A 51298-nucleotide genomic window follows, 5' to 3' on the forward strand; every position below is an offset into this window, starting at 1 on the left:
CACCTACCACAAGAGGAACCACCCAAGCGCAAACCTCACAGCCAAAACCTCCACCTCTCTAGTATAAAGTACTCCACCTGCCCACTCTGGGACCACATCCGCACCACGCACCACCATCTCCCACAAGACCACCAGTAGAGGCTCCGGGAGCCCGGGGACACACACCCCCACGGCCACTCCCAACAGGCCACACACTCCCTTCACTTCTCACTCCGCCCCCACTGGTTCCGTGTCCACCACCTCCCACATTACAGGTCCGCCCACAGGAACATCATTCCGGACCACCACCACCTTCCCAACAGCATCTCCATCCAAGACCACTCAATCCACTCACGTTCCAAACTCTGCCACCTCCTCTGTCACTCCCACTTCTCACAGAGTGATCACCCCAACACAACCAGAGACCATCTCTACTGCAAGGCCAACAGGCTCTTCTCCATCATCGACACACGTCCCTGCCACAGGCACAGGGCCCTCACCCTCCACAGTGCCATGGACACCTACCACAAGAGGAACCACCCAAGCCCCTCACTCTGTCAGCACAGCCAAAACCTCCACCTCCCTGGTGTCACACCCCTCCGCACCTGCCCACTCTGGGACCACATCTGCTCCACGCACCACCATCTCCCACAAGACCACCAGTAGAGGCACCGGGAGCCCGGGGACACACACCCCCACGGCCTCGGCTACTCCCAACAGGCCACACACTCCCTTCACTTCTCACTCCGCCCCCACTGGTTCCATGTCCACCACCTCACAGTCCACTTCTCTCACCACCCGAGTTCCCTTGCCCAGCCTCATGTCATCCACGCTGGGGGTGACATCCATCCGAAGTTCTCCTGCCACGAACCTCACTACCAAGCATCCTGGTACCACTGGACTGCTGACCACTCTCTTCCTGACCAGCTCCATCACTGCGCACAGAAGCTCCTCCTCTCCCACTGCAGGTTCCTCCGCCTCCTCTCTCCTCACATCCGGGCCCAGCTTCTCCAGTAAGTGATGTCTCTACAGCCTACCCCATGACCCTGTGCACTGCCTCTTTAGCCTTGCCTCTCTACTGGCCGCGTTCTGGGACACTCCCAGGAGGCCCCCCGCCTTTTCTTGACTCCTCACACTGCCCGATGACCACTGGGGCTTCTCCTTCCCCTCCCTGCCTCTGTCCCCCTCTCTGTGCTCACATCACACCGGGCTCACAGCTGTGTGGAGGTGGCAGGTCTCCTTTCCTGCCCCTGAAGCCTTCACCTCCTGGCGTAGCCGGGCCGCACAGGGAGTGGTGCACAGTCAGAGAGTCAGCTGAGCCTCTGACCAGGTGTTTGCTCTGGGTGTCCCAGCTGTGCCTTCAGGGGTCTGGGTCTCACCTCCTCCACATGCTTCCCCATACCTCCGCGCTCTGTCCTGTCCTATGCCTTGTGTTCCCCCACCCTTGGGACCTGTTCTCAACCCTCCTTGACAGGGCGTCAGTTCCTCTCTCCCTCCTCCCCAGGAACCTCTCCAGAAAACCCCACAAGAGGAACCACCCAAGCCCCTCCCTCTGTCAGCACCTGGCTGGAATGCACACCTGGCCTTCCCTGTTGATCCCCTTCCCCCTGCAGTCCTGGCCTCCCTCTGAGGAGACCCTCTGCTCAGCAGCTTTCCACTGCTGTCCTCTGCGGAGCTCAGAGGAGGTTCGGGCTGGCAGGGATCCGGGGAGCAACTATTCCCACCTTCCCCCAGGCTGCAGAAAGCAAAGCAAAGGCTGGTAGGCCATGCCTCACCCCAGGTGACCACTCAGGGCCGAGCTGGGACTAGCAGCACGTGCTCAGCCCTGCAGCCTCCTCCAGCGTCCACTCTGCCCTCTGCACCCAGGCCAGCTGCACCCACCTTGTCCTCCAGAGACACCACACCCCTCCCTCTCGGGTGTTCCCTCCACGGCAGCCATTGCCTGGACTGGGCTCCCCTCACAAGCCCCAGGCAGGACTGTTCACAGTGACACATTTCTCCTGGGAAAAGGCCTAGGTGCAGGTCAAAGCTCATGGGTCCACTCAGGGACGACAGAGCCATGCAGGAAGCTCCCGTATGGTGACACTGATGTCCTCTCCTCGTCCCTCCCGCAGGTTCTGAGCCCAGCACACCAGACACACCTATGCCTGCAGGTAGGCATCAGCTGGGAGGGGAGGTGGCTGGGGAGGCTGGGGAGCAGCGTGGGAATCTGCCTCATCCCGAGACAGCCTGGACCACGGGGGAGACCAGCAGGCTTTATTCCCGGGGTGAGGTCAGACCCGGGGGGCTCGGGCAGGAGAGACAGCACAGGTAGGGCCCAGGTAAGTGCCGACTGGCCCCCACGGGGCCCAGGCTCATCTGCTGGCTCCCTGGGCCGGCATCACTCGGGGTCCCACACAGACAGGGCTTGTGGAGCCCAGGCCCAGAGCCCGCAGGTCCCCTGCCCCACCTCCTGAGGGCCAGGCACAGACCCCAGGGGGGCAGCACCGTCACCTGGCTCTGGGGCTGGCGTCTCACTGCCTGTCTCCACTTCTCAGAGGTCTGCCGAGTGCGGGAGCTGGAGGAGGAGGTCACTTACCAGGGGTGCACAGCCAACGTGACAGTGACCCGCTGCGAGGGTGTCTGCGCCTCCTCAGCCAGGTGAGCTGTCACCCGGGCGGTCTCCATCTACTGCTGGGCTCCGAGCTTGGAGCCGCCTTACCCAGCAGAGGCTCCCAGGGGGTGGTCGGGCAGGTCCAGCCGGGATCTCCTGCCCCGTCTCAACCACCCTTGCAGCTGACCTCCGACAGCTGGGAAGGTCACCACAGAGGCCCGCCCCGAGGCCCTGCCAGGGTCTGCCTTGTCTGGGTGGTTGGGGAGGAACGGGGATCCCTCCCCGAGGCCCTGCCAGGGTCTGCCCTGTCTGGGTGGTTGGGGAGGAACGGGGAGCCTTCCCCGAGGCCGCAGGCTTGACCATGTACCTTCGGCGGATTCTTTAGTTTCAACGCCTACACCAACCAAGTGGACACCCTCTGCAGCTGCTGCCACCCCCTTGGCTCCTACGAGAAGCAGCTGGTACTGCCCTGTCCAGACCCCGGGGCACCGGGCAAGCAGCTGGTGCTCACGCTGCAGGTGTTCAAACGCTGCGTGTGTGGCCCCTGGCGCTGCAGAGACCAGGGGCCAGCCCCCCTGGTGAGAGGATGAAGCACTACTCCCAGCGCCCAGCCCTCTCCCCCGCCCCCCGCCCCTGCTTGCTGTGCCTAGCAGCCCCTTTCTAGGTCTGGCCTCAGAGCCCTGGGGTGCAGCTCATCCAGGCACCTGCAGGAAGGGCCTACCGGGCAGGGGTCCCGCAGACCCTGGCCCACCCCACACAAGCCTTTCGGAACACGCCCACCAATCGTCCACACTGCCGCCCAGCCTTGGAAGGCAGCTGCCTGGCCCTGCCCAACCAGACCCTGGGGCCCGAGGAAGGGCAATGATGGACAGGGGAGAGGCAGCAAGGAGAGGGGCCGAGCAGTCGGGAAGGGAAGTGAGGGCACCAGCCTGCCCACCAACACAGCTCACCCTGGGGAGGGGTGTCCCAGCGCCGTGCTCGACAAGCCCTGTGAACAGAGGACAAATAAACTGGCCCTGGTCAAGGCACGAGGCCACCCTGAGCTCTGCTTGTCGTCTCCATGCCCCTTGGCACCCGTGAACCCCAACCCCACCTACCCCACGAGGCCAGGCGGCATCAGCCAGGACCCACCCCCGCAGGCCCCTCGCCCTCCTCGGCCCACCTCCAGGGTCCCTCCCTCCCTCGGGACTCTCCTGGGGAGCCCTCCTCCCGTGGGATCCTGCTCCCAGTCTGTGGTGGGGTCACCCCTCCCGTGAGCTCCGGAGGCTTATTCCCCAGGAGGAACCCTTAGACCCCCGGCCTCCAGGCGGCAGACTACCCCACACGTCCTGCCCAGAGGAGAGCCAAGGCTGGGCGGGGGCCCAGCAGGATGACCCCACCGGCTCAACCTTACACCCTGAACCCACATGCAGAGCAAAAGGCACATCACCTCCAGCGCACCTAAGCTTCTGCCCTGGCCGGGCCACCACGCTCTGGAGCAGCGGCCGCCAAGTGATGGTGAGATCCGAAAGGTTTGGCGACCGCTGCTCTGGAGGACGACCCACCCAAAGGCGGCGCCCTGCCGTGTCAGGGGGGTCAATGGCCTCCCGCTGCAGGCGGGGCTTTCCCTCCAGGGACAGCACACACGTTCCTGTCATGGTCCTGGTGTTGACCATCCCTTGGAAGGAGCACACTTCATGGTGCTCCCTCCTCCAATGCACTCAGCCCAGGCGGAGCTCAGGGAGGGCGCCGACGGACCAGGAGAGCCCCGCGGCGGGCGGGCGGGCCACACGCAGTGCGGGAGCGCCGCGCACTGCCAGCAGCTTGAACAGACGCACAAGGAGCATCGCTGTGTGGCCGGCCACGCCAGCGGTTAAACCTACAGATTAAAGGGAAACTAAAAGGCCACTCGTGTCCCTGCAAGGACCCCTGGACACGGAGGCGCACGCGGAGGTGGTGGTTACTCGGGTCTCTGTGGGTCCCAGAGCACGCACGCAGGGCTACACTGACGTTGGTGGGGTGTCTGCAGTGTGGCTGCCCCCAGGCCCAGAGGGCGCCTCCGTGCCTCTGCCTCCCCGGGACCCACACCACAGCACAGGCTCATGGGGGTCTGAGGCGCCTCTTGGGGTGCCCAGTGCCTGCTGGGAAACTGGGAAACCAACAAAGCCCTGGCTCCTCCTAGGCCCTCAGGTGCCACCTGCCAGGCTGAGCTGCCACCCTCTGCGCACCGGCCCCAAGCAGAACAGAGGCCCTGGCTGGCTGGGCTCCTGGGTGGCCAGCTCAGGGTGCACACGTGCAGGCTGGCGGCCAGGACGGAGTGACCACCACCAGCGCCGAGTGATGAGAGTGGCGCATGGTGACACCCTCCTGTGCCCATGCCAGCCAAGGTCTGCAGCACTGGCTGCAACTATGACCCAGGGACAACGGCGCTGACAGCCTAAGGCTACCAAAAGGGAAGAGACCAGCTTGCCTTCTAGAATCTTCTCTGCTGGTCACATTTAACCCTCCAATCACAGATGGGAACCAGTCCCTGGCCACTACGGTGAAGCCCAAAGATGAGTGAGGTCAGCTACATACCCCCCTCCCCCCTCCCCACGCGCAGTCAGTCGGCACTGCAAACCCCCTCGGGAACACCGTGCTGGAAGGGAGCTGAACCCGGCGGGATGCACGTTGGGGAGGCAGAACAGATGTCCCCTCGTCTAGACTGCGAATCCTGCCCTGGGAGAGCCAGGCTCAGCGCGGCAGCTGGCGTGCTCTGGGCTCCGGCCCCAAGGCCCAAGCACAGGGCCAGGCCACATGGGGACCTCGTCACGTAGCTCCTGCCCTGGCGGCTCCCACAACAGGCACATGCCTGGTTCAGGTTGAGCCCCACGACGAAACACTGCCGCCTGCCTCTGAGAAGCAGAGGAGCAGCAGCACAGCGGTGGTATTTGATAAAGTTCCAGAAACTACCCATTTCCATTCAAACTTCTAGTTTCCCTTTAATTTGTAGGTTTAACCACAGAACTGTCCTGATTTCTATAAAAACGGATCCCAGGGCCGCCCTCCTGACCTGGCAGGCCGGCTGCGGTGCAGGCTCAGCCTCTGTCCTCACACTGCGCCGTCCCGTCCACCCTGAGGGACGAGGCAGGCTGGCGGGCCTGCGGCTGTGCAGACAGCGGCTGAGCGAGGAGTCGCGGGGCTAGAACTGCTCCGACAGCAGCGCGCACAGCCTCTGGGAGACGGTCTCCTTGCTCGTCCGCAGCGTGAGCCGGTACATCTGCAACAGAGAGGCCGGTCAGGGCCCAGGCTCACAGCCGTCACAGCCCGGGCGCCGCCTCGCACTCCCCGCTCAGCCCCGGCCCTCCCGAGGCGCCCAAAGCTCTAGTGCCTCGAGCATATCACTCCCGGCCACAGCTGAAGGGAAGTCTGAGGTGGCAGGTGCCGGTGTGCACAGGAGCTGCTGCTGGGGGGACAATCCCAGCCCCTGGAGAGTAGGGGCAGCTACTCACCCACTAACCACATGTGGGCCTGTGAGCGCGCTCCTCACTGCGTCCCACCCGCCGTCTGCACAAAGGCCTGCCCAGAGCACCCGCAGCAGCCCTGCCCCCACACAGCCCAGGGGTCCGTCAGTAGGAAGGCCACCAGGACTGGCACAGCACTGCCTCGAGGGGAGGCGGAGCTGGCGGCCAGGCTCCCTGGAATTTTCGGGTGGGATGGGAGTGTCGTGCGCAGGGTGGTGGGTTCCCCTGGGCACTCATGACCCCACACTAGGCTCTGGCTCCCCGTGGCAACCACGCCCTGAAGCCACGCCGTGGAAGCAGCCATGTCCTTAGGAGGCTGACCTGGGCCTGGAGGTTCGGCTCCAAGCGCAACAAGCACCCGATCTGCGTGGTTCTGGTGTGGATGATCCCAGCTCCCACAAAATTGGCAGGATTCGGATCGACCTCTTCCAGGAGCGCGGAACCAAACCCAATAATCTGTGCAAAGGAAACGGGAAGCTGGGACACCGCGGCTGCGGGTGGACACAGGGCCGCCCCGGGAGCGCCGCCAACAAGGCTGTCACCTTGGCTTTGGTGATTTCTGTGTCCATTGGATGCTTTGCCTTGAAAATGTTCTGCACCTCCTGCTGGGGACTGAGACACAAACCAGCGTCAGACCTTCCGCCGAGGGGCCACAGGCCCAGCCGCCCCTCCCCCTCCCACACAGGGGCCGCTCACCTGCTCAGCTGCTTCCAGCGCTGAAAGAAGTCCTGGGAGGCCATTTCTGTGGGCTGGAAAAACTTGTTGAGTGTGATGGGCAACTTGACGGACACATTCTGAAAGGTTCCGCCATACCTGCGAGCAAGAGACGTGCTGAGGAGAGCCACGGGCAGCAGGGGACTGCCACTCGGCTGGGGGCCACGCCCCTGCCTGCCCATCTCCAGGCACAGAGGGCTGCGGTCCCAGGTGGGAGGCTCCCGCCTCAGCGCCTCATCCACCCAGCCGCTGGAGGGGCTGTCCTGCCCACAGGGGGCAGCGTTTGGAGGGTGGCTCGGCCTGGCCCGGGCACTGTCACTGAGAGGACCGCACACCGCTCGTGCCTGCTCCTGGGCACCTGTCCTGCGGTGGACGTGCTGCTCTGGCCGAGCGCTGCGGGCAACGCCCCCGAGGACATCCACCCCCTCACTTTCCCCATCAGGCCACGCCCACAACTGCAAGTCAGTTGAAATTGTGTCGGGTTTTTCCTCTTTTCATGAAAAGAAAATGTGCCTGTTTCCCTCAATTCCACAAAGTATACGATCTTCAGTTCTCTGTGTATTCGATGTTTGAAAATATGCTTTTCCATGCCCGTGGGTGTAGCTCAGCGGTTGAGTGTCAACCCAGGAACCAAGAGGTCACCGGTTCAAATCCTGGTCAGGGCAAATGCCCGGGTAGCGGGCTCAATCCCCTGTGGGGAGCGTGCAGGAGGCAGCCGATTGATGATGTTTCTCTCATCAATGTTTCTTTCCATCTCTATCCCTCTCCCTTTCTCTAAAAGTCAATAAAAAAATATTTTTAAAAAATACATGCTTTTCCAAAAATGTAACTTTACAAACACTCAACAGTGAACTGGTCAACCAAGTACACTCTATTGTAGCCATTGAAAAATAACACTAATGAACCAGTAACAACACCAAAAATAAGTGTGGGTTTTTTTGGTAATCAAAACAGTGTGTCTGCAGAAGCACTCACAGCAGATGAGGCCTGGAGGGACACCCCCCTGCAGCGGCACAGGGGACCTGCAGGCCCCGCTCCAGATGACACGCCAGCAGGCACCTCGGGGTCTGGACTCACTCTCCCCCACCTCCATCCTCTGTAGCTGGTGCTGCAGCTGAGCAAGGAGGAATGGCTCCCGGGGACACAGCTGCGTGCAGGTGAGCCCCAGCCCCTCAAGCTCCAGGTCAGCGCCAGGGTTGGGACACCCGCCAGCCAGCAGCGCCCCACCTGGGCTCTCACCTGAACTGGATGTTGAGAACTGGCGCTTCGGTGAAGTCCGACACGCACTCGATGTTGACAACCTGCTGCACCTGCGCGCCCCCGTCCACTGTCGGATCCACGGGCTTGGTCTGCAGGCTCAGGTGTGTGCGTGTCAAGGCCATTTCAACTAGAAAAGTGGGTCCGAGCCAAGCCAGCCTGCACTCCCCGGGCTCAGGGAGCCCAGCAGTAAGAGACCTTCTAGAAGGGGCTCGGAAGAGTGGTGCTCACGCTGCTGATCTTGGACGAAACCTTTAGTAGAGTTGACCCTACGTACAAGTATTTTTAAAGACTTCTGAAACACCGCCTTGACAGGCTACATTTAAAATGTACTTGTCTCGAGATACAAGTGAGCAGGTAGCCGCCCCTCTGGCCAAGCCGGGCCTTGCTCACCACCACTACGTGGCCAGCCCTCCTGGGAGGGAGCACGGTGGACACTAAGTGACGCCACACTGGCCGGAAGAGCTCCCACATCGCTGACTTTCTGGGGGGATAAGCCTCCATCTCAACAGACACCAGCTCCCCCAGCAAGTGGTGGGCCCGCTGTGTCCAGCAGCAGCAGCCCCGGAGACCCGCAGAGAAGGACACCAGAGCTCAGAGGGACTAACAATGTCACAGGAGAGCGAAGCAAGTGAGCCAGGAGTAGACGCTGCCTGTCAAGGGGGAGCATCCCTTGCTCACAACCCTCCGCTACCCCCCAAGGGCTGCTGGCAGGGGCGTGGGCAGGCGGAACCAAGGATATTGGCCTGAAGGTCATCTGAGCAGATCAGCGTTGGAGTGAAGTTTAAGAACTGCGTGGAGGTCTTATTCCCATAAAATATAAACATGCGACCTAGAAGGAAACAGTCTGTCTCAAACACGTTTCACACAAACCCTGAGGAGTAACAGAAAGACCAAGAACCCCACCCCCAATGGAGTCCCAGCCGAGTGCTGGGCTCCCCCTGCCCCACAACCTGCGCCGTCGCCCCCTGCAGGGACCCGGGCGCCACCCCAGCAGGTGTCCTCACCACTGCAGGTGCCCTGGGCTCGCGTGGCAGACATTTAAGACGCTGCCCTTAGAACAAAGATCTTACACGAATCTCTGCACACATTTTTATACCCTCTGAGTTCTGAATAGAAAGTGAGCTGTAAACCCCCAAAAGAGACAGCAGTTCAGCATCGCTCCTCCCACAACTTAAAAATCAACAGTCCAGCCCGGCCGATGTGGCTCAGTGGTTGAGCGTCGATCTATGAGCCAGGAGGACAGGGTTCAATTCCCGGTCAGGGCACATGCCTGGGTTTCAGGCTCAATCCCCAGTGGGGGACGTGCAAGAGGCAGCCGATCCATGATTCTCTCTCATCCTTGATGTTTCTCTCTCTCAATCCGTCTCCCTTCCTCTCTATAATCAATAAAAATATATATATTTTTGAAAATCAACAACCCAAACCCAGGGAGGCCCCTGAGGCCATTTCACACCTGAATCGAAGCAAGAATAAAATGTCACCATCCATGTTCACTGCGGCGTCAGCGTGAGTCCTGGCAACCCCCAGGTCCCTGGAGTGCGTGCTGGTTCTCTCCTTTTTCTCACACTTTCGCTTGTTTTACCACCTTCACATCTCTAAGTGCACAGCTCAGGCAGGAGACATTCACGCTGTGGTGCAGCCGTGACCACCACCTTCTCCAGAACTTGCCATCCTCCCAAACTGACACTTGGTCCCCATTAAACACTCACTCCCTGTCCCTTCCCGAGCCCATCACCACCATCTGCTTCCTGTCTCTCTGGATCGGACCCCTCTGAGTGGGTCACACAGGGCCTGTCCCTCTGGGTCTGGATTACTCACTCAGCACAACATCCTCATGGTCCGTCCCTACAGCAGGTGTCAGGGCCCTTCCTCTTTAAGGCAGAGTGAGACTCCGTGTGTGGATGGACCACATGCTGTGTATCCACCCCCCGGCCCGGGCACTCGGGCTGCCTCCATGTTTTAGCTACTGTGACTAATGCTGCTGTGAGCATGGGGTACACATATCTTGTCAAGACCCTGCTTTCAAATTTGGGGGGGGGGTGTACCCAAGAGTGGAACTGCTGGGTTATACGGAAATTCTATTTAATTTGGTTTTCTCTTTTTTAATCCTCATTGGAGGATATGTTTATTGATTTTTAGAGAGAGAGGGTTAGAGAGAGAAAAACATTGATCGGTAGCCTCCTGTACGCACCCACCTGGGGATCCAACCCGAAACCTAGGTCTGTGCCCTGACTGGGACTCAAACCCACAACCTGTTTCTGGGTGTACAGGACGACGCTCCAACAGCTGAGCCACCCGGCTGGGCGACCCTGTTGAATTTTGGATCCCGCAGCGGCTGCCGTGGCTCCCTCTCCTGTCCACGCCAGCACTGGCTGTCCTGGCCCTGGGACAGGGGCCACTCTGACGGGCATGAGCTGGGGACTCCCGGCGGCTCTGACTGCGTTTCTCTGATGACTAGCGACGTGGAGCACCTGTCCCTGCGCCTTCAGCCGCCCGCGCGCCCCTGAGAGAAATGTCTGGTCCCTGCCCAACCTTTCCCGAGGCTGCTTGTCTGTCTGTTGCTGAGCTAAAGCACCTACATATTCTCAACCCAAACCTTATCAGGCATGTGACTTGGAAAGATTTCCTCCCCATAATCTCTGAGAGAAGTTTTCATTAGGTGATCAAAACCCATACCTAAATTCTGCCGAAATTCAGACTTGAGTCCAATCTGAAGCAGCTGGTTTTCAAACAACACACCGTTGTTTTTACAGACAAACCTGGGGGAAAGGGACAGTATGTGGGTCGCTCAGCACACACACTGAAATACAAAGATTTGCTCTCAGAGAGGGTTCAGTGGGCACTGAGGCCAGAGGACTGAGGGACAGAGGGAGGGAAAGCAGGCAATATTCTCAGGGACACATGCAGAGCGCCCTCCGGAGAAGGAACGTGAGCAGACAGCAGGGACGCCACAGCGGGAGCGAGCACCGGAGACAGGCCTCTGCCCCCCACTGCTCAACAATTCCCCCTGCTCCTCCCGCGGGTCCCAGGCCCACACCGAGGCTGGACCACAGCTCCTCAATCCAGGGACAACCCTCAGCATCCTGGGCTATGGGAACACAGGCGGCCCCCCTCCACAACATGGCCCCCCCCTCCTCAAGGCAGGGTTACTTTGCACTGCACAGGAGGGCCAAGGTTTTGCTCACTACATGGTATCGACACTACACAGAATCAGGGGAAATAAAACAACGTGTTAGTTCACTTGTGCTCATCTCCGAGGAGCTCCAGTGCTCCGGCCTCCTCTAACGTAAACCCCAGTGACACTGTGAGCTGGTGGTCACAGCAAGCCCGCCCAGCTCCGCAGGCCTCACTCCTCTGCGAGGGCCCTGGCAGGAAGGACCTCTGCCCGCTCCGCCCTGCTCACCAGGCCCCGGGTCAGGGGTCGGTGGCAGACAGGGTCCCTGTCTTTGGGAAGCAGGAGATCAACTACCTGGCAAAGTTGTCCTCGGAGCCAGGAGCGAGAGGTGCAACCGCAGAGGGCGAGTCGGAGAACACGTCCACGAGCAGCCCGCCGGAGGAAGGAGGGGGGCCTGCAGGCGCAGGGGGCACAGCCCCCAGACCCAGGAGGTCTGCCGACGGAGAAGGCGTGGACTGGAAAACAGGGAAGAAGAGGGTCAGCGCGGAGCCCTCTGGGCACGCAGAGGCCAGCTGGGCAGTGCCACGCCCTCCCACGGCGGCCACTGGGCTGTGTGGTGCGGGCAGGTAGGTGCAGGCTGTGGCCGCTTCTGGGATGCGACTGCCCCAGACTCAGGCCTGAGACCATCACATGGGGCAGACGAGTCCCACCTTTTCCCACAAAGTCATCTGAGTGAAAACAACTCTGGAAAAATGTCCTGAAAGAGATCAATAGCAATGTGTGCTCGGAGCAGCAACCCCGGGCACACTGCCCGCTGGAGAGGAGCCGCCCGCGTGCCCAGGCCACCGTTATGCTGCTGTCTCCGGGAGAAGGTAGAGCAAAGCCACAGAACAAACCTTTAAGAAAAAGCTCTGAACCTTGACAAAGACTAACAAAGCCGCTCTGCGCTCTCTCACTGATTCACGGGCCTGGGTGAGGGTCTCCCATGCTCACTCGCGGGAGCTCCGGCTCCACAGCGGGAGCTCGCCCTGGACCTGCACCTCTGGGTGTCCGCCCACCAAACGTGTGGGGTTCCGATGGTCCACGTCACCGGCAAGAACCAGGGATGTGAGCCACTGCGTCCTGACCACTCATCTTTTTTTTTTTTTTTATTGTTTGTGTTTTATCTTCACCCAGGGATATTTTTCCATTGATATTTAGAGAAAGTGGAAGAGAGAGGGAAAGACTGAGAGAAACATCGATGTGAGAGAAACACATCAACTGGTTGCCTCCTGCATGAGCCCTGACCAGGGCCCGGGCTGGGGAGGAGCCTGCAACCGAGGTAGCTGACCTTGACTGGAATCAAACCTGGGACCCTTCAGTCTGCAGGCCGATGCTCTATCCACTGAGACAAACCAGCTAGCACAAGTTCTCATTATTTTTAAATGCTCATCAAAATAAAACAATGATAAAGCACCATAAGTAAAAACACTTTAAATACTATTTTATATACCTTAAGATAAAAACATTTTTTGATAGATATACCTCAGGACCTGCCTCTTAATTTTAAGAAGATGTTGTCAATGTGTTTTGCTGTGTTGCACACTAAGGTATACTCCTTTGTCAGTATCCCCTTTATTTCAACTATGTCGGTCCTCTTTCTAAATGTCCAGTGTCTTCCTCATTTTATGGCTCCCCATGATTGGTTCCTGTTTCCCTGGCCTGTCTTACATGTCTGGGTTTCCTCCTGCCTCGCAGACATTAGGGTGCTGACCTCAAGTCAGATTTATCAAGACAACAGTGAGAAAGCATGTCTTCCACTCAGCCATACTCACTCCTCCTTTCCCAGTCCCAACCCTGCTGTGCCAACGGTCCTCAAATGGAGTGACTTGTTAACATCTGAACCAGGGCCCTCAGAGCTGTTGAACATCAAGCTGACATCTACTGGAATACTGAGTAACTGTAACATGTGTTTGGGAAAGATCGCTGTAACTTCATATGTGGCTGGGGCTGACGCTAAAGTTAGTATAAAGAAAACAATTTTTTGGTTGTGTGTTGGGGTCCAGCCCCAACAGGTCCAGGGGTTCCCCATAGGTGTGGACGGAGTCAGCAAAGAAGGAAGGACTCAGAGGCTGCATTCAGGTGATCATCATGGCGAGGTTCTCCCTCCAGGATCTCCAGCCAAGTTCTGTAGCCAGGTTCTAGCCAGGGTCTCCAGCCAGGTTCTGTTGCCATGTTCTCTCGCTAGGTTCTCCATCCAGCTTCTCCAGGTTCTCCTGCCATGTTCTGTCTAGGTTCTCCAGCCAAGTTCTGTTGCAAGGTTCTGTCCAGAATCTTTTGCCATGTTCTCTCCCTAGGTTCTGTCTCTAGGTTCTGTCCCTAGGTTCTGTTCCTAGGTTCTGTCTCTGACCACTCATCTTGTGCGACCAGAATGTCCCACTGGACACTCAGAGGTCAAATCCGTTTGTCAGGACCTGAGACCACATCCTGAGGCATTGCCTGCTGTCGCTCTCGTTCTGCTCGGGTTTAACAGACTCATCCTTCCGGGAGCGCGGTGGCCGAGAGCTGCAGGAGGACGGAGCCCTTCCATCTGCAGCACGTGGGCGCGCCGCCAGCACTGGCCTCGCCCACCTCCCGCCGCCTGGCACAGCCACACTCAGCACTCGCGCGTGGCAATCGATGTTTGCATAAACACTGCTCGTTTCTCTTTCATATCAGGTTAGAGCCGTGCCGCGCTTCTAAAGAACTGCCCGTGGGGCGGGTGGTACACACATGAATTCTACTTGGAGGAGAAGGAAGCTACAAAATGCACGTCCCGCAGAGTGCGTATGGGGTGGCTCGGGGTGTGAGGGGCTCCCGGCCGAGGGCACAGACTGGATTCCTCGCTCGGAGGAGCTGTCAAGAGCATGAGAAAGGTCTGCAGTGCAGGGAGGTCTGGATGGAACGGCCACCCTCCCGGAACCTGTGACAGCTGCTGCCACGCTGTGCCTCCAGAAGGGGACGGGCGGAGGGGGCAGCCTGGCGCTGGGCTGAGAACCACGCGCCTGCAGACAGAATGGGGCCTCCCCCTCTGCCAACTGCTGTAGGATTTCACCACTGGTTCCTCCAAACAGTGCCAGTGCTTTCCAAGTAGAAACCCCTTCTGTCCAATTAAGTCACACATAGTCCACAGAGTCCACAACAGACACAAGCAAGGCGTCGTGTGGGAGGCCCAGGGCATGCAGGGACCACAGCCTTCTCTCCGCGTCTCCTTAGGACTGGGAGATCCCCAGGGAGCCCACCTGGCCCCAGTCTGCACAAGTCACCCCCGCTCACTCCGACAGTAAAGAATTACAACAGCAAAAAGCAGCCCCACGGCCCTCGCCGGGTGGCTCAGTTGGGTGGAGCGTCGTCCCATAACCAAAAGGTTGTGGGTTCGCTCCCCAGTGCGACGGGCACAGGAGGCAACCGATCGATGTTTCTCTCTCACATTGATGTTTCTCTCTCCCTTCCCTCCCTCTAAAATCAATAAAAATATATCCTGGGATGAGAATAAAAATAAACAAATACATAAAGTAAAATGCTCTGAACTGACCAGGAAGAGGCCCTCTGCCCCCGACCCCCGTGCATATGACATCACATCACGGTTCCGTTTTCAAGTGGAGCGCACTGCTAACTCCCTCGGATTCCCATGCGCACGCACCAAGCGTCGAGCCTGGACCCCAGGCTGCTGCATCCTGGGCGTTAGCTGGGCAAACAGTGTGGCCGAAAGGCACATGCACATCTCAAAAGTCAAGTAAGACCCGTGACAATGGTCCATGCGTTCAAGCCTATTTCCTGTGCTGCCTCGAGCACTCCGCCCGCAGAGCTGCTGGACAGAAAGGAGGCACCTGCTCCCCCACAGCCCGCCTTCCTTCACGGTTCTCCTGGACGGCAGCCGGAAGGAGTCCCTCGCTCCACCCCCTGCGCACCCCACCCACACCCCACCCTTCACGGTGAGTCTTCCTTCAGACACAGCACCTCTGTGCAAGGAGGGCTGCTGCTGTCTCTACGGGAACCGCAGCTCATCAGCAAACCGCGTGGGAACTACCACAAACCACACCACTGAGGATCCAGGCCATCGATGTCTCTGGCAGCAGGACGACCTCTGTGACCCCTTCCCAAGCGGTGTCAGCAGCCCTGTGCTGCCCTAGGTTCGGTCCACTCCAGGCCCCAGGACAAGGTCAAAGGCACGGTTGAAGAGAAGCCCATGGAAGCGACGAGCACCAGGAGACAAAGCACACGTTCATCATTCACTCCAAAGCCAAAGCGCCCTGACACTCAGACTGCCCGCCACAGAGCAGGGGACAGGCCGGGCCGGCCTGAGGAGGCGCGTCTGGAGAGAAGGCAGCAGGCCTGGTGAGGGGCCCGAAAGGTCTGAAGGCCTCGCTCTTGGCGTCCTCGGCCTGAGGGGCAGGACCCAGTCTACGGGGCCCACAAGTGGAGGGGGTCACACGAGGGCCCTGCCCAGGAGCACCAGGGCTCAGACACAAGCACACTCCTGACCAGCATGGCACGGGCACCGAGTGCCTCCTCACAAAGGCCACCTGGCGTGGGCAAGTGGCACTGTTCCCATCACTGACCGCCTCCGGGGGAGGAAGCAAAGCTCGCCAGGCTCCCTTTCATCTGGGCAGGCGGATGCTGGGTCCTGCGGGCCGGTCGCTGCCGAGGGGACCGCTGTGGGGCCAGGTTGGTGTGCCCGCTCTCCGCGAGCCCCAGAGCAGACAGCAAGGACACATACTGCTCTCACCGTGGCATCGCCACCGGCCAACAGGAAAGGACACCGTTCTGCGCATGTGCGAGGCTCCCACCACGTCCTACGTAGCAGGAGCGGACTCTAGTCCAATCCAACCTGGAAACCTCCAAGAACAGCACGGCCAGGGCCATCTTAAACACCAGGTGTAAGCAGAAGGCCTCAGGCTTCCGGCACACTTTCCTATTTAACAAAGCTGCTCCCCGGCAGACAAATGCTACGCTGGCCGAATCTCAGGGCCGGGCAGCACGGGAGCTGGGGCAGGCGCTGGTGTCAGGGAGAGACCCACCGTGGCGCTGGCCGGGGCCGGCTCAGGGCCCCCGTTGATGTCGGGGCCCCGCTCCCGCTTGCCCTCCTCCAAGCCCATCACGGTGCCTGGGCCCTTCTTCTTCTTGAGCTTGGCCAGGATGGACGACTCGCGCTCCGGGAACGGGGGCATCTCCTCCAGGACCGTGGCCTGTGGGGGTGGAGCCGGGTCAGCACAGTGGTGCGGCTGGGGCGGGCGGGCCGGCACCCCGAGGCCTACCCACCAGGATGTCGGTGCTGGCGACAGTACTGAGCCGCAGGTACTCCACGGCCCGCTGCTGCAGCTCCGCGTCGGCGTTCCTCAGCTGGCTGTCGCTGCGCAGCACGTCCTGGATGGTGGGCTTCACCTCTGGGAACAGGTTCACGAACTTGATGTAGGTGGACAGCAGCAAGGCCCGCGTGGGGACGCTGCACAGGTGGAACTTGGAGTGCAGCAGGTTGAACTGCACCAGGGGGCTGGCGGGAAGGAGAGAGACGGCGGGAGCCTGAGCCCGAGGGTCCCCAGGAGGGACAGGGCCCCACCCAGCGACTGCGCTTCCTCTGGGGGCAGGGACCCACATCCACATCTGCGTTTTCAGCAGGACCCTGTTTCTGTGCATCTCGCAGGCACAGAGCCATCAGGCCAGAGTGCAGGCGGCTTGCTCTGGGCTGTCCCGCGGCCAGGTCAGACCACCGTGAGGGCCCAGCAGGCACAGCCCAGCACAGCTCCCCGACTCCCCAGGGACGTCTTACCTGGATCTCGGGTCCCCAGCTATCAGGTTCCCGAACTCGCCCAGGATGTAGCCGCCCACTTTGACCAGGTTCTCATGGCACGCCGGGGCCTGTAGCGACTGCGAGACAGCGAGCAGGAAGTCAGGGAAGAAGCCAGCGTGGGAAGGACCCTCCTGGCGGGAGCCCGCCCTCCTGCCCTCCCGCCCTCCTGCCACACAGCAGAGGTGCAGCAGCAGAGCAGCCCCAGAGGCAGCGGCGTGGCCAGTCCCACCTGTAATGAGAGCCGCGCTCCCCAAAGCTAACGTCAGGCCCCGAGCTCAGGGCGGAAGCGAGGCACCGGCCCCGGGCACTGCGCTCAGGTGGTCAGTGACATGGACGTTAGGGTTGGTGTGCCTGCTCTCCGAGAGCCCCAGTCCAGAGCGGACAGCAAGGAAACACACAACTCTCCCCGTGGCATCTCCACCGGCCAGCATGAAAGGACACCCTTCCATGGAGGAGGCCTGAGAGTGCAGCAGAGGGTCAACAGAACAGGAGCTGGACGCCCCAGGACAGTCAGCAGCAGGTGGAAGGAAGTCAGCCGCCCAGGGCCGCCCCTCCCCGGGCCAGCTGGGGTACCTCCCCGGGCCAGCTGGGGTACCTCGAACACTGTCTTGGCGGCGTAGCCCTGCACGTCGTCCCGGTTGATGACGATCTGGATGACACGGTACCACACCTCTTCGCTCACGTAGTCGCCCGCAATCCGGATCAGGTTCAGGATGGTGTCTACGTACCACGTGTAGTCCACGGCATACTTCTCCGCCAAGATGGCGACCTTCAGCACCTGCAGGGGGCGGCGGCTCAGGCTAGGTTCCCTCGGCCCATGACAGCAGAGCATCCATGTGGGGCTTCATAACTGAACCCTCGCAGCCACGCTCAGTGGTAGGCACTCCCACCGGGTTCTCGAAGGAGCCCAGGCAGCGGAAGGCTCACAGGGCTAACTGAGGAAGCCTGCGGCCCTCCAGCAACAGACACGACAGGACACGTCTGGGAACACAGGGCACAGCACAGCTGCAGGAGCGCACGACGGCCGACCTGACCACAGCCAGGCCAGGCCTGGGCTGCCCTCCCGCACCCGCATGCGGAGCAGCGGCACTGTGGGTCTCTGGCTCCAGCCCGCCTGCCTAGCCAGGCTCCCCTCCACTCTCCATGGGAGACCCACCCGCTCAGGAAACAATTCGCTGAGATTCACAAGCATCTGGGGCCAGTGACGTCAGAACTCACAATCTCTTCTCGAATGGAGTAGTCAGCCGTCTCCAAGTAGCTCAGCATCTCGGCCACAATCTGCTGGGCGTTGCTGCGGTCGCACATGGCGTAGAGGAGGTCCACGGCCCGCTGCCGCACGCTCACGTCCCGCTCCGTCTGGGGACAAGGCACCGAGTGAGGAGCCCGGGGATGCGCCTCCACACAACCCTGACACTCACTCTGGGCTCCCCTCACTCACCATCTGAATGCAGAGACCCCCAACAGGCTATGGTGAGCAGAGCCCCTCACCCCAATTCACTGCTCCCCTCGTCCCTGCACTGCCCGGAATCAGGCTCTGTCTCCTAGGGGACGTCAGAGGCCTGTCCACTGTGTGGTCACAGACCGGCACCTTCCGTGTCGCCTGGGAACTTGTCGCAGGGCTGGCTCTCGCCCCGCCCCCGCCTGCACATCAGTTCCTCAGCACAGGGCAGCAGAGGAGCGCTGGCTGGGGCCAGGCAATGTGCAGAGCAAGGGCGAGCCTGGCAGCCTCGCGGGACTGAGCGCACACGGCACCGGGCCTGGAGGACCCAGGGCAGCGCAGGCTCGCTCCAAACCCTGTGGGCCTCCCGTTCAAATCACGCCCCAACAATGTCCGTTAGATTCGTGCAAATACGAAGCGATGGAGTCGAGCCTATTCTTCCTCTAAGCTCCAGGCCAAACTGCGGCTCAGCAGCCCCACCTGCTCCCAGCCCTCTCGGGTGCTGGCTACCATCGGGGACGCTGTGGGCACTGCTGTGTCTGACCAGAGGACAAACAGCCTCAAGTCTGAAATTTTAATTCCTTGAAAAAAGTTAATTTTCTTTTGCAAACGGTGAGTTTTCTTGGAGACAAAGACAAAATACTTCATCTTTCTACCAAAAGGAACTGTTTCTATTGGTTCAAATATTTACTGTGCCCGTGGCACCTATTAGATGCTGCAGTTCTAACAGTCACTCGCGGGCAGAGGGCAGAGGCCGGGCCACAGCGCAGCTGCACGATGCAGGCCGCAGGGGCCCCGGCACGCGGGGACGAGCGCCCGGCGCAGAGCACTTGCCTTCAGCGCGGCGATGACGGTCTCGATGTGGGTCTTCACGGCCTCGTGGGAGAACTCGGAGCTGGCCAGCGCGCACATGCTCTCCAGGGCCAGGTAGCGCAGGTTGGTCTCCCGGTGCTGCAGGAACTGGCCCAGCTGGTTGCAGGCGCGCACGAGCAGGTTCGGCTCGCTGCAGGGACGGGGCAGTGGTGAGTGGGCCACGTGCACTTCAGCACGGCAGATTCAAGGCGCCACTGCTGAAGAGACACCCTGGCCCCCTGGACGCAAAAGCCTCAACCGTAAACCAAGTCAGCTGTCCATCCCCTCTGGTAGCGCCCTCAGGGGAGACCCACAGTAGCTTTGCCAAGCACATCTGCAGAATTCCACCAACTCCAAAAAGCTGCTGACAGCAGGGCCACCCCGGCACCCCATCCCGAGCGCATGGCAGCCACCTCGGGGCTCCCGCAGGCTGTGGCCAGGAGTGTGACCTCAGCTGAGGTCACCAGCCCAGGGAACCTTGAACAAGTACCCTGACAATGGGGCTCTGGAGGGTAAGTGTGCAGACACGGGGATAGAAGAGGCTGGTGGATACTTAAGGACCAGTACCGCGCAATGGGTTGGACCTCTGCACACTCCTGGCTCTGTCTGCATGATGCTGTTGCTCTTTAAATGCTTCTGGCTCACGTGGGAAGTCTGTTTGAGGTGTAACAGACTGCGTTTGGTCACGGGAAAGCACGTGTGTGGAGGAGCGGCCACGCTGTTGCTCTTGGGGAGCGCCAGGACTGGCAGCAGGCGCAAGGCCACGTGCAGGCAGGGCCACGGCAGCAGCTACAGAGATGGCGAGGCAGCAGCCCTCCCGCTGCCCCACTGCCTCTGCCCATCTGTATTGACACCACGGTCATCTGCACGCTTCCCCAGTGCCCCTGTGCCACAGGCAAGCTAACGAGACACGCAGACGGGCCACTCCGTCCTTCCCCGCCAGCAGTGGGGTGCCCCAGGAGAGACAGCAGAGGCCCTCACAGAGAGGTGGTGTGACAGTGCTGAGGGTCGAAGGACAGAGAAGAAGGGCCGCGCAGGAGCAGCCGCTGCTGGGGAAGAGGGCGAGGCCAGGCGCCAGGGCCTGCGGGAGGGAGGGGGGCTGGCAGGGAACCGGACGCCAGGTTGCCCGCCAGGCCCGAGGTCAACAAGGAAGAGTGCGCTGCCTGCGTCTGGGAGGAGGACCACGTCTCAAACCTGCTTGGGGGCGGGCAGCGGCGAGGTGCCACCAGCTCACCTGTCGTGGTGGATGATGAGGCTGATGGCCTCGAAGAGCACTGCGTTCTTGGCGTTGGAGTGCTGCACTTTCTTGGACTTGGGCGGCTCCTGGGCCTTGTTCAGAATCGTCTCCAGGCACTCGGTCAGGCGGCCTCGCACGGCAGGTCTTCTGGGCGAACAGACAGCCATCAGGCAGCTCCCACAGCCCACCCGCCCACCCCCCACCCCCCCAGCCCCCCACCCCCGCTGCACGCCGCGGGTCCTCACTAGCAAGTCCCCTCAAACGGGAGAAACAGTGGCCAAATTGTAGCTCCATTTAAAATAGGATGGCTTAGCAGCTGGGGTAATGACACATACATTCTAATGAAATCACGCATACACTTACTGAGATATAGGTTATGTAAGCCAAGAGAAGATAAAACCTCATGCACATGGACATAATACGTGATATATAGAAGCTTTAGGGGCCGGGTTGGGTCGCTCAGCTGGTTAGTGTCGTCCCAATACACCAAGGTTGTAGGTTTGATCCCCAGTCAGGGCACATACAAGAATCAACCAATAAAGGCATAAATAAAATACATGAACAACAGATTTCTCTCTCTCTCTCTCCCCCTCTCTCCCTCCCTCTCTCTCTCTCTCTCTCTCCCTCTCTTTCTCTTTCTCCCCCCCTTCGTTCTCCTTTCCTCTCGCTCTAAAATCGATAATATTTTTTAAAAAGCTTTAGGGAAAAGGGGAAAAATATTTTTTCCCTGTGCTATTACCAACAGAAATAAAGAAAATGTTACAAGAAACAATACAAAGAGAAGGAAATGTTTAAGTTTCTATTCAAACAAGAAGAAACAATGGATCAAAAAGAATAAGAACTAGTAGAACATGGGAAACAACTAGTAGAACATGGGAAACAACTAGTAGAACACGGGAAACAACTAGTAGAACACGGGAAACAACTAGTAGAACCGGGGGCTGGAAAACCAGCCGTGGCAGAGAGGACGCGAGCCTCCAGCCCTGTGGCTCAGACGCAGAGCAGGGCCCCCGAGAAGCCCCGAGAGACCTGAACTTAGAGGCACAAGGAGGGGGACAGGATGGAGGGTCCCAAACTACAACGCATCAGAACCAGCCCAGAGAGAATCGGAACCTTGGGACGGAAAAGAGGACGGGGACATGGCAATCACACCTCTGGGCAAGTGGGAGGGTGGGGGTCTGAGTCTGGGTCCCCGGATCTCGGGGGGAGGAGGAGGAGGAGGAGGAGGAGGAGGAGGAGGAGAAGGAGGCAGCCAGTTCCATGGAAAGGTCTGTGGGGCTAAGGAGTGGAAAGGCACCTGCCCAGGGAGGCTGTGTGGTTCATACTTGGTATAAAAGATACTCAGTATAGCCGTTACTTGACATTAACAAACACCCTATATAAAAACAAGTTAGATTCCAATGTAAAGGTTGCAACAACAAAGCAATATTTAAAGAAGGGAGTGGGAGTATCTAACAAAATTTTCATGTTTGTTCTTCAACTCAGATTTCTTCTCCTGACACCTACAGCACTGCTCACATCAACCACCTTTTCCAATAAACAAACACAGAGAGCTCCTCCTCCTCCTCCTCCATGTGCATGTTACGGTTACAAAGATTACTGACTACTTAGGATACAAAGTTTTTCATGGTTTCAAGTTTTATTTTAAAAGATTGTTTCACAACCCTGCACTGATCTGACAGTGTATATGACAGTGTATAGACACAGAGATGACAATACTGCAAGCGCTCCACTAGCTTTCTCTGGGAAAACCAGGATGCGTGGCCACCTCACAGAGGGATCCACAGGACAAAAAGCAGCAGCAGGAAAGGACTTTTTTTTTTAAATGTTTTTATTTATTATTTTAGAGAGAGAGGGGAAGAGAAAGGGAGAGAGACAGAAACATCAATGAGAGAGGAACATCGATCGGCTGCCTCCTGCACACCCCCTGCTGGGGATCAAGCCTGAAATCTGGGTATGTGCCCTGACCGGGAATCGAACTGGTGACCTCTTGGTTCATGGGTCAACGCTCAACCACTGAGCCACACCGGCCGGGCAGGAAAGGACTTTAAAGAGAACAAACAGAAGATCTAACCCTAAGGGGCTGAGCTGACCCTGTCCGTGTGAGGCCATACCTGGGGGTGGGTAGCACTGTAACAGCCTAAGAAGTTTGACTGACAGCCAGGGAGCCGGGACAAAGTAGTAAGTGTAATCCTGCAGGTCTGTTGACGCGGAGGTCACAATCTGTAAAACAACACAGGTGGGAGACACTGCGGGCAGGTGTCCCCAGGAGGAGCCCCCACTGTGGGACCCACACAAAGCCACGCGGACCCTGGTTCCACAGGTCACGCACTAACCGAAAACCTGGTCTCATTCAATGTGCTAAGAATGTTTAAGACGCTCCTCTGTACTTGAGGTGAAGGGGCACGGCTGCCCCAGGTTCACACCTGCAGTGCCCGTCCTCACTGGGGCAGCTGCGAGCTGCCGCTGTGTGATGGCGATCCCGCCTGGGACACACACCTACGCTGCTGCTGCCTCGCACAGAATTCCACGGCGCCTGCAGAACTCAGTCTTTCCTTTGTGGACCGGAAAGTGAATGAGGCACAAAAGGGAGGCCTCTGGTCCCTCAGAAGGGAGCAGCTGGTGTCCTGACCCCAGCCCCACACCCCCATGTCTCCCAAGCGTACACCCTGCCATGAGCCCCCTGCCATGAGCCCATCGAGGGTGGGGGACCCGCCTCCTTTACTCGCAGTCCCAGCACGGCCCTGGCAGGGCAGACACTCATCAACCCTCTGAACACACAACTGTCCCCAAGACACTGTCCCCACTCCCACAGCCCAGCATTGGGGAGGTCAGGTAGCCTCACCCCCCAGAGCTCCCAGGGGTGACACGAAGTCACAAAGAAGCGGCTGTGGTGCATTCACCCGGCATCAAGTGAATGAAAAGCACACAAAACAAACGTAATCCCACAAGGTTGACCAGAACAAGTCAAACACATGAGAACATATGCTGCTCGACCATTTCTATAAAATCAAACCACGCAGGACCGTGAGGACAGGCTGGGCCCCGCCCGCCGGGTGAGAGGGGCTGGCAGGCTCTGCTCCGGCCCCTTCCCACACAGACAGTGCTCAACGGCCTCAAGGTCGAAAGGAAGCTCACCGATTACTAAGCAGCTTTTCACTCTTGAATTTACAAACTGTGCCACATACCCTGCATTCTAAAAACCAAACTAATATATTAATCGCATAAAATAACCGAGACCAAAACCCACCCTGAGTTCCGTTCCCTGTCCACAGACTTACTCTGCTTAGTCTGGAGACGGCCAGAGAGACGGAGGTTTTAAACTCTTCTGGGTTCTTCTGTGCTAAGGTGGTGATGAGACTCGTGGCAGCAGTGACCACGCCCTGAAAGGAAAATGCAGGCACGCTATGCATTCAGATTCCATTCAAAATACCAGCAGCTGTTAATCCTCTCGTGTTAAACCCATCCTTCAGATACAACTTTAAATAAATAAACTAAGAGCATCAAGCCGGCAGCCCACGGCCACCTCCGGCCGACTGGCTGGGCCCCCGGTATTTCTGAAGGTGGAGAAGGTGGAGATGGTCTTTATGCAGTTTCTCTTGCAAACCACGCAGTCCCCACACTCCAGTCCCCCCGCCAGGGCGGGGCAGTAGAGGGCAGCCCCCATCCTTGCCCGCCCAGCCGCCTGCCTGGATGTGGACTGTGCCGCAGGCATATCTGCAGCCTCACTTGAATCTTCATGACCCAAAAGTGAGGAGTGGAAAAGGAACTGAAAAAGCCCATTCGGCCCTTTTTGAAAGTGGCCCGGGCTGCATCTCTGCCACCAACTGGGTGGCCCCTAAAGCACCACCAGGCCCAACGCCCTCCCCCTGCGGGACCTTCCCAGCACAACTCGTGGCCTTGGTTCTCCCGGAAGATCTAAGTAAAGAAGTTTCCTCACAAATATAAACAAATCAAGAAAAATGAACAATACTTCCCGGTGAAGATGTGCCCAAGTCAGCTCAGGAAACTCCCCTGGCATCAGGTGCTCCCCTGCTCCACCCCCACCCCCACCCCGACTCTGGGAGAGAGAGCGGGAGAAGTCAGCGCCCTGCGACCTCGTCGTCGGAGCCTCGCTGTGCGGGCTCGGCTCTCCGGGGAGAGAGGGCTGCACGGGAGAGACGCGCTAACTGCCTGCCTATCGGTCCTTGGGGCACGGTAAGTGCCAGAGCCTCCCAGGCCAGACAGAGCGCTCTCACCAGCTCCGTGCGACGGGCAGGCTCTGCCAGGCAGTGTCTGGGCCTGGTTCCCCTACAAGCCGTCAACAAGAGCTGGTTGGGCCCCTGAGCCCTGGTACAGGGTCTGGCTCTCCCTGCGTCCCTGCAGAAAGGGAGGCGTAAGCCAGCGCCCGCTGCACGGCAGCCTACTGTGACGGACACAGGACTCGGAGGGGCCCTCCAGCTCGCACAGACCCCCAGGCTCTGAGCCCTGTGGCCGCAGGAGCTCCCCTGAGGAGGCGGCAGTGACGACCGCCAGAAAGCCACGAACCTGAACGACAGCGTCTACAGAGCACCGTGCCCCGGGAAGCCGTGCTGCACACCCCGCCCCTCCTGCCCTCTGCCTCCTCCGTGTGCCACCTGGGCTCTGGGATGGCAGAGGCCCCAGGCCCCAGCTCTAAGCCTTCGTCACCCCTGGTTCAAGCCTGGATCTGTGTGAAGCTGCTAAACCTCTGAGCCTCAGTTTCCTCATCTGCAAAGTTGAGAAAGCCCCACTGCCTCATGGGGTCCCCCTGAGGGGCGACCTATGACCTGAAGCCTCCCAGCCCAGCCTCCAGCACTGCTTCCCACATCCCTGGGCAGAGTCTGACCCTGAGTGACCCGGTGGGAGCCGGGTGCATGGCTGGTACAGGAAGCCGAATCCCCACACCTCCTGCCAGCGCCCCCCCCACCCCAAGTCTGCTGGCAGACGCCCAGCTCCATCCTGAGGAAGGGCTGCCTCTGTCCAGACACAAGCCTCCCAGTGAGCGCGGGGAGTGCTGTAGGGACAGCTCACCGCTGCCACGCCACAGCAAGCTCTCACCTCGGAATCTCCATGCAATGACCGTTTCTAATTTGATTTTTAAGGTAGATTTCTCTTCTGGAAAAATTGTAGTAACCAGCCAACATACTCACACCCTCTACTCAGCAGGAAAATCTGTTTCCCTTGAAGTCTGATTCTCATTTATGCAACAGAATTCAGGCAAAATAAGGCCACTCTGTCCCACACCTGCTCCTACTTGACCTCGCCTCCCATGTGCTGTCCCCACACGGCCCTCTCGTGTGGAGGTCTGACCACAGGCACTGCATCGCTCCACACCCCCGTCCTGTCCACACACGGGCACGCCCTCGCTGAGCAGGCTGACCTCTGCTTGCTGCCTGCACCCAGCCTGCAGGTGGTTCCCCAACGCCGAGTTCCAGGTGAGCCAGAGACCACGTCCGACTCGTCACCCAGGCAGGGGGCTCACAGGCCGACGGGAGCGCTGTGTGCCGCCCTGACACTGAGCAGCCGCGCGGACTGCGTCGCGGTGGCTATTCCTGCAGAGGTTAGGGGGAGGGCTCGTCCAGAGGCGCTTACCAAGTGCTGGTCGTTGAGGAGGTGCACCACTCGGGACGCCCAGTCGCCCGTGGGGACCAGGTGGGGAGACGTCCGGTACAGACGCAGCAGGCATAGGGCGGCGCTTTGCTTCGCGCTGTCCATGGTGTCTCTGAAAGACAACCCAGCGGTCACGGACAACACAGCCAGCATGGCTTGGAGCTGCGAGAACACCCACCCCAGCAGAACCGAGCCAGAGGCCCGCCAGTGGGCCGGCTGGAAGGACACTCAGAGTAGGGCTTCAGCCTCAGGGAGGGGTCTGCTCTAAAGAGCTGCCTCGGGACTTCACTCCAACACACTGCGGGAAACAGCCCTCTCCCAAGACTCAGCCTAGCCCCCGGCTGCTGTAGGTGGCCCTGGCTGTGCGGGTAGTCAGGTCACGATCCTCTCATTGTTTGCACTTGACCTTAGCCAAAAGGCCGAGAAACGATCTCTTTCATTGTTTGAAGAACGTTTTTTTGGTCAACCTGAAGATTTCCTCCCATCTCCAAAACCACCGCCGGGCGCCCGCCCAGCGTCGTCCACCCGCCCGCCTGCCTGCCCCCAGCACTGAGAAAGCAGGGCCAGCGGCTCCAATGCCTGCCTCTCGTGTGGCCGCGGTGAAAAGCCCGGCTTTAGGCTGGGGAGCACAGGGAGGCTAGGTGGGACCCCTGCAGACACCTTGGGGGGAGGGAGGGTCTATCCTGGCAGGAATGTTGGCTGAAGGCACAGAATGTTTGTTCCCAGCGCTGTCTATGCCCCTCCCCCACACCCCAGCCCAATCTGCTCTAGGCCCACCAGAGAGCGCTCCAGGGTGGGCCTCCGAACACCAGCCAGCTGGTGAAGCACGGAGGGAAGAGGGTTTGGGGGCTGTCTTTACTATTCGCCTCCCTTTTGGCTTCTCATCCCTGAGGGCCTGGAGGGCGGGGAGCAGGACTGGACTCCTCCTGACGTCTAACCAGCACCTTGTCTCCACTGCGTAATCTTCAGAGACGAGCTCGTCCTGGGAAGTCTCTAGGGAGGCTGACTGACTGAGAGGCATTTTCCAACAAGTGGCAGGACACATACCCAGCCACGAGGATCTTGGGGATCTCCCCAGCGAAGGCCTCGGCCATCTCGCGGCTGCCCACGTTGGCGATGCAGTGCAGGGCCAAGCCCATGAAGGTGGGGTTCCGGCTGGCCAGGTCGTTCTTGATGGCGTTGTTGATCAGGCGGATCAGTTCGCTGTTGGAGTTCACCAGCACCGAGATGAAAAGATACCCCTGGGTGGGAAGACAAGAGAGCAGAAAGCTCCTAACCACCTCGTCCACGTGGGCCCGGAGGCACCAGCAGATTCCGCAGTCACAACCAGCCCCCGCATGTTCCCGAGGGCCCGAGGGCCGCGCTAAGACATGCTATGCAGGACTCGTGGGCACGGGGCCGGGGAGGGGGGCGGCAGGCAGCCACTTCTGTTACGGAGGCTAAGTCTCTGCGTCTGACCCTGCAGGGGGAAGTCCTGCAGGAGGAACCTGAGAGGCAGTCAGACGCCCCACGGGAATCAGACACCTTGGCCTGGCCTTCCCCCGAGTCCCACTGCCTCTGCATCGTGATGGTGAGTAACCCAGACTCACTGCCATCCTGAGAGGGAAGGCGCTTGCTTCGACTGTAACTAAAATCACTGGGTGACTTCCAGAACCAGCTGGTGGCTGACCCCTCTTGAGTCTGTCTCTGTGCTCCAGCTCCCCCTCTCCACCCAGGCCAAACTCCAGCCCGTGTCACCCCAAGTCCACCTGCTCCCCAGGCAGCGGGCACGTGATTCCTCCACACTGGTCTCGAGAGGAGGCCCATGAGAGCCCTGCGCCCTCCAGCCCCCCTGAGCGGCACTCACGATCTGCTTCTCCGTGTATCTGTTGGAGCTCAGCAGGTTCACGGCCTCCATGTGCCCAAAGTCAATGTCGTGGCCCAGGAGGAAGATGAAGAGCAACTTGCAGACGTACTTCTTTTTACTGTAGCCATCAAGAGCCTTGTCACCTAGGAAGGGAAGCTGAGAGCTTAACCGAGGAGCAAGGCAGGAAGCAAGGAGTGGCCTGTGGCACAGGCAGTGGCTCCATCAGACGCACGCCAGCCCTGTGCTGGGCACAAATGGCACCTCAGCACTGGGCGCAGGCGCACCTGGTACTGCAGGGTCCCCTCTGAACTCGAGAGCGACACTAACACTTCCTGCCTGGCACCGCACACATGTTCCGCACCGCCAGGGGCTCTGCCCCACTGCTCCCAGCAACAGGCCTGGGAACAAAAGCCCTGCTCACGCCACACAGCCCACATGTCCATCTCCATCAAGAAAGTGTATGCGGCCCTAGCTGGTTTGGCTCAGTGGGTAGAGCATCAGCCTGTGGACTGAAGGGTCCTGGGTTCAATTCTAGTCAAGGGCACATGCCCTGGTTGTGGGGTGCGCAGGAGGCAGCTGCTCCATGATTCTCCCTCATCATTGATGTTTCTCTCTCTCTCCTTCTCCCTTCCTCCCTGAAATCAATAAAAATATATTTTTAAAAAAAGAAAGTGTATGCACTGGCTCCACCAGCATCCCCCCAAATACTCCAGCACCTGCTCCCCACCCCCCAGGAGCAAGGGCCAGGCTGCAGTGTGCCCAGCATCCTGGCGGCCGCCCCAGGGCACACTGGGCCTGCTCCTCACTCTGCAGGAGCCCAAGTCCACCCCCAACTGCAGAACTTGTCATCAGCCACTGGTCATATCCACAGGCTCCCTGGTGCTCGGGCCCAGGGCAGCATCCCCTACGCACCCCCCTCACCGTCCCAGTAGGTGGTGCTGGAGAGACAGCTGAGGGCTCCTTCAACCCCGGAGGCCACTGCCTCCTGTGTCTCAGCGTCACCTTACAGCGCTCCGTGTTGTTTACAGTGGGCGCCCTGTGGCCCTCAGTGAGGTTTCTCTCCTGACTGCCCAGTCTAAGACAGGCCTCAAAATGTTAGTTCCAGTTAAATGGTCTTTAATTCCAGCAATCCCAAACTGTCAAAGCGAGGCTTTCTGAGCTGTAAATGGGGACGATGAGAGCGACAGCCATGTCCCTGGCTTACCAGGCGGGTGGATGGCCACAAACCAGAGGCATCCTGTCTGTGCCCCGCAGCCTGTCCACTTGTCTGAGGCCCGTGCCCCGGCGGCCCTTGCAGAAGCCGGACACTGCACGGCTGAGCAGCGCTGGGAGAGTGAGCTGACAGTACAGGCTCACAGGGACGAGGAAGGGAAGCAGAAGCGGGCTCAGGACAGGTGTTTCCTTTCCTGCCTCTCAGAACCCCCAGTCTCTCTCCAACTCGGCCTGCTGTCACACCACCCACGGAGCTCTCCAGGGGGCCCTGCAGGTCTCAGTTCTAGAATTTCCATTTGGTCTTATTTCAAAATCTGCTGTTCCCTTTCACACTTCCCGAGTCTCCTGCTGAGATGTTCGGGTTTGTTGATGACTTCTTTTGAGCGGTGAGCCTTGTTCCTGCTGCTTCTGCTGCTCTGGCCACGCCTTCAGGATTCCCTGCCCGTCCTCTGCACGCCACGCTGGCGGTTGGCAGCGACCTCGTCCACGGAGAGCTCGCTGCAGGAACCCCAGGCAGCGCTGTAATAGCACCTCCCAGACAGGGCTGTTTCTCTCACCTTCACCAAGTCGAGGCCTCAGGTTCCGCAGGGCATCCAAGTGCGTGCAGCCCGGCTGATCGGACAGGGTGGCTCACGCCCAGGTCACTGCTGCCTGAGGGCATTGCCTTGGGGTCCCCGTTGACAGTGGAAGGCTCTCCACTTTGGGTGGCTCTGGCTTTTTCCCCTCTAGCCAGGGTTGCTCACATTGGGGCCATACTGTGCCCCGAAGGTGTTCAGCAGTCTCCTGGCCTCCCCCCACTAGATGGCAGCAGCACCCTCCCACCCGGAGATGTGATGGCCAAAAATGTCTCCAGACTTTGCCCAGTGCCCCTGGAGGGCAAAGTCACCTGGTTGATAACTACCCTGGAGATGTGCTTCCTGCTGGTCTCTGGCTCACAGCTCTCACACAGGCGGCAGCACTCCCTGCGGGCCCCCTCCTCTTAGAAAGGCCCAGCCTCGCTGCCCTTTTCCTCGAGGAGGCTCTCCAGACTGTGTCCATGCTATGGTCTTTTTAGGCTGTTTTCAGTCCAAGGGTTGGTCTGGGCCGCAGTGGCTCCCGAGCACCTGAGCCGTGGCTGCTGCAGAGGGTGGGCTCCGAGGCAACCCCCCCCCCGCCCCGCCCGGTGCCGGAGCCTGGGTGGAGTCTGAACCACGCAGGTTCTCCTTGCCCATCGGTTCGCGCTGCAGGGGCTTCAGGTGTGCCGCTGGGCCAAATGCATGAAAGCTCACTGCCTTCCCTTCCGTCTTTACCGAGAGTCCTGGGACATTTGCGCGTGTCTGCGTGTGACCTGCACAGAATTTCTAGGGACAGCACGGATCCAGACCATCTAACCTGCCATAAGGGGTGCAAGTCCCCAGAGCACACTCTGCAGACAGGGCTGGTGTTCTCATGTTTGCTACTAGTCAGGGCGCACGCGAGCTCAGTTAACACCAACTGGTTAACCGACAGGGGGCAGCCTCCTCTCTACGCAGGCGGCTGGGCTTAGAGAGGCGTGAAGGCGGAGGAAACAATACAATCGTGTTGTCCCAAAGCATCTGTATGGACGGTTGGGAGAGTCACCATCTGAAGGGCCAGGGACTTTCCATAACAACATGATTAACAGGTATCAGGACTCCCGTCCTAAACAGGCGTCTACGTGCGTCCACACGCAGACCATCTGGGCAGCAGGCATGGCCCTCCCTTCAGTGGTGAGCTGACTGGCCTGCTGGCGGTCTGCCTTCCTGGGCTTTCCAGCCACGACTAAGTGATGGCGTGGCCGAGGGACTCGCTGTTCCCACGTTCCCACCCAATGCCCGACTGCACGGCACAGACGGACACTGGTACATCTCCGCCTGCTGCCTCCCGCCCCCACCCACGGGCCTCCCCCTGCACTTTCACTAGTCCTGCGATCCCATCGAGGGTCTGCTCACGGACAACCCACCAAGGGCATCAGTGTCCCATTTCACAGCTTGGAAAAGAGGCACCAAGGGTTAAGGGACTTGACAAGGTGACACAGCTCCTAAGCCTCAGAGCAGAGACCTTGCCACCAGTGACAGTCCCTCCCTTCAGGAAGCAGTGGGAGCCGTCAGTGCCACCCCAGAGACGCACAGGAGGCCGGTGAGCACAGAGCTGCTCCACAGCGTCCGTCGCCTGGGAAATGCCAATTAAGATGACGGGACACCTCTGCACACCCACCCGTCGGCCAGAATCCAGCACTGACACCCCCATGCGGGGCGGGCGCGGGGCAGCGGGATGGCTCTGTGCGGGGGACGCAGATGGTGCAGACGCCTGGCCAGGCAGGTGGTGGTTTCTCGCCGTCGGACCCAGCAATTGTGCTCCTTGGTATTTACCCAAAGGAGCTGAAAATTCATGCCCACAAACAGCCTGCACATGGATGCTTACAGCTGCTTTATCATCACCGCCAAGGCCTGGAGCAACCGCGATGGCCTTCCGGAGGCGATGGGTAAATAAATGGGGCCCATCGGACAGTGGGATGGCATTCAGCGCTAAAAACAAATGAGCTATCAGGTCAGGAAAAGACCCGGAGGGAGCTTAGATGCATGTGACTGAGTGACAGAGGCCATGACAGAAGCCGTCTGTGACTCCGACTCTGATGCTCTGGAAAAGGTGGAGTTGTGGGGGCGGAGCAGCTCAGGGCTGCAGGGGTGGGCACGGCTTGTCAGGGCAGCAGTACTAAAAGGTGGACACAAACCCACAGAATGTCCAACAGCACGATGAACCCTGATGCTCTGTGGGCTCTGGGTGCTGATGACGGGCAGTGCAGGCTCATGACTGAAAGGAAGTCACCGTCTGGTGGGGACGTCCATGGGGGGAGGCTGGCTGGGGAGGGGGGGCAGGTGTACCTGGGAAATCTCTGTACTGTCCTCTTAATTTTGCTGGGAGCATAAACTGCTTTGAAAAAATGAAGTCTTAATAAAAAAAAGATAAATAAAAAAATTTTAAGCAATGAAAGTTACAGACATCTCCCTCATAAATACACACATAAGCAAACCATTTCACATACGATCTCAGGAGCTCCATGGACCGAGAGCAGCCTTGGGCCCGGCGGGAAGTATCACAGCACGGGACTCCCCGGGGTCAGATCTCAGGAGCTCCATGGACCGAGAGCAGCCTTGGGCCCGGCGGGAAGTATCACAGCACGGGACTCCCCGGGGTCAGCGGGCACCTCAGTCAGTAACTCCCGAGCTCTGCTAGCTTCCCCATCACCTGGCAGCACAGTACCCCCCAGGGTCAGCGGGCACCTCAGTCAGTAACCCCCGAGCCCCGCTAGCTTCCCCATCACCTGGCAGCACAGGGAGCCACCGCCAAGCAATCCTGTCTCCTGTGCCGGGGGCCTGGGTTGGCCCCAGCCCGCCTGCACCATGGTCCCTGGGCGACGCCAGCCGGGCTCCAAAGTCTCCCAGAGACTGGAACCAGGCCCCCAACCTGTCAAGTTAACTGGAAACTAAGGCTTACAGGCTTAAGGCTTCACAAGTCCTTAAAGCTGAAAATCGACACCACCTTCTTCAAAATGAGGTGGGTGCTCGGGGAAGTGTGTCCCCACAACCTGAGTGTATCAGGTAGCGTCATCAACATGGCAGCACACGCTTTGGCAGGGGAAGTGCTCGGGTCACTTGACGAAACTCCGAACGAGGAACCAGTGGCCTCGGATGCAGGTCTTCATCTGAGGCTCCCACTCCGAGCCCATGCGGGGTCTGTGGGGTCTGCGGGGTCGGCAGGCTCGCATGCTTGGGGCACGGATGAGCGTCCCCCCAGCTCCGGGAAGAGCTAGGGGCCTGGGAAGGGGCCACGCTGTCTGGTCGACTACACAAACGTCTAACAGGTCGGGAATAACCGGTGGCCTGACTTCAAACATGCTTAACTTCTAACAGCACGAGAGCAACGGTACTAAAACCTTAGCTTTGGTTTGAAGTGGAAAAAAAAAGACTGCGTCCCTCCTACATAAGTGCACAATAGAGCATTCACAGAAGGGCTCCCACACACTTACCTTTAAATTTTGACCGAATGTTTGCCAGCTCCTTGTTTATTCTCTTTATTTCTGCTTCTTTACTTTTGCCTAAAAAAGAACACAAATGTGTTTCTTTAACTGCCTTCTCCACACACACCCGTTCCCTGGTGAGACGGACACGGAACGTTAAAGGCAGAATCGCTGCTTTCAGAAGCCTGATGAGCAAAGCAAGCTGCCTCGACCAGGGCCAGTGGCAGCGGGGCCGGGCCTCGGGTCCAGGCGGGCAAGCTCCTGAACGCCAGCGTTCGTTCACTGTTTTCCCCCTTTTGGAACGAGAAGCACGCAAACACCTGCTGGGCTTTTCCCAGCTCATCGTTTACCCCCAGCGAGCCTGACGGTGCAGGTCATATTTAAGGTATGAACTCCGCCTACTGTAGGCTTCCGATGGTCTCTCCTGATGAAGCCCACCAACCTACACACGCTGAGCTCGCCGCCTGTGCACCGGGGATTCTCCAGGACACAGTGGCCGTCGAGCTCTGCCTCCACCCTGGCCTACTGCTAGGTTGGCCTTAATTCAACAAACACATGCGTGCCTTCACAGCCTGCATGGAGTGTGGACAAAGCACTGTGCACAGGAGGGCATGCATGTGTGTGCGCCTGTGTGCACCTCTGTGTGCCACTGTGTATGTACCTGTGTGTGCCTGTGTGTGCCTGTGTGTACCTGTGTGCCTCGGTGCACCTGTGTGTGTGCCTATGTGCGTGCCTGTGTGCCCCTGTGTGCATGCCTATGTGTACGTGCCTCTGTGTATGCCTGTGTGCCTGTGTGCATGGCTATGTCTGTATGCTTCTGTGTGTGCCTGTGTGCACCTCTGTGTGCCTCTGTGTATGTACCTGTGTGTGCCTGTGTGTGCATGCCTATGTGTACGTGCCTCTGTGTGTGCCTGTGTGCCTCTGTGTGCATGGCTATGTCTGTGTGCCTCTGTGTGTGCCTGTGTGCACCTCTGTGTACCTCTGTGTATGTACCTGTGTGTTGCCTGTGTGTACCTGTGTGCCTTGGTGCACCTGTGTGTGTGCCCTATGTGCGTGCCTGTGTGCCTCTGTGTACATGCCTATGTATATGTGCCTCTGTGTGTGCCTGTGTGCCTCTGTGTGCATGGCTATGTCTGTGTGCCTCTGTGTGTGCCTGTGTGCACCTCTGTGTGCCTCTGTGTATGTACCTGTGTGTGCCTGTGTGTACCTGTGTGCCTCGGTGCACCTGTGTGCGGGCCTGCATGCCTCTGTGTGCATGCCTATGTCTGTGTGCCTGTGTGTGTGCCAGTGTGCACCTGTGTGCACACTATGTGTGCCATGTGTGCATGTGCACCTCTGAGTTCTTCTATGTGTGCGCCTGTGTATGCCTCTGTGTGCTCCTGTGCGCGTCTGTGTCTGTGTGTGCCTGTGTGTGTGTGCTTCTCACAGGTGCACAGGAATCTGTGTCGTGCTTCTCTCTGGTATGTCCACTAACTGGGCTGTCACCTCCATGCCCTCTCCTCATGGTGGCAATAGCAGCATGAGGATCAGGAGGACCAGCTCACAAACATGAGCCTGTAACTGGATGGTTTCTCTCCTTTTAGTCCAGGCAGCAAGGCTACTCCCAAGTGTCAAACCCTGCAAGCGCCCGAGGGGAATTCCGTGGGAGCAAAGTGCTACACTGGTCACAGGCAGCGCTCCAAGGGGAGGTGGTAAAGGAAGCCCAGTGTGGCGGGGGTGACTGGCAACCCACAGATCGACACATGGAATCACAACGTTAGGAGGCCGCCATCCCGCGGGGCGAGGGCAGCCTGGGCACGGCTGGTGGGCTTCAGGGCGCCAGCGCATGCTCACTCCAGCTGCTCTCCTCCCAGACAGAGGGCTCACACAACTCGGCCACCCACACTATTGGGAGCGGCTCCAGCAGGAAGCTCACATTTTCAGATAAAGAACTTGCTCTGGGGAGGCACAGGGTTTACTGCCCTCTGCGGACTTCAGGAATCAACCGGCACTGGGCCAGGCCTCACCAGGCTTGCAGTCTGACCTCTGTGCCACCCCGCACCATCTCTATCTCAAATGTGGCAGGTCGGTCGGCCGCTCAAGACGCCAAGCTCATAACAGGCATCCCAGGATGGACTTGGGATCTGCTGGCTAATGAGTAACCTGGACTAGCCGCAACCTCTGCCCAGAACAAGCCACCCGTGCGCCCAGCAAGCAGCGGAGAATGCAGCCTAGGCACGGGACTTGCTAACAGCTCCTGGGGTTTCAGAACAGCCGTCCCGCTAGCCAATGCTTCCTCCTGATTTGCGCTGAACCAGCCAACAGACCGTCTCATATCCTGGAAGCACCGAGGGCAGGAGCCTATCACCCAGGTTAAAGTACTAAGTCCGAAATTTACAGTAAAGTTCGGTCTAAAGAAAGACTTAATCTTTGTATAAAATGAATTCACTGAGTACATCAAAAGCCCTAATTGACCAAAAGGGCGTTTATGAAGGAAGATATTGCTAACATTATACTGAGGGCGGGCAGCACAGTGGTCAACTGAGCCAGGACACACCGCCTGCCTGGTCTCGGGCGGCACTGACCCTGGGCATCAACGCCACCTCTCTGTGCCTCGGCTTCTCCATCAGTGGGCGTGAGGAGGACCCAGCCGAACAAGCAAAAAGCACACGCCAAGTGGTGGCACAGGACACTCACCTTTCCCGGAAAGCGCGAGAAACGGGCCTTGGAGCAGACTCCCCAACTGGACTACCTGCTCTCCGAGTCAGAGGGCTCACGCCAGAGGCGAGGTCACGCGCCACCCCGACCCATGCCCGGGCTCTCATCGGCTGTGCTGGGACATACTCACATCACACGACCCGCTCACTCAAAGCACACGGTTCACGGGCTATGGGACATTCAGAGCCGTGCCTCCACCACCACGCTCAGTCCTGTAAAAACTGCGTCACCCCGGGGAGAGCGGGCCCGGCAGCAGCACTCAGCAGCCCCTCGGCTCTCCCAGGCCCGGCTGCACCCCCCGCCCCCAAAGTCTCCCAGGGTCCTTTCTGAGGCTCCTTTCACCTCACTGGTTCACGGCAGGAAGGACCAGTGCGCCGTCCCTTTGCTGAAGAACGTCGCATTATGTGGACATGCCACACCCTCCGTGACGGACGGGGCCATTTCCCCTCTCTGGCTGCTATGAATAATGTTGCTATGGACGTTTACGGGCCAGTTTCTGTGAACACGTTCTTGTTTCTCTTGGGTGGACACACCCGGGAGCAGCACTGCTGGGCCACACGGTCACTGTGTTCCCGTTTGAGGGGTGACAGCTGCTCTCCTGAAGGGCGGCCCCGTTCTCCACACTTGTCACTGCGGTCCCTCCAGCACCGCCATCCCGGTGGGGGAGGCCGCATCTCATCGTGGTTTTGATCTGCATTTGCCTGATGGCTTTTAATGTGCTCACTGGATATTTGTGTATCTACTTTCGAGAAACAAATTCAAATACTTTGTCCACTTTTTAATTCAATATTCTGAATACAGCCCTTTCAAATACTTTCATTCTTGAGTTGTCTCTTCATGTTTTTGGTTTTGAGGAAGTCAAGGCACCATTCTTGTCACTTGTCCTCTGTCGCATCTAAGAAGCCATTCCTCAAGCTCACAAAGACTTACTCCTGTTCCTGGTCCCATGGCCTCAGCTTCTGCACTGGGCTGACACCCTGAGTCAACTCTGAGCGTGCTGTGGGGCAGGGTCATTCCAGCCTTTTGCATGTGGTTTACGCAGTCACGCCAGCACCATTGGCTTAAAAAACTACTCTTTTCCCCACCGGATTGCCTTGGCACTCTGGTCAAAAATCAACTGACTGAGCCCGGCCAGCGGGGCTCAGGTGTTGAGCGTCAACCCATGAACCAGGAGGTCAGGGTTCGTTTCCAGGTCAGGGCACATGCCTGGGTTGTGGGCTCGATCCCCAGTGTGAGGCATGCAGGAGGCAGCCGATCCATGATTCTCTCTCATCAATGATGTTTCTATCTCTCTTTCCCTCTCCCTTCCTCTCTGAAATCAATAAAAATATATTTTAATAAAAGTAACTGATTAAAATGTAAAGTGTTTTTTTTCTTTTTAATTTTTTTTCTTTATTGATTAAGGTATTACATATGTGTCCTTATCCCCCCATTGCCCCCCACCCCACCCCCACTCATGCCCTCAACCCCCCTGGTGTCTGTGTCCATTGGTTAGGCTTATATGCATGCATACAAGTCTCTTGGTTGATCTCTCCCCCTTCCACCACCCTCCCCTGCCTTCCCTCTGAGGTCTGACAGTCTGATCAATGCTTCTCTGTCTCTGGATCTGTTTTTGTTCATCAGTTTATGTTGTTCATTATATTCCACAAATGAGTGAGATCATGTGATATTTACCTTTCTTCGACTGGCTTATTTCACTTAGCATAATGCTTTCCAGTTCCATCCATGCTGTTGTAAATGTTAAGAATTCCTTCTTTTTTACCACAGCGTAGTATTCCATCGTGTAGATGTACCACAGTTTTCTAATTCACTCTGCTGATGAGCACTTAGGCTGTTTCCAAATCTTAGCTATGGTGAATTGTGCTGCTATGAACATATGGATGCATATATCCTTTCTGATCGAGGTTTCTGTTTTCTTGGGATATATTCCTAGAAGTGGGATCACTGGGTCAAATGGGAGTTCCATTTTTAGTTTTTTGAGGAAACTCTATACCGTTCTCCACAGTGGCTGCACCAGTCTGCATTCCCACCAGCAGTGCAAGAGGGTTCCTTTTTCTCCACATCCTCGCCAGCACTTGTCGTTTGTTGATTTGTTGATGACAGCCATTCTGACAGGTGTGAGATGGTACCGCATTGTCGTTTTGATTTGCATCTCTCGGATGCTTAGTGACTTGCAGCACGTGTTAAGGTTTATTTCTGTACTCTCAATCCTCTCCCATCAATCCCTGTGTCCTTACACCAGGAACAGCCGCCCGGACACTGCACTGAGGCTGAGCGTCTGCCTTCACAGAGAAGCTGGCCTTTGGTCTTCCGGCTGCGATGTCTCTTTCTGGCTTTGGTGTTGGGGACACTGGCCTCCCAGGATGAGCTGGGAAGCATTCTCTCCTCTTCTATTTTTCAAAGTTTGTAAAGATTGGAACTGATCATTGAAGTGTTTGGTAGAATTCATGCATGAAGCCATCTGGGCCAGGGTTTGTTCTTGTGGAAAGTTTTTAAATTAATAATTCAATCTCTTTTCTTGTTATCAGCCTGTTCAGATTTATTTTTCTTTAGTCAGTTTTGTTTATGTCTTTCCAGGAATTTCTCCATCTTATCTAAGTTAGCTAATTTTTGGCACACAATTACTATTCATGATACTCCGTTATACTCCTTTTTATTTCTGCAAATTCACTAATAAAGTCCCTTCTCTCTCCTGATTGTAGTCATCTAAGCCTTTTCTCTCTTCTCTTGGTCAGTTTGGGTCTATTTTTATTTTCATTCTCTCAAAGTATGTTTTTAATCTCCCTTCTTTGCCCCACTGGTTATATCGGAGGCTGTTTAATGTCCAGGTTTGGGAATGTCCTCCTGGCTCCTGGCTTCTCACTCTTCCTGTGGTTGCAGAATAGACTTTGTGTGCATTCAGCCCTGTGAAATGTGTTGAGACTCAGGCCCAGCGTCTGGCCTATCCCGCAGGGCATTCCTGTGCACTGAGAGGACACCTTCTCTCCTTGGGAAGGGGAGAGTCTGTGGGTGTCTGGGAGCCCAGCTGGCCTACAGGTGTGTCTTCCACTGACTGCTAACCTGTCTAAATGTGGTACCGACTTCTGAAAATAGGGGGTTAAGGTCTCCCACCATCACCAGATTGTCTATTGCTCCCTTCTCCATGTATACAGTGACTGTTATTAGGTGTAGATATGCCTATAATCTCAAGGGGTTGACCCTTAATCATTATAAAATGTTCTTCTAGCCTGGCTGGCATGGCTCAGTGGTTGAGCATCAACCTATGAACCAGGAGGTCACAGTTTGCTTCCCCATCAGGGCACATGTCCAGGTTGTGGGCTCGATCCCCATTGGGAGGCATGCAGGAGACAGCCGATCCATGATTCTCTCTCATCATTGATGTCTCTCTCTCTCCCCCTCCCGATCTAAAATAAATAAAAATACATTTAAAAAGTAAAATAAAATGTTCTTCTATGTCCCTAAAAATAATTTTTGCCTTAAAGTCTACTTTGTCTGATATTAACACAGCCGCTCGGCTCTCTTCTGGTATCTTTTATTTGTGTCTTTTAATCTATAGTGCCTCTTAAACACAGTATATAGTTGGATCATGTGTTTTTTAAATCCATTCTGCCAATCTCTGCTCTTTAATCCACACAGCGCCTCTGAGCTCCTCCCGGCCACCTGTCAGAAGCCTCGCCCATCCTTCCTCCGAGTGACTGCTCCACCCCCACCACCTCCACTGTCACCAACACCTCTTATCTAGACTGTAGCAGCCTCCCCTTCCACTCCGGCCTCCCTTACTACTCCCCTACTACTCCCTGCAGAGAAGCCAAGCATCCTTTACATATAATCAGGGCTGTCACTCCCTCAGAGAAGCGCAGGCTCGCTGCCAGGCCTGAGAGCCCAGAAGTCTGACTCCGTGTCTGCCCTGCCCCCACCCCCGCCCCCACCCCCACCCCCCACCCCTGCACTCCAACTGCACTGGCCCCACGTCCTGAGCAGAACCAGCTCTTCGCCACCCAGTTTCTCCCCTCAGAAGGTGGGTCCCAGGCAGCACCCTCAGAGGCCTCCTGGGGTCCCTCGTCCTGTCCACCAGGAAGCACGTTCTAAAGGACGTTTCTATTTTTAAAAGTTGAAGTTCAGGGTCTAAAGTAACTCTGGCAATTTAGATATCCAAACTCCTCTGGTGACTCATTACCAACAGCGGCGATCGATACTGGGCAACCACAAAGAAACTTCCACTCACTGCATCCCGTTACCGGCAAGCAACTGCTGGCCGCCCAGATGGCGTGTAGGAGACAAGCCCTCCGGCGCCCACCTCCTCGCTCTGAGTCCTGGGTTTCAGAGACTCGCACTCCCCCATAGGAGCAGGCCCCGCTCTGCGCAGCGGGAAACGAAGCCTCCGCGTGCTTGCTTCAGGTAAGACCCAGAGAAAATGCCCCAGAATCCCACGTTCTCTTTAAAATTCCATTAGAAACACACGAACAAGCTCTACAATGAGAACTGCTGTCCAAATTAGATTGTGTTATTACTTCATTTAAAACTAAAAAGAAAAAGTACAAAAAGTTAAATTATTCTTTCCCAAGGCCTTCTCTCACGCAGTGATTAATCCAAAGTATAAGCAATGGCCTTATGGTCATGAAGGCGTGCGCGTGTGTGTGTGTGTGTGTGTGTGTGTGTGTGTGTGTGTGTAATATAGAAAATTAGTCAAAACCATATTGAAAAGGAGAAGACTGTATCACAACTTTGGACACTGGACAGAGCTGGTCATGCGATAAGTGACTCAGCCTAACTGGGACCCAGCTGCCTGCGGGGGGAAGAGGGGTGGGACAGAGGCCTGAAGGGATGGGGAACTGGAGGTGCCAGGTGCCTGAGGAGCAGCGTCAGGAGCAGAGGCTGGACATCCATGAAAGGAGCAGCAGGTCCCGCCCCAGACCCTGAGCCAGGCCCCAACCCCAGCAGGAACACAGACGTGCCAAGCCCAGTGAGACCGGGTGCCGGGCTGGGCGCAAGGCAACGCACCTGGGAAAGCACGCCGCATGCGGGCTCGCTGATGGAGACACCCCTCGAGAACAGCAGCAGGCTGACCCACCTCCCCAACCAGGCGAGACTGGGGCTGCTCCGAGGATGGCTGCAGGGACCCTCCGCTGGCACCGTGCCGGGAGCCCTGCCGGAGCCCTGCCCATGCTGGCCATGCTGGCACCTATTAGTGGACGGACACCAACCAACGGGCGTCCAGAAGGGCCCTCCGCATGAGCCAGAGACCACAACAAGCCTAAGAGAGGGTCCCCACAGAGGCCATGAGAAGAGGACACTCCAAAACAGCCAGCGCTCTGACAAGAACAAGAGAAGACACGGCTTTAAGGGCCAGATGCCACCGAAGAAGGAGCCTCGGACAGTAAGGAAGCCCTCGAATTGAAAGTGAGAGCAGAAATCCAAACTCCAAAACCAGGGCCAGAGGACCAAGCTGAGCCTCAGGAAACAGAGCACCACAAAGACAGAGGAATGAGAAATGAGAGAAAACGTTCAGAAAATGTAAGGCAAGAGGCCCGAATGTCTACTATTAGCAGATTACTGAACAAGAGCAGGTGAAAGGAAATTGTCAAAAAACAACCCAAACCCAGAGCACGAGTTTCCAGAGTGAGTGTGGCCGCCCTGGCCACGCCTGGGCACAGCGTCCTCGCATCCAGACCACTGGGCCAGGGAGAGCCGCTCCCAGCCTGGACTTCTACCCCAGCCAATCAAGTGTGAAAGTAATAAATACTTTCAAAAATGCAAAATCTCAAAACTGTTTCAGCTCCTGCATCATCTTTCTCAGCTGCACCAGGACATCCACCCCCACTGAGTACAGACGCACCCAGGCCCAGAGCACAGACAACTGGGTTCCCCCAAAGAAAAGGTCCAGCCAGAAGCGAGACCCTCCACGGTGGCCGGAAGTCCCAGAGCAGCCCATCCAGCAGGGCGTGCCCACCAGGGTGGGGACTGAGGCTGCCTGGCTGTCCCCCCACACAGAGGCTGTCACAGTCACGTCCCAAAACGGGGCCGCAGGGCAACAGGTGCCTCAAAAAGTAACCAAGCAAAGGCAACAGCTAACTCCAAGAAATTAAAAGTTGAGCCCTTCTCGGCTGAGAAGAGTATTTTCAGACACGAATTAAATGCTATTCATTAATGCGATCAAATACTGCAACATATCAGAGCAGGGGTGGGGGACCTTTTTCCTGCCAAGGGCCATTTGGATAGTTATGACATCATTCACGGGCCACACAAAATTACCAACTTACACATGAGCCTGCTATAGAACGTCCACCATGTAATTAACTCCCCCCAATGCCTTGGCAGGGCTGGTTTTGCGGACCTTCTACAGCCCCCGGGCCGGATGTTCCCCACCCCTGCATTAGAGAACGGGAGAAGGAAGCTCAGGTAAGTTACAGCCTCATCTTCCACAGCACGAAATCAATAAACCATGATTAGGGGGGACACTCATCGGCCATATGAACATGTGACTCAGAATTGGTAAGCAATCACATCTTAAAGATGAGAGAAGAAAGGGCTATAAAATGAGAATGACTGACTCTGAGGGCCAGGATGGGACGAGGAGGGTCATGTGTTCAGTCAAATGCTTAAACTACATTCTCAGATTTTACATTTTTTAAAACATTTAATTGGGGACAAGACTAGAACAACAAAAGGACAAAAATGCGTACAACTGGGAAGACCTGCCCAGTTACTACTACAGCACCCCTCTCCCCACCCTTCGTGATAAATACTCCGGCACATGACCACCCCCCCACCGCCAACCACGGCTCCTCAGGTGGTCCGGTCCCCACCCCGGCCCCTCCAACAGTCACCCCCGCACACTCCAATGCAGGCGCCCACCAGCCCCGACCTCTCAGCTCCTCCACCAGGTGCAAACTCCCAACACCCACTGCCCCCAGGACCCACGACCCACCATGTCTCCCCCTCCCGTCCTCTTGGCCAGCTTCAGCCCCAGCACATCATCAGCCCGCCCCTCCTCCTCCATCACTGCACCTGCTGAGCGAACCCCTCCCCGCCAAACGCAGCTCTTGGCCAGCTGGCACCTGAGCCTGCACAGCGAGGCGCCTGGGAACCCACACCCCCAGTCCAGGCTGGCCTCACACCTGCAGCCAGGGAGGCCCACCAGCTCGCCTATCTGCTTCTCCACCTCGCCCCTTACTGGCAGCTGGGACCGTGCTCCCTCCTCCCACCTCCACCTGCCCCTCTGCCTCTCACCCTCCACTTCCTCCTGGCCCTTCTCCTCATCAGCCTGCAAACGGGCTCTAGTCCCCCACTTCCCAGGAGTCCTCACCTTTCTCACCTGGTTCAGACCTCCTGACTCGCCTCCTACCTTCCCTCCTCTCCCCTGCCCTCAACACTGCGGCCGTGAGAGGACCCTTCTGAGGCTAAGCCCCCCTGCTCACCCTCCACTGGCTCCTGCCTCTCCCCTCCACCCAGGTCTCTCCCAACTCCTGCTGCAGCCACACCGGCCTCCCTACCCAGCGGCCAGCACTGCAGGGCCCGGCACACCCCTTCCCTGCTTTGTTTCCTCTGAATGTCGTTTGGAAGGTCCTCTGTTACACTGTTCACTTTCCTTTCCTCACTCAAGGTAAGACACGTGAGGGTATCCTTGCTGCTTCGCTGTTTTCAGCGCTCAGGAAGCTTGTTGAAGAGTGAATTAACCTTAAGGCAAGGATCCTGTGAGTTACCTGCCAGGGCAACAGGAGCCCTGCAAGGTGACTAAAGCAGGGAGTCAGCTGGTCTCGTGGGCGTGGGCCGGCCTGGTCTAATCAGATGAGCCCTTACCTACAGGGAACTCTGCCTGGAGGCAGGGGATGTGGCTGACATGTCAGAAATCCATGGCTTGAAGGGGGTTCACTGGAGGGGCCTTGGGGGCCTGAGAAGGAATGTGGCCCGTCTGCGCTGGGAGCAGGGACTGGGCGGAAGCCACACCCAAGTCTCCAGAGGGATGGGCTCAGGTCCTGCTGGGCCCAGTGGGCGGCTCCCACCTGCTCGACAGAGCGCAGCGCTGCCTGGTTTGCTGGGGCCACAGAGAGCCACACCCTGTGCCCTCAGCGGTCAGCAGCTCCTCTTTCCTCTACAGCAGTGGTTCTCAACCTTGGCTGCACGTTAGAATCACCTGGGAATCTTTTTAAAATCCTGATTTCTGGGCCTCATCCTCCGGAAATTCTGTTTCTTTGTTACTAATGTTGTGGCCCCACCCCATAACAAAGAAACAGAATTTCCGGAGGATGAGGCCCGGAAATCAGGATTTTAAAAAGATTCCCAGGTGATTCTAACGTGCAGCCAAGGTTGAGAACCACTGCTCTACAGCAAAACTCAGTGCGGTGAGACTCCCGGTTCCCAGTCATCCCCATTAACCCCCACATCAGGTTCTCCAGCTCAGTCCTCCCCGACCCACCGCTGGCCCCTCTGCAGACTAGCCCAGCAATGTGGTTCCGAGAGACGTGGGTCTCCATGGGCTCTACCACTCCTAGGCAGTCAGGTGGCCTTGGGCTCCTGCGCCTCAGTTTCCCGGTCGGTAGAGAGGAGAACCAAATACTAATGTCAAATGTCCCATGCAGCTCAGGTTCATACAGGAAGGGCTGGTGCCGGGAGCACACCTGCCCACAGGAAGGAGCCGTGTGGCAGTGTGACCACCTGGTGGTGACCCGCACTCACGCCACAGTGACCGCCTGTCTCCTGCTCTAACACCAGCCCAGACGCTCCTCAGAAGCCAGTGTAACCACAGGACTGACCCTCCCACCTCAGGCAACGAGAAACCTGCACAGACGAGATGAAACGGTGGTTTCCGCCCTGGCCGGTGGCTCAGTGGTTAGAGCATGCAGCGGGCAACTGATTGATCATCTTTCTTTCATTGATATTTCTCTCTCTAACCCTCTCCCTTTTCTCTAAAAATCAATTTTTAAAAAGAGAGAAAAAACTACAGAACTGTATTTTTCAAGAGCAATAAATGCAATTCAAAAATGTTCCAAAATAGTCATTTTCTTGCTATGATTCTCTATTGGCTATTTTAAAAGACAGTCAACATCAATTCAGTGTTGTTTTTAGTGCTTTCCAAGCTGCTCTCTCAACCACATCCCATGGAGGAGGGCTGGCCACAGAAAATGCAAACCTAAACCCCCAAGCAGCCTCAGGGGGCTAAGTGCTCCAGGCACCCCCTCTGAGTAGAGCCCTGGTCGCCCCCAGAAGGATTTTAAAGTAAGAAAAGCACCCGACAGGACGAAACAAACACCAGGCGGCCCCCCGGGATGCGGGCCTCCTTTCAGCCACCCGCAGGCACACCTCACGGCCGTGGGAAGGAAGGTCAGCGTCCCAACTCCGAGGACCAGGACGGTGCACCACCACCTCACTGGGCTGAGACCTCAGGCTCTGCAGGCCCCAGCGGGCAAAGGTGGGAGAGGGGACTGAACCAGGGGCTGTCCGCACCCCTGGGGGAGTGTGACCACAGCCAGCACAGCCAGCAGCTCTGAGGCGCAGGAGGCTGAGGGAGCTCCACCGAATGCGCGGGGAGAAGGTCTCGGCCTCGCGGCCAAGGCGATCCTGTCCGTCTGGGGCCCAGGGTGGGTGTGGACACATCCCTGCCCTTCTTTGTTTCTTTTAAAAAAAAATTTTTTTTTTTGAGAGAGAGAGAGAGAGAAACGCTGACTTGTTTTTGCGCTGATTCACGCATCCATTGGTTGCTTCTTGTATGTGCCCTAACCCACTGAGCCACCCGGCCAGGCCTCCCTGCCCTTCTTCAATCTGCCGAACCCACCCCCACCGAAGAGGCACTGGACCCACCCAGCAGCTCCCTGACCCACTACACTCTCATTCCTGGGTGACGGTGCCCCACCTCGCTCCTCTCTGCCAACAACGCTGAAGGAAAACGATGAAGGGTTGGCAGGAAGCGATGTGTGGAGGCAGGTGGGACCAGAGTCAACTGCACCGGTGGACACGGCAGCACGCTGGGCAAGGCTAGGACTCGCCTCCCTTTCCCCCACGTGCCCTCACTGTCGCCACACTCGGGTCCTCTTCCCAACTCAGTCTCCGGTGGAGAACAGGCCACTTCCTGCCTCTGGGCCGAACCCTCCAGCCCCTGGACCGCAGCACAGGAGCCCGTTCTAGCTCAGCCTCAGCGCCCACCTCCACGGGGAGCACCGCTTGAACTTCTGGCCAGAAAGTCTCCTCAACACGACGGCACACGCTGCATCTCATGACATTTCAGCCATGTCAGCTTTCACACCGAGGTCGGGAAGACGGGAAGAAGGCGAACGCGGGACCGGCAGGTACGTACAGCTCGGCCATGGAGTCTTGGCCACCAGTTGCCCTCTGTTTGCCTGTGAGTAGCATCCGTTCATGTGAAGCTGGGAACCTCCGTTAACGTGCTCCATGCCCCGCCCTCTGTGGCTGACCGCTTCCCCTCACCCCCACCCCCACCCCGGGTTCACGATGAAGCGTACTGCTCTTCGGTCAGGCCCGACCGTGCTGACCAGTGAGGGCGAGACCCCAGGGCTGTGCCTGTGTGCCCTGCGTGCGTGTCATCACACCGGATGGGGTAGGAGGGGGTAGACACACTTCCACAGAAAAAGACTAAAGGCCACAGGCCAACAGGAAGCACTCCAAGGTCTGACTTGGGACCGCCTCCCTCATTCCCTCTGCCCTCCCTCTAGGACCTGCCCACCTCTAAACCAGAGAACCCCGGGGGCCAGGGCCCACCGCGTCCACCTGGTGCCTCTTCCTCTCCTGTGTGTTCAGGAGGTGCTCCATCAAGGTGAGTGCACGTCTGAGCTCCTCAGGGGGACACTTCTCTGAACCCCACACAGCAGGTCACATAACAGGCCCAGGAGCATTCCAGATCCAAAACCTAAGCCCAACTGTCCCAGAATTCCACACGCTCAGGCTCTCGGAGGAAGCACAGTGTGTGGCCACCACCGCGCATCCTGGAAGCACCTGGTGAACACCGCACGGCCAGGGCGGCCACACAGAGCTGTGGGGCAGCGCAGGGCCAGCCTCTTGGCCAAACCAGTCCGCCAGAGACGTACAGAAATAGACGCTCGGTGTCTGGAGCCCTCCAAGTGTTGAAATGTGCGCTACAGGAGGACGGCCTCACCCAAGAACCTGCAGGAACGAGCAGGTAGGATCCCGAGGAGCTCAGGGCCCATCCCAGGAGCGCAAACCAGTCACGCTCCCCAGTCACGCTGGTGCAAACCCCTCACACCCGCCCCTCTGGTCTGACTCTATTTGACACTTTAAAAGCCAAGGACATGCCATTGAATCCCTCAAAGATGGTCTTTCCAATAACTCTGCGAAAACAAAATCCTGACACACATTGCTGCCAAAAAAAAGAGTAAAAATCATTTTAAGAGGAAAGAAAAGCAATTCTAAGGCTCCAGCGTGAGAACACTTATCGCCAGGACATAACCACTTGTCACAAAAGAGTTATCTCCCTTCAGAGCAGCCAGGGGGACATGGGAAGGACACACAGCCGCTCCTAGAAGCGGCAACCACCAGCCTGGGCAGAAGAGTTCAACTGGACCAAACCTTTCCTTCCTCCCCTGCCGGGGGGCCCACCCCCCTCACCCTTCTCCGTCACAGACTTCCTTAATCAGCTTCTAAGAATCGCAGATTATGCATGAGAGTGCAAAAGAAAAGATGCCAGAGGAGCATTCTTTTTCAAAAAGTCAGCGTTTTTAAACCGTACAGTCAAGACTAAAATGAATCTTACTTTTTTTTTTTTTTCAAACTTCAAAAGTTACAAAGCAGACTGGCAAATTCTGATCCTGATGGTTATTACTACGCAGGAAAATCAAGGGCCGACTTTAATTTTTACACGGAAGTTTACACTGAATCTGAATTTTTATGTTCGGTTTCTCCATGTCCAATGTCTGACTCATGCAATGGGTCTATGAGCAAATAACATTTTTTAAACTTTAGTCATGCTGAAACGCAATGCACCGAGCCGTTCCAGCCGACACGCAGGGACGGAGCGCTGAGGATCCTCCGCCAGGTCAGCAGCGCCCGCAGCGAAACCGCATGCTTTCTCCAGGAACTGGGAGGTCAGGGTTTTGCCAAATGGCTAATTACACCTCCACTTGTTCCCTTCATCTGCGGGAGCGCCGGGAGGCATGAAGTAAACCGCCTCCAAGCGCGACCCCGCACCGTGGCCACACCACCTAGCGGGGGGATGAGCGGCAGGTCTGCCCCTGGCACCGGGACTGGTCTCCCAAGAATGAAGACCATCACTTCTCCCTTCCCTGCAGGCCTGGCAGTGCAGAGGGCGAGCGTTAATTGTTATGCCGGTGCCCCTTGAACAACACAAGCGCAGATCCACTGAACACGGACTTCTCTCAACACGTACACAGTCGGCCCTCCGTGTCCCTGGGCTCCACATCCACAGCTGGGAATCCGCGGATGTGGAGGCCGACTAGACCCGGATCTACACCGTTGTACATGAGGGACTAGAGCATCCGCGGATTTGGGTACCCATGGGTCCGGGAGCCAATCCCCCTGGGATGCTGAGGGACAGCTGTGGTTCAGTTTCTGGGGAATCAAAAGTTAGACGCGCATTTTCAACCGCACGGGGGTCGGCGCCTCTAACACCCACCATTGTTCAAGGGTCAACTGCATATGACTCTCCTTCGCCACATATCACACGTGTCAGAGCAAACAGCAGTAACTGTCATCCTCCCAATCTCAGCAGTGCTTTCTTCCTCGCAACGGCCTGAAGGGAATGCCAGTCAGGGCGCTGGCCTGGATGGGCCTCAGGGCACAGTGCTGGGTGAGAACAGCCCATCGCACAGGACACACCACAGCCTCGCACAGCCCCCTGGGGTGGGATGCAGGGATGGAGAACAGACGGGTGGCTGGGGGAGGTCTGGCTACACGGGGAGCACAGGAGCTCTGCCATGCAAAACAGCTCTGTATCTTGATGGAGCGGGGGTTATGCAACGCACGCAAGGCTACACGTGATGAAGCGCATGGGCCCCCGCCACACACACACACACACACACACAGACACACACACGCACGATGCATGTCAGTGCACTAATACTGGTGAAGTATGAATATGCCCGTGTCAGTGTCAGCGTCCCAGTGTTGAAACTGTACTGTTAGGGAGACTTCTACCTTAGGGAGGCCGAGTGAAGGCAACGCCCTGTCCATTTCTGTGCAACAGCCTATCAGTCTGTATTTGTTTCAAAATAAAGAATTATAACCCTAGCCGGTTTGGCTCAGTGGCTAGAGCAGCAACTGAAGGGTGTTCACTTCCGGTCAGGGGCACGTGACCGGGTTGCAGACTTGATCCCCGTAGGGGGATGCAGGAGGCAGCCAATCAATGATTCTCTCTCTCCCTCTCCCTTCCTCTCTGAAATCAATAAAAATATTTTTAATAAATAAAAAAATAAAGAATTATTTTAAAAGTGGGACTAAATAAAAACAGCGTTTTTTTAACACCAATTAAAGGAGAACAGCTCACTAGCTCCCGCACGCTGAGCGCACATGAGCTGATCCAGTGGCCCTGGGGCCTGTCAGGAAGGGTGGGCGAATGGAGGCGCTGGACTGGCTCACTCCCTGTGCGTTTCACAAACGCTGGCGCCACTCAGCGCTGCCCACGCTTGGGGGTGCCCTGTCCCCAGCCAGTCGGCCAGAAGCAGACGAACGTGAGGGCGGCTCTGAAAGGTCTCCAGGGGGGTAACTGAGGAAAGCGGCTCAGAAGGGCCCGCAGTGTGGCCTGGAGGTCACCCGTCCAATTCCCAGGGCTGGGGGCTCCATCCCCAGGAGGGGGCATGCAGGAGGCGGACAACTGTGTTTCTCTCTCACCCTTGTTTCTATCCCTCTCCCCTCCTCTCTCTCTAAAAACCAATTAAAACGTGTTTTTAAATGATGCCAACTCATGAGCTCCTTTAAAAAAAAAGAGAGAGAGAGAGAGAGAGAGAGAGAGAGAGACGGAAGGGAGTTGCGACTGTAGCTGGAAGAGACCTTAGTGATGCCTGTTCAGCACCCACGCCGTCTGCTGAGGACACTGAGGCCCAGTGGCCGTGGCTGCAGTCATGGGCTGGTGAGAGGCAGTCGGAGCCCAGCCCCTGCTGGCAGCTCGGTGCCCTCCCTCCAGAGCCTGGCACTCCGACCCCCTCCCCAGAGCGCAGTGAGCTCACAGAACCGAGACCCTCTCCCTGCCGCACGGGACCAGCTGTGACCAGCTCTGATCCGGGTTCTCGTCCCCCCCTCCAGCCACCCGCCCCCTCCCGGCTGTGCACGCACATCGTGGGCCCCGCTGGCCCTCAGACCCCATGGCCTGAGAGTCACCTCCTCGGCACAGGTCTCATGTCAGAGCCGAGCGGGCAGGGGAGAGTGACGGGCCAGACAGACGTGGGCCCACCTGCAGGCGAGCTACGTGGGGGGGCCCAGCACCAGCAGCTGGAGGGCCCTGCTGGGGAGAAGCGCAGCGCGAAGGGGCAGGAGGGGGACGGGCAGCGTGGTCGGACAGGTCCTTCAGGGACCGAGAGCTGGCCCTGGCCCCCACGAGGGACGAGACACCCCTTCTTATGGAGGCACACCTTCCTCAGCCTCTACTCTAGGGCCTCACCAGGGCAACCTGGCCCGCAGGCAACGTGTGGAGGCATTTGGGTGGTGACAACGGAGGCGCCCAGGGCGGAGGCGGGGATGCTGCCCCCCAGGGCAGAGGCACCCAGGGCAGAGGTGCCCGGGGTGGAGGCGAGGATGCTGCCCCCCAGGGTAGAGGCACCCAGGGCAGAGGTGCCCGGGGCGGAGGCGAGGATGCTGCCCCCCAGGGCGGCACACAGCAGACGATGGAGCGGAGCGGGTCCACCCGGCAGGCACCCCGAGTCCAGGCTGGGACGCCGGCCCTGCCCGGCACAGGGAGCTCGGGCCACGTCCGACCAGCACCGCAGGCTGATGCTCGGTGGGTGAGGGTGTCTGACCACCCACGGCCCCTCGAGTCTAAGGGACGTGCAGAGCCCCGGCCGGGGGCACCGATGGCGGAGCGGGGTCCCATCCCCACGCCCCGCCCGCAGCCCGGCCCCGCTTTTCTCCCAACCCGGGCGGTGGGTCCCAGCCCGGGGAGGGCCCGCCTGAGGCCGAGGTCACGAGGTCACGAACCTGCTCCCACCGAGGCAGCGGGAGGGGGGGCCACGCTCGGGAGACCGGCTCCGCGTTCATCTTCCAACCAAATGGAGGGCTTCTCCGGACCCACGGGCTTCTGCCCCGAACCCCCACTTACCGGGGCCGCCCCCACCCCCCGCCCCCTGGGGAGCGTCCTCCCACTCGGGCACGCGAGTCCCTGAGCCCCCGGTGGGCGGGCAGCGGAGCCGTCGCACCGCCCAGGCGTGTCGGGGTCCGCGTGGGGACCCCTAGGAGGTGAGCCCACTCGACCCGGGCCGCGAAGCCCAGGAAGCGGGCGCTGAGTTTTCTCCTCGCGGGG

The 51298-nt window shown here is 58.0% G+C and overlaps 1 protein-coding gene across 1 annotated transcript; it reads right to left on the reverse strand.

The window, feature by feature from the left end:
* Positions 1 to 5506: 5506 nt before the first annotated feature.
* Positions 5507 to 36536, reverse strand: AP2A2 (adaptor related protein complex 2 alpha 2 subunit). Its single transcript, XM_023748262.1, is given in 23 exon segments — positions 5507 to 5810; positions 6376 to 6510; positions 6597 to 6666; positions 6751 to 6867; positions 8008 to 8131; positions 8768 to 8857; positions 10705 to 10787; positions 11498 to 11658; positions 16183 to 16350; positions 16424 to 16655; positions 16932 to 17029; positions 17548 to 17730; positions 18171 to 18308; positions 19225 to 19393; positions 20477 to 20622; positions 20625 to 20626; positions 22594 to 22702; positions 23761 to 23862; positions 26072 to 26201; positions 27137 to 27330; positions 27936 to 28078; positions 33175 to 33243; positions 36353 to 36536. Coding segments are annotated over 23 exon segments (2925 nt in total). The 3' UTR covers positions 5507 to 5732.
* Between the last annotated feature and the right edge of the window lie 14762 nt (positions 36537 to 51298).

The sequence above is a fragment of the Myotis lucifugus genome, unplaced genomic scaffold (assembly GCF_000147115.1).
Source record: "Myotis lucifugus unplaced genomic scaffold, Myoluc2.0 scaffold_1231, whole genome shotgun sequence".
Classification (NCBI taxonomy): domain Eukaryota; kingdom Metazoa; phylum Chordata; class Mammalia; order Chiroptera; family Vespertilionidae; genus Myotis; species Myotis lucifugus.